Genomic DNA, 68,034 nt, shown 5'->3' with positions numbered 1-68,034 from the left:
AACCGAAAACTCACATCTTTTTTGGCACATGGTTATCTGTCCACATTGCTGACCCTTTGTAGATTATCCACATTGTGGGAACGTAATATATGCTAAAACAGTTTAAATGGCATCAGAGAAGCGTTAATTAAATGTCAGTGATTTCAGTCAATGATTTTGGCCCTCCAAAACTATTTCATCCGAATATGTTCTGTTGCCAAAATGCCTGTGTATCACTTTTTATAACATTTACTGCTCATTTAAAACCAAATGCAGATCAAATAGTTTTAATAAAAAATCCAATTAATATATCACCTATTTTAACATTTCGGATAAAATTGTATTTGTTAGCCCATTGTTAAGTTTGTAACATGCTAATGCAAACTCTTCTGAAATCACATTTGAATGAGTTGAAATTTGTTGCCTGTGAATTGCCTTAAAAATGGTCAATTTGGAGGTTTATTTTCACCAAGAATACTGTCTTTAAAGACAGCTATGTATGCAGCAGACAGAAAGAAAATGTAGTTTTAGAAACAGAGCCTATTTGACTGGTAGTTGGAGGAAAGGGGTTGATGACGTCAGTGGAAAACTCAGAGGAGAAGCAAGTTTTAAGTTCATGAAGACAAACATTGTTCTTATACAGAATAGCAAGCACCAACGAATCATTCACAATGAGAGCAGGAATTTGAGTTAGGAATATCAATTTTGATTTAATTTAGTCTTTAACCCAACCCTGTCCTTAAACACACCCCTTCATACACAACCACCATTCATACTCCGTCTGTTACCAACACACAACAAATCACTTTAAAAACACACCAAGGCCTCTCATTAAGACAACATATCTGCACCTCCTTCAATTTAAGGTTTCCGAGACCCAGCTCCAGCTGCCTCTTAATTCAAGCCGCTTCATATTTACTGTGTCAAAAAATCTGAACAATACGCCCTCTAAACACTTTACAGACGAGGAAATTTCGAGGACACTTGTCTTCATTGCATGCAGTCTTTGAAGGACAAACTTAAGGATCTGAACAAACTACAAGTGTTTAATACAGCATATAGCACATTGCTGTATACATGTGTGGAAGAATGCATTATAAAAATACGTATTTAAGTGTCTAGAATGATTGCTGACAGACTTTGGTTTAGCCAGTAGCCACACACACTATGTTTCCCACATCTGAGCCACAACTGGAGGGCACTTGTTCATAAAAAAATTTCTCAACCCTGAAGTCTTTATAAAACAAAAAACAAATATGCCCTTGAACAAGAGCTGTGGGAACAGCAAATCCTGCTCATTTGTCTAACAAGTGGTTCTTGATTCAGAGGACTTGAGTCTAGAACTAACAATAAACAATGGCTGTGTTCATAATTGCATACTGTCTTTCAATTTCTGCTGAATGGAGTATGTATTGTGCACCATATGCATTGATGTACTGAATGCTTGAATGGCCAAAATGTGCAGTATACAACATAGAACACGGAGGAATACTGTATCCCATAATGCATTGCTCTTGACATGATCCTCCATTTCCAACATAATGAAGAAACATAATATAATTTGCATTTACTATCTTTCACTATTTGATAAGACTAATTTGGATTTGCATGCCAATTAACAAAATTGATCTCCAAGATCACTCATTATGCCATGTGATGACAAAAAATAAATAGGTAATTTCGAACTTCTATGAATGTCTTTCTTCTGTGGAAAATAAGTTTATGTTCTGAGAAATGTGTATTTGTTACTATATTGATCTTTTTTTTTCATATTGTGGAAGGTTTCAGAGTTGTTTGGCTTCCAATGTCCTAGTCATAATGACAGAGTTTACATTTTTTGGGGAAACAGTCCTTTTAAATGTATCAAACTACCATCTGAACTGTTTATTGTCGAATATTGCTAAATCAAAAATTGCCACAAAGGATTACATTAATAGACTATGAATCCAAGCTAAATATAATATTTACGAGTAATGCAGTGTAACTCGTCAGGCTGATTTTTAATTTTCTCCTCTTTATAAAAGCTTTGTGGCAAGCCTCAATAGACCAAATGCTTCTTTCAGCCCAAAACAGCAGGACAGCTCATTCCCATAGAAAACACATAGTTGAGGACACCTAGTCACCATAGCAATCTCCTCAACAGGATGGGAGGGCTGTATTGACAGATCTTTAACATGAGATGGACACCAGATCCAACAAAGCAAGAGCAAGCAAGAGAGGAACCTACAACATATTCAACATGAAGAGCAAAGAGAATTGATAGAAGCAGTGATGATATAAGAGTGCAGGAACTGCAGATACATATAATTATACTGTTTGGTACTTGGTATTGTAAATATGGTACTTTTTGAATATTTGAAAGCATGTTGCATAAAATAACTTAAAGGGATAGTTCACCATAAAAATATTTTTTTTATAATTTCTTCACCAAAATTGACCCTTTTTTTGTGGAACATAACAGAAGATATTTTGAAGAATGTTTTTGTCCATGCTAGGTCTGCACAATACTGCAATATGGCAGTGTCAAAATAAAGCTTAATGGTTTTTCCATTTGAAAATGTAAAGAAATTTTCCAGTATTGTACAGTATTTTTATTTTACAGTATCATTACTATATATATATATATATATATATATATATATATATATATAAATGCATTTTCAAGTTTTTTCCTAAATCTTGCCATTGTAAAAAATTAATTCACAATTTTAAAAAATATATTTAAATTAAATAATATCTTTGTAGCATTATTATATATATATATATATATATATATATATATATATATATATATAATACATTAATTTACTTAATTTACTTTTTTTTTGCAGATACACTCTCCAAAATCACCTAACTAATTCTAGAATAATTTAATTTAACTTTTTCTTTTTTTAATAATGATTAAAGTAATCTGATAAAAATTCTGATATTACCTCATATCCCAATATATATAGACAAATATATATATATATATATATAGACGAAACAGTGATGATGTTTTTGTGGGTGGGGCCTACCTGGTGGCAGACTTCTCACAATTCCAAGATTATATCTCACAATCCTGATAAGGAAAAACAACTCGTCATTCTCTCTTTGATGTCAGTATTCTATAAAAATTATTTGCATTCCGATTCTGACATCAAAAGGCACAACAATAAATTTTCTCTCTTATTCCATGTATTTCTCCCATTTCCCTGCACTTGTTTTTCTGCCACCACCATGAGCCCGCAGCTGCAAGCGTCAAAACTGTGACGTCTACTCTAAATTGGTCGACTGCAGAAAAGCAAAAAATCATTGGTTCCCACTGACGTTCATTGTATAGATTAAAAAAATAAATAAGTTGGGTGAACTACTTCTCAAAAATTAATCTGCATAATTTCTGTGCCACTACCACTCCAAATCCAAAAATTAATGCAAAAATAATGTCTGTCTGAATAAGATAAATACTCTGCCTCTCTTCCATTATTTGGACAAAAAGCCTTTTCTTCCCCAAACTCACACTACTGGCTGAGCCAGCCTTATTATGTATGATTTCTTGGTGCTATTGTGCAAAAATCACACTATTTCACCTTCAGCCTCCATTTAGATTAGAAGATTTAGATAAGCCTTTGAATTTGCATGCCAGTAATGTCAGGGAATTAGCACTGGTTTGTTTTACTGCTGCATACTGTATAATAAACACATACAGACTACTGCAAACATTACAGATATTCCAAACCCAGAATAGACAAGGAAACAGTAGATCATATTAATAAGCTTGAATGAATACATGAGAGAAAGTGGGCATTAGTACATGGAAAAAAAATAAATAATCAGAGAGCAGAGCAGGCATTACTATTACAAACTCATCATCAGTATGGCAAAATAAGCAGAGACTGGGATTAAAATTGAGTTTTGATTTAAAGCTGCCATTGTCCAAGGAGTTTGAGGTCTAGACATGAAACAGCTGAATTCCCCCAGTATCTATTATGAATAAAATCACTATTTAACTAATGTCCCATACCATGCTTTGAGCAATACCCATCATTCTGTTGATGTAGGGGAAGCAGATTCAGTTTGGCAGACAGCCCAACTGTTAAAAAGCAAAACGGTGTTTATCCAAAAGAATTCTTGAGAACTTCTGGAGGATGTTTTAAGTTGCATTTCCTTTTCAGAGCAAATTATCACATCAAACCTGATTTAACAATCTACTTGTAAAGCCTGTGTACTTTCAAGTGTGCGAAAAGCATGTTTGGCAAAAAAGGCACTCAGTTACATTACTCTGCACACACACTACAGTTTAAAAGGGCTGTAAGATTATTATTTTTTTTTAGGAAACTATGAATTTTATTCAGCATGTCTTTAAAGACATTAATAATGAAATTAAGATAGCGAAAAAATTCAGTTAGAACTTTCTATCCTTCAAAGAATCCCAAAACAGTTAAATGTGTTTTTCAGCATTCTTTATATAAGAAATGTTTCTTTAGTGGCAATCTTTGCATATCAGAATGATTTCTGAAGGATCATGTGACACTGAAGACTGCAGGGACTAAAATAAATTAACATTGAAAACAGTTATTTTAAATTGTAATACTATTTGCTATATATGCTGATGAGCATACAAGACTACAAAAACATTCACAAAAATCTTACAGAGCCCAAACCTTTGAAGAGTACACTGAATGCACTTAAGTTCCTGAGATGTCTGAATGATCTGCCAAGACTGTTTAAATCTTGCTCCTTACAGCGCTCAGATAACTCCTCTATACAAGTGCACATTCAATATCTGAAAGTCAGTTTCTGTTTAGTCACATACACTTGGCTACAAAAAGCAACTGCACATTACCACATTTATTGCCCCAGATGAAAGATTCAGTTCATTTACCACATTATTGATCCTATAGTTGAACATTGTCTCACTATATGGGGTAAGTGGTCATAATGGAACATCCGCCATTAAACATCCTTCAGATGCTTTACAGCTAAATTAAAGCAGTTATGAAACACAAAACATGAAACAGCAAAAAAAGTTTTACATGTTACACATGTATGTGACACTGTTCAACTTTTCTTCATTGCATAGCTGACTTGTCTGAATGTTTGTTTGAATGAATTTAATTGTTGATTTGTTTACAATTTTATATATATATATGTGTGTGTGTGTGTGTGTGTGTGTGTGTGTGTGTGTGTGTGTGTGTGTGTGTGTGTGTGTGTGTGTGTGTGTGTGTGTGTGTGTGTGTGTGTGTGTGAATATTATGTCTTTTGAGTAAGGAGGACTAAGATGGTTTAAAACCTACAGCAAGGCAAGCCTTTATTTAACTTGGGACTCAAATGTCTTAAGATGCAATCCTTGTAACAACTTCCTCAAGTGACAACAGCCCTAGTGTTCTCTCATATATATTACCATTCAATAACTACTCAGAATGGAAGACTGACTGACAGGATCAATATATGACACGCCAATGCTTCTCTGATGTCATGAGTGTGAGGAATATGGCTTACCAACATCACAGAGAAGAAGAGATGTGACAGCGTGAGACTCCTCCAGAACAGCGCGCTCTGTGCTGCAGCAGCATGCGGTGGAGAGTGAGTGGAGAAGCGGCGAGTGTTTCTCTCCCGGCGAAACCGGATCCTCCGGTCCACCCCGCCCCGCCCCGAGCTGCCCCCGCCTCCAGCGCGCGCATAAAGACTGCGTTGTTACCTGCAGCCGAGTCCGACACGCTCCTGACGCCCCACGCGCGTCTCTGGCAGCAGAAACCTGTTTATCTGCAGGATTCGTTCCGTCGAGCGACGGTTTCTTCTGTTTATTAATTCTGCCTTGCACTCTTTTTATGCCTCTGTTTATAAAGTAAGCCCAAATAGCCCACAAATATATGCAGCCTTGCCCAGCCGGCACATGACCGACCTTCAACGATGAAATATGGTTGAAATAAGTTGTGTTAAGCCTGTTGTGAAAAGTGATGGTTCTCTGAGCTTCCACATCATTTCTTCTGTAAGTTTCTGTTGTGTAAATGTGCTGATATTCACAGCGTGCTTATAGCTGGCCAGAAGCGATAATATAGTTTAAAATATAGGCCTAAGTGTTTTTTTCTCATACACACCTATGATTTCACTTCAGAAGACACTGATCCATCAGCTGGAGTTGTGTTGGTTACCCTCATGTTTGTTTTGCATGTTTTTGAAGCATCAATTTTGACAGACCCATCCACTTGCAACGTGGCTCATATTTTTCGAAAAATTGCCATTTGTGTTTCACAGGAGAGAGAAAATCATATACCTTTTGGGAGGACATGAGTGAGTAAATGATGAGAGAAATTTCATTTTTGGGTGGAGTATCCCTTTAAAAAAGTTCTGTTATCACTCCATTCCTGGTTTTACATTAAATGAATCCACGATTTATTAAATTATTCAAGCATACTTATTCTATCAAGTAACCTACTAAGTAACAGATTTTTCACAGTAACATATTCACCGAGTTTGGGTGTCTGGACTGATCTGTATGCGCCCTATTCATACCAGTAAAGGAACACTTGAGGCTATTCATGCCATTCTGTTGAGGTCTATTTTGAGTTTTACCCATTTTGGATAAAGATGGTTGTGCTTTCTTGAACTTATCTGTAGATAGACATATATTTATAAAGCTAGTAGTTGGCAGCAACATTTGTTTGACCTTTGGTTTTGAAATGCTAGTCTGATTAAACTGGAAACAATGCGTAGAACAGGAATGAAAAGTCCTTTCATTCCCCTTTTTTTTAATCCAGTAGCTAAACAGTGCCCTCTACTGGCACGCAACAGTGACACATCCTCAAATATTTTCACCCATAAACTTTTACATGGCATTAATAAACTTTTAAGGTGTTGAGTAACATTAAGCATGCAAAATAACCACTTTTTTATTTCAAATAACTTATGATGTAAAATAAAATAGAAATAAGTGAGTATTAGGATATATATTTGACTTAAAAACCAGCAAAAATAAACTGTACACATTTATGTGGTCCACTTATTTGGGAGAGCTGGTTGCTGCAATGGGAGTTTCTACCCTTTCAGATCGAGTATTACTTGATTTACATTTTTGTCAGGCACCCAGTTATATACCACCAACAAACAACAAACGAATAAATGCTCATTATGGTGTACAAATCAGCTGCACAAAGCTTTTCCCATCCTTGAGATACAGAGGGGACTCACACCGAGCTGAAAACAATGTTGACAGGCTGTAAAGGGTTTCAAAGGTCAACCACAGAATTGGCTAATTTATGTTACTTGATCTCCGGCCAGTGTGTCTGTAACAAAATGTGAGCTATGGGAGCCGTGGCATTCAGAGAGGGGAACATTGGTTAGTTAGTGTTGTAACTTGGTAACAAGCATGCTTAAACAGGGAACACGGGCCACTTTAGCCTGTATGAGAAATGTACAATATTGGACCCCATGGACCTTGTACAGATGTATGGACAAAAACAGACATTTTTCAAATAATTTTCTTTGTGTTCTGTGGAATAAAAATGCATACACGGTCAGAACAAAAACAGATGTGCTCTAAATTAAATGATGAATGTCTGTGGACTATTTTTACATCATACCACAAATGTTACTTTGGATTTAAGCCATATTCTCTCTATATTTGCTGCTTTGGGTCATCGTCCTGCAGACCTCTACGTCATTTCTCCTAAAATTACACATTTTTGGTTGCCCAATGTTTTAGGACAGCCTGATCTCAGGAGTGTCTGTTCTGTATTTGCAAATCCCAATCTATCTATCTATCTGTCTGTCTATCTATCTATCTATCTATCTATCTATCTATCTATCTATCTATCTATCTATCTATCTATCTATCTATCTGTCTGTCTGTCTGTCTGTCTGTCTGTCTGTCTGTCTGTCTGTCTGTCTGTCTGTCTGTCTGTCTGTCTGTCTGTCTGTCTGTCTGTCTGTCTGTCTATCTATCTATCTATCTATCTATCTATCTATCTATCAATTTCAGCTTTGAAACTACCTTTCCATTTGGTTATTCAGTTCTCAATTAAAACCTACCAATGCATGTTAAAATAATACATAGTTTGATTAGCCTACTTCTTCAGATCACTATTATCTGGTCCCATTTGGGAAAGCTCTTCCATGTCACTTCCTTCAGGCTGCATCCTGTGCAGAGGATCACGTTCATGACTGAAGCAGCGGCGGTGTTTAGGGTCAAAGTTTGTTTACCCTAAAGTGTTGCTCCCAAAAACTGCGTCAGCCGTTAGCAACAGTTTCAGCAACCGAACAGGTAAAAGTCTACTCATTTTGAACAATTATAACTTGTCGTTCCTTTTAGACTGAGTGTGCATTAAGACCTAACCTGAAAAAAGTAAATTTTACGGTCGTATTCATGTGAAATTAGAATTAAAGTGTTCAGATTACAGCGGTTGCATAAAAGGTAATACATTTTCTTACGTTTAGGCTTCTCGTTCTATATTCGTAAAAGTGTGCGTAAATTCGCTGACTTAAATGTTCAAATGTTGCAGGAAATCACGAGTTAAGAAGAGTCAGTGTTGTATGATGCATGTGTAACAATAGACAGAAAAAATACCTGCCACATATTTTTATGAGATCTGCTTCACTGTTGTATAAATTGTTTGGCATTATTTCTTAGCTTAAGATCTCCGTCGATGATATTTATTTTAAAGACAGTGGCATGCAAGACTTTTTATAGAATGTAAAAAGTGGGAAATCACGTCGTTTAAAGTGTGACTGTTTTAACAGATTTTATTACCTACATGTGTTTTCCTCTTCATTTGTGTGAATTCGCTATTTGCTGTTGAGTAGCTAACAAACACGATAAAACAAGAGCCAGACAAGAATCATCAAATATAGCCTACAAACTAAAGATTTTAACCAATGCGTTGTTCTCAGGATTTTTTTTATTTATCAGGTTGTGACAAGTTAACTCTTATGTTTTAATGTTATTTATTTAGAATATATTTAGAATACGTTTCGTTCACTGTTTTGTTTAATACTGTTCAACTGTTAATGTTTAGATCTTGAAAATGAAGCCTGTAATTGGATCTTTAATTGCTGGTTCCATAAGACAACAATAGCCTATGCCTGCTATTGGCTTACTATTTCTTGTTATAGTGTTATCGTTGAATGATGTATATTTCTGTAACAAGATTGTAGGGTATGTGTCTATACATAAATTTAAATGCCCTGAGAAATATTCACTTGCACTAGCCCCTGTCTCACCTACATTTGCTTCTTGCTGTCTCGAATATTGAATGTATGATTCAAATACTAATTACAAAGTATTAATTTTCTGTTAGTGTTCAACTCATGTGACCCCCGAGAAAAATGTCCCGTTTTCTGAGGCATTTCACAGTGGTGGGTGATGAGCAAAACCCCGACACACAGAGGCACAACGAGGAGCCCGAGGATCCCATTGAAGACCTAGAGCTGGCCACAGGACAGCAGTTGGGACAGGTCAGCTTCAGGGACTCCCTACGCCGCCTCTACAGTACAGAGAGGTTCCAGGTAAATGTTTAATCTCTTTATTTGTATATGTATGTAGATATAGAATGCTATTTACATGATTGAAAATAACCATGAACTGTTATTTTGTCGATTAGATTGTTGTTGTTTGCTTGGTCGTCTTGGATGCCATTTTTGTTCTGTGCGAGTTGCTTATTGACTTGTCTATCATTCAAGCAGATCATCACAGAATTGCTCCGCATGTGAGTCCGATTCAGATACCTAGTCAGCAAAAAAACATGTCATATTTCTGTTGAAACATTATATGTCAGCGATTATTCTGTGGTTATCCTCTATCTGAATCTTCCTGCCTTTATTCCAGGTATTCCACTATCTCAGCCTCGCCCTTCTCACATTCTTCATGGTGGAATTGTCTGGAAAAATCTATGCCTATCGTTTAGAATTCCTCCACCATAAGTTTGAGGTGTTTGATGGGATTGTGGTGGTGGTATCCTTCATCCTGGATATTGTATATATCTCAAAGGAAGATGCATTTGATGCCATGGGGCTTCTGATCTTGCTCAGGTTATGGAGAGTGGCCAGGATCATAAATGGTACAGAATTATTTTGTCCCAGCAACTAAGTATTAGAACTTCAGTTTGGATCAGAAAAAAAATATGAAAGCACGGTGTCATAAATTCTTTCATGAGAGAATTAATTTTTTTTTACTAAGAAACATTGCAAATGTAAAATCAAGTCAAAAACTAAAAAAAAAACTGTAAAATATAAAACTATTTATTGATGATATTTATTAAGTTAAACTTTTTAACAATTGAAAATCATGAAAAATGTTCTGGTATGTTTAACCTACCAAACTGCTGGTGTTAGTAATGATTGTTTCACGATGCTCATAGTCTAAACCTGGGGGTTCAGCAAGGTTCAGTACTTGGTCCATTTTACTTAAATAATTAAGATAATTAAATTATATGTTTGTATATTATCACTAAATATCTGTATCTCTGTGGATAAAATTTATGTAAGTTTTACTTCTGGAACCCAGTTGTTGCATTATCCTCTAATATCCACTTATACTTTTATTTACCTTTCTTTCTTGTTTGCACTCTTATAGGTATCATTTTGTCTGTGAAAAATCGTGCCCATCACAAAGTTCAGAAAATAAAGGAGATCAATGAAAACCTTGTTCATCAAGTCAATGAACTTCAAGAGCGGAACACAAAAATGGTGAGTAGCTCTTGTTAAACAGGAGTAATGATTCCTTTTATTAAATTGATAGTGGTTTTAATTTAATCTTTCAACAGGATCAAGAAAATACAAGGTTTCGTGCGATTTTAAAACAGCACTGCATTGAATTTTGATGCTCCAAGGCATAAAAAGGGAAATCTATAAACTACACAAGTTATATATACTGGAATATTAAACTTGCCTCAATATATTGTAAAATGACTGATTTTTATTTTCAATCTCTTTTTTCCAAATTCGTTATCAGTATTGTCTTTTTATCTATGAAGTGTACATTTAATGTTTTCTCATTATAAATGTGAATGTGTTTGAGCAACTGAAAGCCAAGAAATAAATATTATTTTGTAAATGAGATATGAAATATTAATCGACCAACATATCTGCCTGACTGATGAATTGGCTTATTAAGAGTAGTGGCATTTCGTTCATGTAACAGTTACAAAACGAACAACAGATTTTACAATGGATTGCACACATTTTCTGTTCTTTAATGTTTTATTGAGTTATGAGTAAATATTATAAAAAATGATTGTTCATTCCTCATTTTGTGCATGTCTTTGCACTGAAATTGAATTACACTGACTGTATACACACACATACATATATTTTGTTCCACCATCAGTCCAAATATTTATTTTAAAAAATGTTAATCAGTGCATTATATACAAATGACTATACAATAAATACTGTATACACTATAACTTCAAGTAAAACAATTGTTTCAAAGAAACATGGTTATAGAAACTGGTCCTCCTTTCATGTTGTTGCCAAAAGAGATAAAAACTTAAATATTCCATTATACAAATGGAAAGAAAAAGTCAAAGGGTAGTTTAGCATCAATTGTAGGAGGAACTTTGAATCCTGGACTGGCAGATGCAGACACATCAACAAAACTCACTGAGCTTCTGACAGACAGAAGACCATTGGCACTGGTAAGGAGGGCCTAAAACAAAAAAAGGTTTTAGTGTTAACTTTATATCTAATTTCACATGAAATCTGCAATGACTTTATGAAAGACCTAAAATTCAGGTTAATATTGAGCCATGCTCAATGTGATAAACTCCCATTAAGTTGAATGTGTTAAAAACACTTTATGGGCATCCACTGTATGTTGACCTTCAAAACAATATTAACTGTTATAAGAGAAACGAGTTTGTGTTTACTTAATACAACTATTACATAATTGCTGAAAGTCATGATGAACCATGTTCTGCAATGTTTAATTTACCAAACTGCTGGTGTTAGTAATGATTGTCTCCATGACGCTCACAATCTGAGCCTGGGGGTTCACCAAGGTTCCGTACTTGGTCCATTTTACTTCAAGATGGTAAGACAGTGGTATGCTGCAAGCCTGTGTACCCTTGGTAAACCATAAAAAGAGTGAAGCAAGACATTCATTAGAAGAAAAAAACAGTGGTTTACAAATCAGCTTTGCATCATCATGGTGACCACCAGCCAAGTTTACATGTCAACATATCCTCTAACTTAAAAACTTCTCTTTCACTTCAGCAGCAGTTATCCATGCCACACAAAGAGGAAAATAATAAGTAGGCTGTTTACCAATGCTATGGTTTGGTTTTGTATTTGAACCCAGTCCAGAAGGTTTTGAGGCAAGGAATTCCCAAATGAGGCTACATGGTCCGGAAAGCTCTGGCCTTTTAGCGTCCACAAAATTACTTCAGATACCAGAGAACAATTAACTCCATCGGACAACCTACAGGAAGGGAGGACATTAATGCACATAAAATAGCAATGGTGATGAATATTACATACTTGATTGTTGTTGGACAACACTTGTCTAATTCATGAAAACAAATCATTATAATAGCCTCTTACTTCAGAGTGCAGCCTGATACCATGTCAATCCCAAATAGGACAGGGGTGCGCTCAGATGACCCAGACAAGCAATCCTGATCTCCAGAGTTTTGGAGGATAGTGAGTGATCCTTTTGGGTTAGCGGACTGGACTATCCCAGTAAAACAGGGGTCAAGGACTGTTCCACAAACATGGATGCTTTGATAGACAACAGGCTTTGCATTTATTATTAAAATCTATAATGGAAATGAAAAAGTAGCACACTTGTGAAATAATTGCAAAACCTTTATAGGGGATCAAAATGAATAATGCTAAGAGTTATCTTTATCAACACATCTATCTTAGGTGCAGAATTTTGTAATTTGTATTAATATTTTTCATGACTACATTGATTACTGACATTAATTATTAACACGTTGCCATACACACAACATATGTTTTTTTTTTAGAAACCACAGACAATATTAATAACTAAAGTTTGAAATTCCACCAATACACATTGTTATTATTATTATTAATAACCTGGACATATTTACTGAATACAATTAATCGATTCAAATTTTGATTACTTTAAAAAAATATCCAAAACACTGTGGTGGACATTTTTGTAGATGTATGGCAAAAAATTAGCTTTGATGTTTTTGTTAATTGTTTTAGTTGCCCTGAACTTAGTTAAGGAAAATATGTCTTGTACTTATCAGGGAATAAATTGTTGATGTTCCTTGCTAATGAAAATGTAATGTAATGATGTAATTGTTTATGTTTCATCACAAAGGAGACATCTATCCGAAGAGTTTATGATAAAGGATATTCTGCTGTTCTTGTCCCAGCCACTAGGGGCCGTCCCACCACATAGCCAGGATTGCCACTAAATTGCAACCCTGGGGTGCTCGAGATGTCCTGATAACAGATGGACACAAAACCATTACTTAATATTTGTAAAATAAAAGTAAAATATTTTACAATATTTAAATAAAATAATACATTTGAAATAAATACAATTCTTTAAAGAAAATATGAAGAGTGTAGAAATAAATACCTGCAAGAATGTAATCTGAAACTCTTGCTGAATGGGCACCATAACGCTTTTAATGGCTCCCAGCACAATTGATGCTATTGCATTCAGGATTTCCCCAGCTTCACTGTATCTGAAAGTGTACTTCACCTGACGTAAAAGTTATGATTTTGTTATCAGTTTATGATTACCGGCACTTTTCATATTTGTGAGAGACTAGTAACATATTCATTATGTGCACACCTGCAGTACAACGTTGTTGCAGATGTCACCAGACTCCAGAAGCACAGGAATATAGGACGCAAGGTCAGCTGGGTCCACCGGTGTCTGTGTGCCATCTAAAGACTGCAGAGTAATGGCTGCCACCGCCACACCAATGACCTCCGGTAACAAACAGAAAGCATGTCAAATTAATAAGAGGATTCAATGTTTTTAATGCAAACAGTATATAACAGAAACTTACTTTAGCTTCCTGGATCTTCCCCTAGAAGAAAAAAAACAAGAGTTGTTAAATAGCATAGTAACAATAAAACTCTTTACAAAATGAGAAGTGGTGAAGAACTCACAGAACGGATGTTGAAATTAATGTAAGTTTCCAAGCGCAGAGCTTCTAGTGTTTCACAATCTTGCACTAAATCAAAGCTCCTCATACATCTGCTCGTCTGGTCCTTCAGAAAACCTGTAAAACATCAGGGTAATCTATGTTTAGCAACAGTCTAGAACATCTAACAGGAAAGCATCACTAAAACTCTAACCCTACACAACACACTGCTGCAGATAGAAATGTAAACCTCTAACCATGAAGCTTGTTGTTGCTATTAAAATGGCTCAACAATTCAACTAGCATTGTAGCCGCAAATGTTTGGACATGCAGAACGAACATTTTCTTCAGAATAAGTTCTGTCTTACCAGCAGGGTTTGCGTCTAAGCAGTGAGCTGTTCCTGCTGAGGCAGGAAAGGTGAAGAATTCCTGCTCTTCAGTCTTATTCACAGTTTGAATGACTTCTCCATACTGAGACAGAACAGAGACACAAACATTGCTTAACCCCATCAAACCTACTGTATCATATTTTGACCTCTACATTATCAACTTGATCAAAGGTTTCCCTGATTATCCATACATCATTTTTTAGAAAAATCATGCTGAAATGTGAGTATCAATTGTGATCCATTAGGAAATCTGAGAAACGTGTTTTTTTTGTTCGTCTCTCAATCTTCATTATATTGCATTTTATGTTTTGCCCGACGATAAAACATACAGAGTTTTGATAATAAAACAGATCATTCAAATAGCATATTACTAAGGCATATTATTGGTGTATATATATATATCCAGCTGGCATTTTGTTATAAAAATCTGACTAATTTGCATGCTATTATAACATATCACATTTTTTCGACCATATAAACATCAGCAACTGTATGAGATTGCTAATTTTTTTTTTTACACATTTTTAGGCCTCTGAATAAAACTGGGATGTTTTTTCACCTCAAGTTTGAGCTCAATATTCTCATTAGAAGCCATAAAAGCCTTAAAATATATTTTAAGATTATGTCTTCAATAAACCGTTCCATTAAAAAAAACCTACTGATTCATATGCTTTCAAGGGATAAACAGTGGTGTAACAAAGGTGATTCAAAAGGTGATTATATGGAAAATGGATGAACAGTAATCCGATTCTTCTAAATTAATACTATGCTGTCCTCTTCTGCAGAAAAACATCCATCCTGACATCTTAGAAATCAATATGTTCTCTGATAAAAGGAAAACATTGACAGCGAGAGCAAAATATTAAATCAGTACAAGCACTGAGGGGTTACAATCATATTAAATCCAACTCGGCGCTGTTTTCTATGAAACCTGATGCTAACATAAGTGTCAGAACAAACTCATCCAGATTATAATTGGACATGGTACGCTATGCCCCAGAAGACTATCAAATGTTCAAAAACTTTACCTGGTATCCTGATGAATTTCCCACATCAGGGCTTTGAAGTGCATTGGTCACACTCGAGCGGCCAAAGAATCCCCAAAATCGACCAAAAACTGAGTCAAAATTCTCATCAGTGGGAACTTCTGGTGTAGGTAATGACAAATCTTGTTCAGCTAAAAAGGAACCAAGGATGAATTTTGAACTGATTGAAAACATTTGCTTGTAAATACAGCCTGTCTGAATAAGGGTTCACAGCTTGATCATGAATTAATATATATCATAAATGCATTTTAAAAGGTGGTGTAAAGAATAAAGGGTGTATAAGAGCTTAATAATGACATTCAAAACTCTGAAGTATTTTTTACTCTTAAGTCTAAAGACTTCAAAATGGCATAAAAGGATTCCCATACAGTTAGTAGACTGAATACAGGAGACATCCGGGTCGACGTCTCGCTGGACAGTGGACGGGACGCTAGATAAACCCTCTTGTGTAGAGCTCAGGGTATACACAGATGAATCCTGGAGGCACAGTCTGGGCTCATTACTGAATAAACAATAGATCACAGGAACACATCAGGATTTCATGTTAATCACTGTCAGTAGTAGCAGTATATTCTTATTTAATGCCATGTCAGCATCTAAAGCTATCACTGTCAGTTACCAAATACAAAATCAAACCAGAGAATGTCCCATCATAAATATTTTCTCCCAACTGAACCTCAAATTATCAGATAATGCAACACTTGAACACTGAACTCAACGTGTGAGACTCAAACTATGTTTTCAATTCATATTTAAATAACAGGGAAAAAAAAGGATATTTGTCAACTTATAATTATAGATATGCTACTTGGTATATATGAGAGTAAATATCAGGTAAATACTTAAATTATTTTATTTTTTATAATAAATACTTTATATAAGAAAATATATTAGATAAAGTTAAAAAAATGAGTATAAAGAAAGTACTAAACGTAAACTAACAAATGAAGAGCATAATGTTAATATTATTTTTATGTTTTAACAGAACGTATCAGGAATAAATTCCATGCGGATCACATTAAATAAATAGTTCATCCAAAATTAAAATCACCTTTTGTTTTTCACTGATGAAAGAAAATAATATAATTATGGAAAGAAAATAGATGACAGAATTTTCAATTTTGAGTGAAATATTCAATTGAATGTTACTTATTTTTTTTATTTTATCTTATATATGTACATGGTATGGGTTAACCCTTCCTCCAGAGGATTTCATCTACTATCGCAGTTTCTTCTGGACACATACTGACCTGACTGTCTCTGCTGTGCAGTCCGTGATCAGGGCCAGCTCAGAGCAGTCCGGGTCACAGCAGCACTCTCTGTCGCACTGACCCTTCTGAAGATCGCACAGACACGGCTGAGAGGCTGAGGAGAAACAGACACGGGTAAACAAGCACACTTTATAAAGCATCACATACAGATGACTGTGTGCATCTCACCGTAGGTAACCGGAGGCTGCTCGGCTGTAGCGGCTCGCGGGGACTCGGGGCTCGTGTCGGGGACGGAGCTCTCCGAGGACTCGCTCTGATCCGGGAACTCCGTCACGGATTCGGGAGTCCAGGCTGCTGGAGCTGGGAAGATCTCCGGTGTTTCACTGACTCCCAGATCCCTGAAATCAAGCGATTCGTTTCGATCAGCAGACGTGTCGTCCGTGTTTCCGAGTGTGATATTAACGTTTCCCGTAGTGTTCGTGTCTTCAATGCAAAGCGCCGTATCTAAATATATCAAAATAATAAGACAACACAACACCGCCATGCTTGGATACAGCGCGTTGTCATTGGTATCCAGGAAGTGAGATGCATTGTGGGATTGTGAGTGAAGGCTGCAGATCTGTGGAGAAGCCCATTTCCACCTCCATTGCGCTGGAGAACCAATCCCGCGTAAAATGCAGTTTGCACACTCACTTCAGCTCTAGGCGGGAACTCGCGGTCTTTCAGGCCAAGCGTATGCAACCACTGGCGCCTAATTTTAAAGTCTGCTGGAAAACTATACAGTCTAGCAGTGCTGTCGCAACCAGCAACACTACACCTACGTACCATCCTGACCACTGTATCAAAAACAGATAAATCTACGGCAACTTGAAGCTATCCTAACTGATTCAATACTATGCTACTAACTAACTATGCTTCTAACAATACTAATATGGGATTTAAATCTTGCCATGATTCAAAACTGAAAATAAAGTTCTGAAAGGTTGAAACTAAGTGTTCGAAAACTCAAAATCTTACAAAAAAAGTTTAGCAAGATCGAAAAATAAGATTTGCAAGCTTGCAAAATGTAAAAAATTAAAAATATCTCTGCAAACATTAAGTTGTTTTTGAGATTTCCTTCTTCAGAACTGCAACATTTTTTTTACGATGTTGCGCACAGAATTTTTCAGAGTTTCAAATTTGTCAGTTTTCTCACACTGTATTAGATTGTTTTCCAGGTTTGAAACCTTGTAAATGGTGATTTGAAAACTGGTGTGCGAATGTGTGAAAAAAAGTTTTGAAACTCTGAAAACAGAGCTTTGCAGGCTTGCAAAGTGGTAAAAAAAAATCTCTGCAAACGTAATTTTGTTTTTGAGTTTTCCTTCTTCAGAAGTGCAACACTCGCAAGAGTCGCAAGCTCGCAACTGTGTGGGTGTATCTCCGCAAAGTGGGTTTTGTAAACTCGGCTCTGAAAAAATTGTCTGCAATAGGAGTGCAAATGTAATGTAATAAGTTTCGCCCTTTCGAACCCCAGTTTTCAGATCACTATTTACAAGGTTTCAAATCTTGAAAACAAACTGGAGAACAGTGACAAATTCGAAACTCTGAAAAAAAATGATTGCACAACACCATTAAAAAGAGTGTTGCACTTTTGAAGGAAACTCAAAAACAAAATTATGTTTGAAGAGATTTAATTTTTTTACCACTTTGCAAGCCTGCAAAGCTCTGTTTTCAGAGTTTCAAAACTTTTTTTAACACATTCGAACACCAGTTTTCAGATCACCATTTACAAGGTTTCAAACCTGGAAAACAATCTAATACAGTGTGAGAAAACGGACAAATTTGAAACTATGAAAAATTCTTTGCGCAACATTGTAAAAAAAATGTTGCAGTTCTGAAGAAGGAAATCTCAAAATCAAGATAATGTTTGGAGAGTTTTATTTTTTTACATTTTGCAAGCTTGCAAATCTTATTTTTCGATCTTGCAAAACTTTTTTTTGTAAGATTTTGAGTTTTCGAACACTTAGTTTCAACCTTTCAGAACTTTATTTTCAGTTTTGAATCATGGCAGGATTTAAATCCCATATACTAACGTTACACTAACAACTATGCTAATTAACTACATAGGCTACACGAAATAATCTAAATAACTATATAAATGCTATGCTATAATAGTCTATCCTGGTCGTTTTCAACACTCGCAATTCCAACTCCTGACTCACTACTACAGTGATCTTGACGGAACAAGATGGTTTTATACTGCCAAGGGCGTGGTAGCTCGTACCAAGGGGCGTGGTGAGCTGGAAACTGCTTACGTCACCTGCCACCGCTTACATCACTTGCCACCACAACATCCAATAGGAAAAATCAACTGCAGTAGCCACCGTTCAACCTGAAGAGGGCAGCACTCAGACGTTTTTACACCATATATTGTAGAATTAAAACACTTTATACTCAAATGTCAAAAATGTTACTCGAATCAATGAACAGCACTAATAAAGCCCCATTCTTATAGATCATTAACTTAAAAAAGTTGGTTTAGGGTTTAGTTACTCTTCAAACCCCAAACAACAGATTATTTCTGTCACCTGCAGTAGATAGACGTTTTCAACCATTTTTAGTTTTTAAAATGTATTTTCAAACATTTAAGTCGTTTTTGTGGTAAATTTATAAAATAAAAATATTAATGATTCGCTTGAATAAATTGTACTTGTATAAATAAATTGACATAAATTGACATCTTTGATAAAGTATTAGTATGCAATATAGTAAGAGAAATAATAGATGAATTATTCATTCTGCGGATGCGCTATATATATATATATATATATATATATATATATATATATATATATATATATATATATATATATATATATATATATATATATATATATATATATATATTTTTTTTTAGGAATGTAATATTTTGCTACAAATATTACAACCAAAACAGGTCTTTTAAATGAATTCCATTAGAAGAGATGTATAATCTGAGATATGCTGAAATACCATGAGAGAGAGAGAGAGAGAGAGAGAGAGAGAGAGAGAGAGAGAGAGAGATTAAAAACACAATAACAATAAACTAATTATATAAAATAATTTAACAAATTTATAACTGTCTGGTAAAACACACAAAAGGTAAATTTGCCCACAATTTTCTAAGCAATATTGCCTTTTAGACTTTACATTTGTGTAAAACATTACAATAAAATGGAAAATCATTTAAAAATTTAGGGAAATTTGGTTTGTACCTTGGAATTAGTTTTCAGTGAGAAAACGTCCCATGAAAATGAATTGAAATGCTTCACAGCAACACAGAATAGTTTAGTACTCTATGTAATGGAAAAATACACACAGAATACATCCACAGAAGTCACAAGAGTAGTCGCTATCTCAGTTTAAAGTGTTCCAGCACCTGTTCTTTCACTACGCGCTGACGTCACCGCGGCAGGTCATGTGACCTCGGGGCCCGGATGCGGTCGTTCCCGGAACACTGCGGTGGTGAGAGAGTGCACCTAGACTAGAGGATGTCGGACAGGATGGAGTGCATAGGAGAGACTTCATCCAAGACATAAAATAGCCCTAACTTTATCCAAGACATAAAACAGCCGTATATCTCACACGACCGGCGTTCACTGAAGAAGAAAGGGCGTTTGAGTCACTTTTAAATCGGCGTGCTTCCTCTACAGCGCGTGGAGCCGAATGTCGGTGCTCAGATCCTAGAGACACGGGACACGGGCTACACGCTCACCGCGGGGAATGTTATCGGTACTCTCCTATGGCAGGATCGTGGCCAGGGCTGTCCTGGGCGGACTCTCCCAGACGGACGGCAGAGATTACCGCCTGGTCACGGCCAGCTGCGGCTTCGGGAAGGACTTTCGGAAGGGGATCCTGAAGAAGTGCATGTGTTACGGAGACGACGCCTGCTTCATCGCCCGGCACAAGTCCGCGGATGTTTTGGGTGAGCGCCACCGAAATTCAGTGTGTTATACATTAGTTGTTTTGGCACAAATATGCACGGTGACCAGCTCGTTAGTAGGGACTTTTAACTGTGAAAAGGAGCTTCACGGGTTACCGTCAGCCCTCGGTTCGTGATGGAGGGGTGTGAGACACGATCAGTCCAGCTCTCACCTCAAATAACCTCCCTTTGAGAATCTCTGGGACTTTCCTGATCCCGCATGTAGATTTAACATGCGTTCCTTAAATATGTAGCAGATAGGCAACTGATTAGTACTATAATATATCATATCATGCATATAAAATCTACATTTATTGCAAATTAACAGTTAGCTTGGGTAACACAATTTGACCTTTCACCCAGAAAGAAGCCAGACCGAGCCCCAAAGCGCGACTAGCGGCCGAAACTAGAATTATTTCCCCTATACACATTTCCATCATGGAAACACGGATATAAATGACACATTGTTAAAGTCCGGCGTGCGTAACATTAACAGATATCTCCGATCGCGTGTGCTTTGACTCTATAAATGTAATTTACATTCTGGATATTAATGTTTTAGTAATTCGATCTGTTTAAAGATGTTATGAGCTGTATGCATAAAACATGCATGCATTAACTAAATTATATCCTGTAGGAGTGTCAGGGGCTCGCTTGTAAGGGTTGCAGGAGCTAGTGTAAAGGTCAGAATGGTTGAATATGGAGGCGGCCATGTTTTTAATCACATCCTCGATCCAGCGACACACACACGCGCATCTTTGTCCTTTCGTTGACCCACTGACATGTTCTCTCGCATTTCTACAACCTGATATAACAACCTTAAATAATACTGAATAGTTGTCACTGAGAAAACTGAGAATAATTTTCTCAAGTTAACACGATACAAGAAGGGTCGGAGGGTTCCCGGTTACATTCACGTGCTACAGACAGTGAATGTTCACCGGCTTTTGTTACAGACTCGGCAGCGCGTGAGTAGCAGCCCAGCTGTTACTTACCTCAAAACACCAGTTACTGACTACTATTAAATCTACTAACATAAAGGCTCTATTCTAGTGCATTGCTATTCTGTTGTACTGGATAGTTATTATGTGGATAAAGATCACAACAACAGTCAGTTTCCACAAGTAAAAATACAACTGACATTTTGAACTGTAACGTATAAAGCATTAACAGACATGCCTGCTGTGAGCTATACGATTGTTAAACAATAGTAACTGTTGTTTTTTAAGCTATCTGCCTATTTATTTTTAACACATTTTTAAGTAATCGCGTTTAACAGCAAACCTTCTGGTGAGAAACTCCATTACCCATGATTCTGTAGCAAAATCTCCACCAATCAGGTTATCACAACAAAATGAAGCGCTCAAATTATTTGATTCGGTTTGCCTGCTTGTAATTTTCTTAGATATTTGTGTAGATATACAAATTTCGCAATAAATGTAGCTGCTTCTTTATGTACAATCATCATATTTAAATCAATGGTTCTATATTCTCTATATATCCTGTTGTTGTTGTTGTTTTTTGTCTCATCTCCCATCTTAATTTCTTTTTAAATGTGTTTTTCTCTGTCCACTGAGTCTAGTGAAATTCTCTGTTTACTATCACAAGTCTTTAAAGGTCAGTGGATGATCTTCACTTTCCACTCCAATTAGCCTAATGAGCTGGTCTTAAAAACAGGAAGAGACGGCTCTGGGGTTTATTTGGTGCCCTCTGATTTCTCGTGGTTCATGGTGAAGTTTCAGGAGGGTGTGAACCTTAGTAATCACATTATCAGTTGGATGCGAGGTGTTCAGTGAAACTCTTTTCCAGGAGATCTCAGAGATGTGCTCGGTCACAGACAGACACACTTTAATCCAGCAGCGATTACTGCCAAACATTGACGCCAGTCATGACTAGCTTCTTATCCATTTTTACAGATGTATGATGTTCCATTTATCAGCAATAACAAAAAACAAATCCTATAAGACTAAATAACTGCTTGCTTAGAGGTTTCAGGTTTATTATTTATAGTGGCCTTTGTTGTGCCAACTGGAAATAATGTGTTAATTTCAGTCATGTTCAGATAGGGGTTAATGGTACCTCTGAAGTCTTTATATATGGTAACATGTTATATCTCAAAATATATTTAATGAATTGATAAAGTTATGTCTGCTTATTTAAACAAAATAAACCCATAATCACTATACAACTCATCAGTGCAAATAAACAAAATAAGCTGTAAATATTAGTATTGTGATTGTACAGTTATGTAAAAATCTATAAAATTCTTAAATGCAATAGTTATGATAGTAATATCTCTCTAGTTTTTATTTAGTCATTTTTAACTTTTAGTAATAATTATTATTTTATAGCCATATTGACATAAAATCACAACATTTTGCCCAAATAATACAGCTCTACAAAAAAGCACAGCAAACCTGGATTTTTTTAAATTGCAGTTTAAAATATCAGAAAGTTTTGATCAGAAAAAATCTCACTTTTTTGCCCAAATCGTGCAGTGCAAGGTTATAATATGTTGAGGTATTAAGTATATTAAAAATGGCAATGACACCCATTTTAGTTCAGTTAATTAAATACTATGGGTAAAATAATAAAGAACATGGCAAAAATATTTTAAAAAAGTCTGGGTGACTGTTTGTCACAAGGAAGTTGCACCTCGATACATAAAGTGGACTCATTGTATGGCAGTGCTGGAATCTGCCTTCAAGTTTGTGCTGGTGTAAACACATGGACGTTTCCTCTTTAGTTCTTTTGCTATGGTAAAAATGGTCATCTCAGGTTAATGTTTATGAAACTAAATACAAATGTTATGGACTAAGGATTTGAGTCATGGAATCGCTGATCTGACCTCACGATTTGGCCTGGATGTTGGTTGTGTATGTGGTGTTATAATAAACGTTTCAATACAGTATCCTCCAAGTTATTTTGTCCCATTCTAAAGTATTTTCTCCTACTCTAACACCACTATGTTTGCAGCCTTGGGATTAACAGTTGGTCTTGTTTGCAAAGCTCTATTGAAATGTTAATGGTAGCTTGATTTGTGCTTCTCTAAATCGTGTTTAACTCTGAAAAGTCACCGCTCATTCCTTTTGAGCCTGGATCTCCCTTTGAGCCCATGCAATCGCTTAATTCTTGATTTTAAAATCATGTTTCAACATATAATACATCTAAAATATAAAAATATGAAATCTACAGCAAGTTTGCGCACTTTTAATTATGCGAATCTTTTATTCTTCATATCTCCAATAATAATCAAGAATGTAGTAATATATAAAGCACAGCTCACACAGAGATCACTGAACCGAAATATTTTGAAATAAATATTTTTATTGAAATATTTTATAATATTGCGAAATATTTGTGTGTATTTGAGTTGTGTGAATTCCTTGAAATGACTCAATTTGGCTGTCGAAAATTAGCCAAGAAAGGCGATTCAGTCATTCAAAACAACGGTTTACAGATTTGAGTCCTTGTGGTGTGTTTTAGGTACATTTATTTTATTTATAAAATCATTTAATTTACTCTTCGTTACTTAATTGATCACCATTATAAATATTTTTTCTTGTATTTAGTGCAAAGATACAAAGATAGATAGGGCTGCAACTAACGATTATTTTGATAATCGATTAATCTGTCGATTATTTTTACGATTAATCGGTTTATGTACTTATATTTTAGTTTTTTCCATTTTTTCCCCCAAGTAAATTATTAATAAATGGTCTTTATCCTTCAGCATAGATTTTTAAGAGATTTTAACCATTTTGCACTGTCATATCCTAATCAAAAATATACCTGGAGTTGTTTTATTGTGTTAGTAATCCTTTGTCGAACTCTTCTGCAATCAGAACACTGACCCATACTCTAGCAAATTTCACAAGGAGATTTAAAATGTTTTCACCATGGCAGTCCTTAGAGCTCCTAATGTAGTTTAACATCCCGAACGAAGCTTATTAAGAAATCTTTCAGAACATATTTTCACGAAGAATAAGGATAAAACAGAATAAAATTGCAGTGCATTGTATTTTATTATTTACTGGGAAACAGCTTTATAGCTTTTGCTGTGAAATTGTAAACAATCCTTCGAATAAAGTGCCAGTGGCATGAAACCTGAATGGAACTCACAATTGAAAGTAAAATCCATCAGAAGGTTGTCCAGAAAAAAAAATTGGACAGTCACACACAAAAAACCTGCTGTGTGAAAAAGAGCAGTGAATACTTAGAAAAAAAGTGCATTTCAAATATCTTTAAACATTTACCTCTCTCATTCAGTCATAATTAGGCTGCACGACTGAATTTTGAACTGGTAAACTACAAACTGATCACAGAACATGTTTGTAAAGCTTTAAATGTTAACTGTTAAAAAGCAATGTTATCAGCTTTTACGACTAAACATTTGCAAACAACATTGTACTGGAGAATCTGCACAAATAAAAGTCTTAGGGGCCGTTCACAAATCGCGCCTAAAAACGTGTGGAAAACGCTAGGCGCACCGCTTTCTCCTTCTTTCCCAAGCGCTCGGGCAGAAGCGCCCCTGAGGCGTCTGCCTTTGCTAAGCAACCATGACGTGCTCTCTCCTTGAAGACGCGGAAATTTCAGCAAAGGAGAAATGGATTTGCAGCTCAAAAAATCACTTGCAGTAGCTCTGATACTAAATTTATTTCAAAATGGAAATCCATATACAACTATGATCAGCTGTTCCTTTCATCTTGACTGAGCTTTTAACGTTGTTACGGGAAAGGATGAAGCTGATTGGTTAGTTCTTGTCACATGACCCGCGATGCGCTTGCAGCATTCTGAAAAGTTGAGATGTTTTTAACTCGATGCGGTGCGGTGTTGGAAATAACGAACTTGAGCGCGCAAAAGACGCGATATGTGAACGTCCCCTTAAACAGTTCAGTAGTGCAGAGTTTACAGGTTACTCTTCTTTTTTGAAGGCTCAAAGTAGAGTACTCCCAGTCTCCCACATCCCGCTAAATGCTGCAGAGACGCTGTTCGGGAAGCACGTGACATAAAACGAGGCCAGCTATTGGCTATTCGCTACTTCTCCTGCTGTACTGGCTGAGTAAAACCTCCGGTGGCTCATTACTGCCACACTTTGGTCACCGCAGATTTGAAATATGCACGAAATGAGCCGCTTACGGCAAATAAAAGTTATTTAGCAACGAATCGATGACTAAATTAGTTGACAACTATTTTAATAATCGATTTTTATCGATTAAATCGATTCGTTGTTTCAGCTCTAAAGATAGAGCAGTTTTTCAAAGATACCTTTAATGCTGTCACTTATGTTAAAAAACATTTATAGCAATCTTTTTTTTTTTTTTTTACAATAAAGAACAATGAAAGAATTTTAAAAGCTTTCAAAACAAAAAAAGGGTAAATTTCTTAGAAATAGACACATTCATGTTTGTTTCATATGATTTTGCTAAATGTTTATACTATTTTCTATTGTGTTGCCTTGCCAATAACTAAAATAAAAATGGCAGCAATTTTAAATTCAGCTCCCTTTGTGACAAATTGTCAATCGTTGAATTTAAAGGTAGGGCGTTTTCAAAGATAGGTGATTTCATAGAGACCAGCAACAACAAGCTAGCTTTGAAAGCATAAAGGCCCCAATATACTTCAAATGAAGTTTATTTTCGTTCTTCATTTCGGGGAAAAAGAAGTTTGAAAAGGCTGAGCGACAGTATACTGTTAACAAACTTTCCAACACCCCCACGCTGCTGGAGATTAATGTAAATGTGTCACAACGCCCGCGAGTATCCCCTAAATGTAATTTTATTAATAAGATTCGGGAGGAGCGCGTCAGATACTTAGCCTAACCAACACAGGTGGACCATAATCAAGTAATCAATCCCATAGTATAAATATCGCTGACTTACCTCTATCCACTGACGGTTTATCAGCATCCCTCCTCCACCCCATCTCCTCACTTCAAGTTCACTTTATAAATAGACGGGGAAGGGGGGGTACTCTAGGTTCGGGCCATTCCCGAGCTCGGAGCCCTTCCCCGGACAGCACGCCAAATACGCATTCCATACCTCAGCTAATTATATGTAAGCGTGAACTATTGAAACACAACAACGATGAAATGATGAAGTGTAGGCAGTCTAGGTGTGAGACAGGCACCAATGGTCAGAATATTATAGACATAAGAATAATGATTAGCAGCTGTTCAGAATCAAGCATCATGTTTGCAATACAAAAGAACCATAATCAGTCCATTATGGGAAGTGTGAATGGCTCATAGTCTGAAAACCTTAGCATGATGTGGAAGAAAATATTGGAGTGTGTTTGTAATTTATTTTATTAAACTGGATAAATCGTTACACCTTTTCATATCTTATGTGGTGTTATGATTTACTTTTGATAAAAACAAATGTTTATTATTGTATGTTCCTTTGGCATTTCATTTATTGAATACCATTTAAACTTTCTTAATGAAAGAACAACAGCATCAGTATGGTGTAACATTTATTTGAAACATGTATTTGATATTTCCTTTCATTCTTTTCATGGCTTTGGAAAACTTGTCTCGGATGTTTCTCTTTGTCGCTTTTTGCATAACTCTTTTTTGCATAAATGCTTTCTCTGAATCTTTAAAGTCTCTCTGTGAGCAATAGTATAGGTGTGGATATATTTGTGCACCTCAGCTATTCGACACTCAGTGTATTCAGGAGATGTTGTTCTCCTCTTGAACCGCCGTAGAATGAGAAACAAACCTGGGAGGAAAAAATTGCATGTCAAAAGGAGATGAGAAAACATTACGATACAAAGTGCATAATATTACAATAATTGAACCTTCCACTCTTGCTTGGTCTGTAATGAACTTTCTATTCGTAATGAACGCTTGACTTTCAGACAGCATAACAAAAAATGTTTTTGCACCAAATACCTTTAATTTACAGTGTTATTTGAGGACATAATTAAATGTCTTTTAAAATGGGAAGCTGGGAGTGCTTGGGTTGTCTGGTTAGATTTTGTAAAAAATAATAACCAATAGTAACTAGCTACTTGGAGTTCAAGGGGTTCACAAGATATTCATCTAACATCCTCTTTTTTTGAACGAAGGCGTCAGACGTGCTTTAGCAGACGGCTGTTTTAACTTACCATCACAATGCACAGTCAGTCAGTCAGGAAGGAGGTTTGTGGCAGCTGCCGTCTGTCTCTGCGCCATCTCTTCCTTCATTTTCATTCGATTGTCAGAAGTTAGGTGTTAAAGCTATGAGGGTTGAGGAAGTTAACATGCATCCAACTGGTTTTACTCTCAGTGACCGTATCTGTCTCGTTCTGTTTTCCTCTCAGGTGTTGCGGATGGCGTCGGGGGCTGGAGGGATTACGGTGTGGACCCGTCCCAGTTCTCTGCCACCCTGATGAGGACATGTGAACGGCTCGTGAAGGAGGGCCGCTTCACTCCCAGCAGCCCCGTGGGCATCCTGACCTCCGGCTACTATGAACTCCTGCAGAACAAAGTACCGCTGCTGGGTAAGATCTTATCCACACACACACCGAACCATACAGTGAGTCACACACTCGCTGCTGCTTTTATGCGTCGTGATGTACAATACTGATTCTTGTCCAAGTTTTTTCCAAATGTATTGACAAGAATTCATGCTTGACTATTATGAGCAGCAGAAATTACAGGTTTTGATGTCATGCATCTCATCAGTGTTATTTTAGTATTGTTTCTATTCTGTTTTAGAAATCTTTTTTTTTTACATTTTTGAGTAACTTTTTGTGTTTTTTTTTGTAATTTTCTTTAGCTTGTTTTATTGCAGTAATTGTACTTCATTTTATTTTAGTTAGTGTCTTATGTGTTTGTTTACATTTTTCCTCTATTTATTTTTTTTATTTTAGGTTTATTTCAATTAACTAAATTTTTAATTTCAGTTAAAGATAACACATCAGTGCCCAGTTATGAATGCTCTACATAGGCAGCAATTAAACTCAAAATTAGCATGTTGCTAAAGTAAATAATAAATTAATAGGTAACACTTAAGAAGGATTTCATTTGTTCACATTTTTGCATTAACTAATAAACCAGTGAGGAATGTTTTTTTTACAGCATTTATTAACCTTTGTTAATGTTAATTAAAATTGTCATGTTCACACTGCATTAACAAATTTTAACACGTAACTTGTATTAGCAAAAAATGTTTTAGCAAATGTAACATTAGTAAAGATTTATAAATGCTGTGTTGTTGGTTCATGTTAACTATTGTAGTTAACTAATGTTGACAAATGAAATGTTATTGTAAGATGTTAAAAATATTTATATAGTTTTATAAATGCAATTTCTGTTGTTTTGTCTTCCTGCTAGGGAGTTTTTGCAAGACATCATTGTCTATTATTAAGTTTACTTAGTAGGATTTTTTACTTGTGTTTTTCACATTTTTGAACAATTGAAATATCTTGAAGTATTATGGCAGCTTGTCCACTGATTATCATTTGAATCTATGCTAAATAGAGTTTGGTCTAACGAAATGAAACCATTTTTACTGAGCATGTCTTTATAAACCGCAGAAAGGTTATTGTTTACTAAGGTAACTTCTAATTACCAGATGGTCCATGTGCCTTTTTTACCTTGCAGAGACTGAGAGTAAAGTTAGATTCTCAAACAAGGCATTGGATTACCAAGCATGCGACCGGTCGTCTTTTTGCTGAAACCTGACATCACGGGCTGTCAGAAATGTCACTCTGTGTTCTTCGTCTTGCTGAGTTGTCTGCCTCTTTAAAAAGTGACCTGCTTTTATTTTGGGAAGGCATGTGGAGTGATAAAGGTCTGTGGGTGATCGGTCTTAGACAAGGTCGCTTCAACATAAACCCTGATCGGTGGGAAACATTACTCTTAAATATAGGTTTAATAGATTGATTAAAATGTTAGGTGTAATAAACTAACAATGAACAATACTTTTACAGCATTTATATTAGCCTACATACTATTTTCTACTGTTTTCTATTGTAATATATTCTAAAGTTTAATTTATTCCTGTGAATTATTCTAGTCTTCAAAAATCATTCTAATATGATAATTTGGTATTTTCGTAATTGATAAATGTTGAAAACCGGTGTACTGCTTAATGTTTTTGCAGTAATTGTGATGTTTTTTAGTTCAAAAGAGTGGCATTTTTTTTTAATATAAATATTTTTAAATATTATTAATGTCTTTACTCTCACTTTTGATCTATTTAATGCACCTTGAAAGATAATTATTAATTTACTAAATAAAAAATATCTTGCTGACCCTAAACATTTGAACGATAGTATATAGTAATAGTAATATATTTTTTTACATTTCAAACTGATTATTTGATATATTTGAACAAAATTTATAAACAATGGTATGTTTATATCAACATAAACCTAGATTGACAAAATCGCTGTAAAATTTTGTTTGCATTAATGTTAGCAAACTGAAACCGCTTGAAACGTTCTACGAAAACGTATGTTACTTTTACATGACTTTTTGTCAGTAGCTATGTTTCCATCAGCCTGTTTTTATACATATTGTGAAATATCTCTTCAGAAATTAGTGATGGAAATGGCAAATTTCAAATAAAAATTCCTTAATTCGCAAAAACTTTATTTCATTTTTTACAATGGACATGTGATTGTCCCACTGACATACTTTACATGCAACAATTTCTCCCTGCATACACGTCATACTGCTTTCTGTGTAGACAGCTTCTTATATAATAGGAGCCACAATGCATCACGGTTAGCTTTCATGTACAGTATGTAGCAGGGAACTACACTAACTTTTTCCACTGGTGGCACTTGCGCTACTAACCTTTTCAGTTACTGGCGCAAAACATGATTTGGTCGCACAAATTATTTTTAGTAATTACTGGATAATAATGAACATTGCTCCGTCTTGTAGCTGGGGTTAGAGGGGCCCTGGTGCAGTGGGCCCTGTTTAAAATTGTTTAATTTGTACTGTATGTTCATTCTATTTATTTATTTGTGCTATTTACACAATGTTTACATTTTTTTTAAGTTTGTTTTTGTTAATTTAAAATAGCACTGCATAGTCTTCACTGTAAAATAAAATACTCAATCAAACCAAAATTTATTTAAACACCTTCAACATTTCTCACATTATCAGTTTATTTGCTGTAGTTTAGAAATTGGTAATAAAATATGACAATAACTCAGGGTTAAACTGTGTCAGAACAAATTCATCTTGATAATGTCAGATAACTTTGATAGAAAGATATCTAATGGAATCAACCAAAACTTCAGACGTCTGTCAGTATGACAATATTTACACAACTATCCATACTTTGTTGAACAGTTACCAAGCAAGCAATGCTTAATTTGGTTCAGTCTGTGGTGTGAAAAGGTTGCATTAGCAATTAAAGAAATAAACACTTAAGCAAAACTGTAGTCTACAGTATGAAGAATTTTTGGGTATAATATTTCACAGATCACTGTATTTTGCTATACTCACTTACATAAATGAACTAGTGTCCTGCACCCACCAGTAAAACAATTCTATCTTATTTTTGGACTGACTTTGGATAAATGATTGTTAAAACTACAAAGTAATTCAGTCAAGAGCAGTGAGTGATTTACTTTCATTTTCATTCATTAAAGACACTGACAGCAGAGCTAGTAAATTAGGCGCGGTCACTTTAAGAGACAGTGCATCAATTATAATGATACACATCCGATTTCTTTCTCAACTCTTTACTTTCACTTAAGACATAAGAAAAAGACATTACTTCAACTTTTTCGAACACACTTTCCAAGACGGGTATTTTGACATATTTTGTATGTATTTGTTGTCGGTACAAAAGCAAGAAGACTTTGAGACGCGTCTCTGCTTGCTCCCTGAACACCAGAACACCGCGGTGCTGAATTGAGCTCTTCCGCTTTTCGCTCTTTTTTTCTGTTTGTTTAAACTGCGATTTGTATTTGTTCGTTCAGGCGCAGGAGGACGCGGACGTCCTGAAGGAGAGCTCGGTTCAGTGTTGCTGTCTGTGAGACGCGGTTCTCTCGTGCGCACCGATCACAGCGTGCGAGTAACCACATGCTCAGTTCAGCTTTCCCGCATCGTGGGGCTGAAGCCAACTTGATGTGTTGAATGCTCGGAGCACGTTATAAAACGTATTCTTAAAAAACACATTTCTGTTTTAATAAATGCTCATATTAAATCATAGCATAACAAATAAGTAGGTACAAAAATAATCAGTTGATACATTTGCGACCCCATAAAAATTTGGGTCGCAATGGCATTTCAAAAAGTTGCATATGCGCATATGCAGTGTAGTTCCCTGTGTAGGTTACATGACTATGTTATGGGGACAAAGGTTTAACATTAAACCTTTGTTGGTTAATAAAAAGTAAAGTGTAAATTGTTTTAAGTGCATAAAAAAAAAATGTATTTCTTTAATTTATTTCTTTTTGTCTCTCTCTTTTCTAGGGAGTAGCACAGCTTGCATAGTCGTTCTGGATCGTCGGAGTCACAGGATACACACCTGTAATCTGGGAGACTCTGGCTTCTTGGTGGTTCGGGGTGGAGAGGTGGTCCATCGGTCAGATGAGCAGCAACACTACTTCAACACACCCTTCCAGTTGTCCATAGCCCCGCCGGGGGTCGAGGGCGTGGTGTTGAGTGACAGGTGGGTCAGTGACACTCACTCACTGCAGTATCACAGATGGTTGTGTGTCACAGATCAGTGTCACAGATGTCTGCGCACGGGGTCATGTGGCTTTTACTTCAATTAATAGTGTAAGATGCACCTACTACTGTAGACACCGACACGTTGATCTGGTGCTTATGCAGGCTATGTGAGTTTGATTTATTACGTTCCCGTCTTGCCTCCATCATTCTGCTTTCTATTAATTTATTTAAAAAAAATTATATGCAATTAGTACATATAATGACTTGAATACTCCTCTGCTGTAGCAAGTATTTTAATAAAAAAAAAGGTTTTGTAGTAAGTTTTTATTTTATAAAAAAAAAAAAAAATGAATATAGCTAATATAAAAAACATTTCATATTTTTTGGGGGGGTTATCGAACTGATATTATTGTAAGATTATATCTTTATTTGGTCGTTTGGCATAATCTACTATTACTGTGTAAGCAATAAAGAAGTTTAGGTAAATATTAAACAAATGTAAAACATTTGATAAGTCATGTGATGCAACCAATGTGCAGAAACCTGCTGAAAGGAAGAAAAAATAAACAGAAAATATATGCAGACCCCCCTTTACTGTGTCAAGATTACATAAACGTATATTTAAGGTTAATGTTAATACTTAATCATGGTTACAACATTTTTTAGAGTCTTAAATATTAACTTTTCATAAATTGCATAATAAAAAAAAAACTGAATTTCTAAGAACATTAAACTAGCATTATTTGTTCTTTTTTCTTTATGGTGGACACTTATTAGATTGAGCAGTGTTAGCAGGCAGATTCTCCTGAACCCTGTAGAAGTGAGAACAGCCAAAGAGTTCTGCCTAAAGCACTGTGAGGAAGTGTTGGTCCAATTCTTTAATGTCAAGGCCATGTGATTCTAGTTCCTCACTGCCACGGTCTTGCCAGGGGCACACATCCAAACACGCACACACAAATACCAAAAACCTCCAATCAAAGAGAGAGGGTGGCGAAGCAAACCCATTCGCCTCAGCCAATGAGCATTGTGCTGAACACTTGTTGACATTTTTTTTCTGAGTCCCAGCAGAGGGCATGATTATTTTAAGCTCCACATGTCCTGCTAAATTCATGTGGGACCTTTAGTTTATGTCGTCCAGAGTCGGTTATGGCAACTTTCTCATGTGCAGCAGTGTGCCTCAGTGGTACTAAAATATCCATTTACAAGGAGAATTACATGCATTTGGTTATTTAGTTTGGAGGGTCTCAGGTGCTTTGAGGTCTGTGGCAGTGTTTTAGTAAAAAACAAAAAAAACAAAAAAAAAACCATTTAGCTTTGGAATCAAAACCAAGTTTGTGTGTTGCAGGTCTTCTGAGATCGTAATGATTATTTGTCCAGTAATTTAGCAGATGTTTTAATCCAAAGAAAATTTTTAGATTGTTAATTGTTTGCCCTTGTACTGGTCTCCCTCAAAAAACTTTTTTCCGATACATTAAGTTATTACTTTTGCGGCTAGTTTTATGTGCGTGCTTGAACGCAAAATAGGCTATATCTTAAAAAAGGCCCACCATGTATACATTTAAGTAATTAGATTAGTACAAGCATGATTTATTTGACTAACGGCTTAAATAAATGACTATTACTCCACTAGAAAAATCTTTTTATTCGGAGGCAGCCCTACAATCAAATATGAGTGACTGCCATAGAGCTCTGGAAAACACCCAAATCTAATTTAATAGAAGCAAGTATTAAACGCATAAGCATATGTCCTCTTTTATTTTTTTTTTATTTTTTTTTTTTTTTAATGTGACCCATAATCAGAGCACCAATACTTACCCAGGACACTAAAACAGATTAAACTAAAACTCAAGGGATTTGGAGCTTGAAGAGGCCTGTCTGGTTTCCAAGAAAACAACCTGACTGATTGGATTTGGTCCAGAGGTCATGTTGGGTCTGGACAAGTTCTCTTAAACCCAAGTGTCCATTACCCTCCGTTTAGGTGAGGCTGATCTCTGCCCTGTTACCCTTTTGCGCTACTGCTTGAGTTTCAGCCCAGATCAAGTATCTTAGTCTAATTTATTGGATTAGATCATTGTTGTCCCATTAGCATTTCTACAAAATGACTGGATTTCTGTCTATAGACATTAATCTGAGAACTGCAGGTCCTTTTACTTAAATAAAAAAAAAAATGTTATCTGTGTAGTTCCGAAGGATAAATGTATTTTTCATGACAGGGTTCATTACCTGGCATCAATTATGGGTATGTGGGTGGCATAGTAATTAAAATATGCTGGTATTGTAGAGCGTTGGCATATGCTCTACAACAAGTGTAATTCTAAATGTTTTTGTCGATCTCTTTCAGTCCTGAGGCGGCAGATAGCTCTACCTTTGATGTCCAATTAGGGGACATTATTTTGACCGCTACTGACGGCCTCTTTGACAACATGCCTGACTACATGATCCTGCAAGAACTCAAAAAACTCAAGGTACAGACCGTACTTGCGTTAAGTGTGAGGGTGCAGTCAACTGATTTGGTTTTTGGCTTATACAAATATTAATTTAATTAGTGTGGCTGATATATCACATGTGTGGTTATTTACATTTATTCATTTAGCAGACACTTTTATCCAAAGTGACTTACAAATGAGGACAGGGGAAGCAATCAAAAAAAACAAAAAGAGCAATGATATATAAGTGCTATAACAAGTCTGAATTAGGTTAACACAGTACACATAGCAAGGGCTTTTAAACAATGTTATGATCGCAAATAAGATGCAACTGGACCTGAGGAGACCAGTGTCCAGAATTACAGCATCCAGCATCAAATTTGCAGAATGAAACCAAATTTTTCAGTCAATTCAACAATCGTTTTTTAGTTTCACTATAACTTTCGAGATTCGCGATCGCACATACTCTGTTTATACTATGGAGCAGCAGTACTTACCACACATTTTACAAGATTAGATGTTTGTCAGTGGTACTGAGGATCTGCAAATCATTCTCCATCGTTTTCAGTCATCTCTCATTAAGGGTGTCGCACACACTGATCTATAATAAAGAACTAGATTGCTCATGAAGTCATGAAAGTGAAGCCACCGCGCCGCCATATTGGGAATCCAATAAATGTTAACGTTCTATTGAATTAATATATAGATCAGTGGTAGCACACCGGACAAGAAGCGTAGCGCCACGTCCTTAAAATTCAAACACATTGTTTTCTAGTTTTATATTAAATAAGCTGGAAATTGAGCTCGTGCGTATAGAATGTGTGCGTCTGGTGTGCGATACCTCGAGATGTCCTATAGACGGTTTCAACGGCAACAACATAAACAAACGTTACTGCGCATGCACGCTTTTGTGGCCCTAACTTAACTTCCGGTAGACTTCCAAATAGAAATCAATAACAACAGCCAAGTCCCTCTAGAGTAGATATTTTTTGATAACAAACAAAATATGTTTGCTGCGTAAATCAGGTGGACTTAATGAAAATGCTAATTAATTCTTTGCCAGCAGGAGATGCTTTTAAGCGCAAGAAATAGAGGTTTCCCCAGTAACCGCTGTAAACAACCTGGAAGGTCATGTTCGAGCCTAGCAAATGCAAGGCTACGGTTCTGTCGAGAAAGAGGCTTCCATCCTGCCCAGACCTTTTTTGGGGGGCAACCAGAAATGACCTTTGTGAGCAGTTGAATATTCTGGGACTATGTATTGATAAGAAGTTGCTATGGACTAATCACCTGTCAAACATCTGCAAGCATGCTGGACAGCGTCTTGGAGCTCTGCGTAGGTTGGCCAACAAGCTTGATGTTAAAGGTAGGGCCAATGTCTACAAGGCTCAAGTCAGGAGTACCATGGAGTACTCATGCCTTGCCTGGATGAACGTATCACAGACCACCCTTGAGCAGCTTGACAACATCCAGAAAAAAGCACTGAAAATCATTGGGGTGGATGAGGACACTGCCCTAAGGAAACATGCAATCAGCCAAATCAGCCAACGTAGAACTGTTGCAGCAACAACTGTGCTTTTTAAAATGCACACTGAAAACTGTCCAGAGGATCTCAAAGCTCTGCTACCCCCACCTGATCTCCTTTGCCAAACCACTCGGAGAGCACGACCAAGTCACGCCCTAAAACTCCCCAAGTCCAACACCAAATGCTTGGGGAGGAGTTTTCTTCATTCGGCTGTAACAACTTTTAACTGCCTCCCCTGTACTGTAGTAGGTGAAATCACCTCAAAGAATGTTCAGGCCTTCAAGAAGAGACTAAACAAACACCTACTTAGCTAAAAAAGCACCGCTTGCATCCAGTGTAGACACGGTGTTAGGAATTGTTTTTGTTGTTGAAGTTGTTCTCCCTTATAAGGATTCACGCTTCGTGCACACATCGTCCGATGTCAAATTTGAAGACATCGCCCAACCCTAACAACAATAACAACAATCAACAATACTTGTTTCTTGCTAATTTAGGGATGCTGATTGCAAAAATAATGCCCGTTTTTTCCTCAAACACGTCTCTCAATGATTTTTGACAACCATTTGTATGGTGAAGAAATATTGTATTAGCCGTTAAATCACCAAAAAACTGCCATGAAAACTTGATTATCTGTCTCCCTCTTGGCTAGGTTACATCTCTGTTCAATTCTCAGCCAATTTTCACATATATAAATGACTGTGAAGACTTTATTTTATGCCTTCTACTTCATTTTTTTCCACTTCTTTGCAGATTCTAATTAAGCATTTAGAGTATTTAGAGATGCAGGGCTGTATTATTGGTTGATACCGATAAACTTCGAATCAAAATGTCTGATATATCAGTCTAACACTATACTTGGTTTTTGTTCAGCTTATTGTAAGGTCATCTTCCTATACCAATAATATCAAAATATCCATATAATGGCCGATATGTCGGTATAACATAGATATAACATAGGTATTTTCCACATTTTTAGTTTTATCTCTAATCTTTTTTTTATCTATTTATTTTACCTTAGAATACCAACTATGATAGTATCCAGCAGACTGCCCGCAGCATTGCTGAACAGGCCCATGAGTTGGCCTACGACCCCAACTACATGTCCCCTTTCGCCCAGTTTGCCTGTGACAACGGGTTGAATGTAAGAGGTGAGTCTTCAAAAAGAGGTTCTTGACTTCCATTATCTTTCTCATCCCAAAACCTCTTTGAATATCCATAATCAGCTCTACTGACCTTGTAATTGGTCTGTTTGCATTTCAGGGGGGAAGCCTGATGACATCACAGTACTTCTGTCCATCGTGGCAGAATACACAGACTGAGCATGCTCAGTGGAGCTTGCTCTTCTCTTAAACCTGTGTCTTCCACCCCACTTGTATTGCACTGCACCCCATCTCACTTCTCCTTGCACCCTTTCCATTCTTCCATTTCTCGAGTAAATCAAGTCAACGCAGAGAGGAGGATAATATGAACTCGCTGGTGTGGGTGCTGATGCAAGCAGTGCAAACAGTTCACTAATGATGACCTCATTTGTGTCCAAAAGGATTTTGGGAATCTACAACTCGCATTGTGAATTTGAGTCATTGCTATTGCTATTTTTCCAAGGGGCAAGGAGAGCCATGCATTACCCACAAAAAGTGGGTTCTAATGGGAAAAGCGGTCATATTCACTCGTGTGGCTAGTGCAAATTAAAAGCTGTTGTTAAATGGTTGGTTGTCTATGTCTCGAGAGAGAAGTTAAGCATCTCTATAGCCTCTATGTGCTGGAGTGCATCTGTGTTTTTGTGTGTACGTGTATAATGTGCCCTGTTTGGTTAAGCTGTAATGGAAAGGTAGGTAAAAGTTTGGAATGAGGCTTGGCTAGATTTGAACCTTTTTAAAAAATAAAAAAAAAACTGATTCGGTAAACATTACATGATCCTAGGACTTTTATACAGTTCGTAAAGACTAAGTATATCCCTGGTATCCTTATTTTCAATATGGCATCAAACCTGACTAAGGTCTGTACCAGAGAATGTCACAATCTGCTGATAGACAGCTACACTTGCTCACGGGGATGGTGGATATTGACTGTGAATGCGTGTTGGATGTATATTTACATGATGTCACCTCTCGACCCTTGAGTTTGAAAGTCTACACGCACAAATGGCTAGCATCTGGCAATGCTTTTCATGAATCGAAAGGTCAGGTATATGAATAAATGTTTTATTTTTATAAATATTTAGCTTTTAGCGGACAAGATTCAACAGAATGCAGAAGTCAGGGAACGCTGGTCTTTACAGATCGACGGTAAGGCCTTTTGGCATTTTCTGTGCTCCCTAGCGAGGCTTGGGTAATTTTTTTTATTGATTGAAGGGTATCAGTTTTTTTGTGTGTGTCACCTTAGATTGGTTCTAGAGAACTTTCACATTCATGTGCTGCTTTAATTTTGTAAATTATAAATGTGTGAGTGACTACATTGTTTATATGAATGTTTTTTACCTGTACAATAAAAAATGGGTGAGCTGATGGCGATTTTATTTTACTAAAGCTGAGTGTTGGGTGTGATTGGCTTGCAGTCTTTGGATAAAATAGAACACTGATTCTATGAGAAGCATTTACTACACATAATTGTTATATTTTTGTCCAGTTTATCAAGATTGCAAAACCATAAAGCAATACATATTTTTTTAAATGACTTTTTAGTTTTGTTTCTCCAATATCTTTGAAATATTGTGCATGTCCAGGATGGCGAACCTCAGTAAATTGTCAAAAAAAAAAAAAAAATGATATATATATATATATATAGCCCCTGAGTATTCTTTTAAGATTTCATATTTGAAATCCTATATAACTAAACATGGAACTCAATGTTTTGTGAGCTTTGCCATCCTGATATGTACCTACAGACAGAGAGGACTATAATCAAGTCCTCAGTTGTGCTTGCAACACAGTTCGTCTTGTGGGTTGTGGTCATGTTGAAATGAACATCTCGATATACATTGTTTAATTGCTAAAGAAAACCAAAGCAGGAAAGTGGTGAATCGTTAAATGTTGAGAGTATCTGCCAGAATTAACGGTGTCCCAAATCTGCTTTTCTTTCTAGATAAATGAAATGGAAATCAATTAACAGCCAGTCAAATGTAATGGTCACTCATTTGTGTACTTATCAATTACAAAATGTGGTATCTAGGTCAAATGTTATAGCCATCTTTTTATTTTCGTCGGTGGTGATGTGTGTGATATCAGCACCTCTAGAGGCAGCAAACAGAAATGCAAATGTTTTTTTTTTAAATATATTACTAAACCAATGGCTTTTTTTTAGGCAGAGCTAACAGTTTGCTGGAGTAATGACAGTTTTTGGTTTGGTCAGATGATAAGAATTGGGATAATTTATTTTTGATCAGAAATGCTATAAAATAATGAAGTATTAAGGATCACCCAAAAAAATTACATCAAGTATAAAAAAAAAACTGATTTAAACAACATTTTGTAGTTTGAAATCCAATGTAACAGAAAACAAGTGTAACGTCATACATTGCATATTGGTCAGTCTGTGTCCGAATATAGCCTACTAACTTTTGATCAATTCTTCCCCCAAAAGGCAAATGTTCAAGTTGGTCTTCTCTTAATAGACAGCTCTTTAATTACTCTTAAAGAAGGTATTTTGCTATTGCAACCCATGTACTGCAACACTGGATATTGACTGTTTGAACAAACTGATCAGATTTTTTTACTTGTTAATGAAAGAAATCAGTCTCAGAGAAACCAATTAGTGACTGAAGAAAACATTATTTTTGCTGTTCTGTTTTGGGTCTCTGGTGGTGCTTAAATGTCACATTTCGCCATAAGTGAGTGTCATTGCATGAGATAATGTTGTTACTGGACCTTTTTGTGTCTGTATTTTTGCCACTTTGTTTGCCACACACCACACACATTTTTCAGAATTCTCTTGTTATGGCTTGTCCAAAATCGTCAGATGTGCTTCTATCAATTCTAGTACAATTTTCCTACATTTCAAAACAGTTAGGTTGCCTCCCTGAGTTGGGCTGATAGTGAGTGAGAGGCAGGAGTGGCTCCATCATAAAAATCAACATGTCATTTCAGCCTTAAAATCTCATACTGTCCCATCCAGAGGCCTTTGTGTGGCAAAGCTTGTGTGTCTCGTCTGAGTGTCGCTTACAGTAGTGTTCTCAATTCTGGTTGTATCATCTGTCCTTCTCTCATTTGATGGTTTCTATGGTCCTTCTGCAGTCCAGATGAGTCTGTCAGTCTCTGAAGCAATGTGTGAATGACAACTACACTTTCTGTGTGTACAATTTAACAATGCAAGAAAAAAATATTCCTGTAAATGTTTTCCAAGTTGTAAAATATTTAAATAAAAATATAGTATTTATACTAAAATATGACTCTTGAGTTACTGTCACTTCGTTTTAAAGGGATACTACACCCCAAAGTGAAAACTGTCATTGATCACCCCCATGTCAATACAAACCCTTAAAAGCTTTGTTCATCTTCAGAACACAATTTAAATTTTTTTTTTGATGAACACCGGGAGGCTTGTGACTGTCCCATAGACTGCCAAGTAAATTACACTGTCAAGGTCCAGAAAAGCATCATCAGAATAGTCCATCTGCCATCATTGGTTCAACCGTAATGTTTCGACGAGAATACGTTTCGTACACAAAGAAAAAAAAATACATTAATCAACAATTAGTTTCCTCTGGGTCTCTACTCTCTAAGCATCACCGTAATGCCATTTTGGAGAATATCTGCTGGACACAAGCAGCAAACTCTCTTCTGTGTCAGCTGCGCCACAAGGATACGGTTTTTGTTCAAATTAAAGTGTAAATACACCTAGAAAACTTATCCTTGTGTCGCGGCTGACACAGAAGAGCATACACAGTTTGCGTTCAGCGATTATTCTCCATCGCACATACATATGCACTTTGTTGAATATGATGAAAGAATTCACGAGAGAGCAGAAGCAGTCAGTGATTGCATATACAATGAACAAACCTCATTTCAGTGAATCTCCTAACTGGCCTGTTTTACACTATCGTATTATTGTGTTGTATAAAGCACTGTATAATTAAAGTTAACTTGACATAATCGTATAGTAGGAAAATTGGTTTGGCAATCAGAAATGAAAGGTTTAAGATTTTTATTAGGTTTCCTAGACCTGGCCCAGAATTTGTTAGTGCCCCCAAACATCAAACCACTGAAGCGCTGGCAACATTTGGACAAAGCTCTTTATTCAATATTATAAAACAACTTTATATGAAAAAAAAACTCAGACGAGTGTTGCAATTTACCAGTTAACAAATAAAAGGAACCAGAAAAGTGTTCTAACCTCAAAAAAAAAAAAAAAAAAAAAAAAAAGGATCACAAAAGCCACACACATAACAAGATCATATGCCTCACATCTTATACCCTTAAAAGTGTATAGTGCTATATGATCTCAACTTATCCATAAAAAGCAGAACTGAAGAGCAGTGCAGTCTAAACAAACTACTACATTAATACAGGGTTATAATGTTTGAAAGTGAGAGATCAGATTCACCTGACGCTATTTATATCAATGTGGATTCTGCAAGACGTCTTGATCTGAGAATCACAGAGAAACAGCAGCCACTTCAACACACAGGTACTAACATCATTTATCTGATACATTATAACAGTCAGACAAAACTATTTCAGTATCTTTTAAGAATAAAACTAAGTTGTTGACAGTGTTGGGGGCAAAGCATTACAAGTAACACAAGTTATGTAATCATATGACTATTTAACTTGTAAAGTTAATGCATTACTTTTTAATTTACAATTCATATTGGAGTTAACTTTTTCAAATAATGCCGGTTACTTTAATGTCCCGTTTACTGACTGCCAGCTGTCCTGTCTGTACTAAGAGAAATCGGGAGTAAGTTTAGAGGCGTTGTGTGCGCTGTGTAAACATGATGTTAGCCTAATGTAGTTCTAGACCAAATGTGAACATCCATTTACTCAACTACAACAATTTACTGCTTCTCAAAATAAATAAAAAATCAGTAAAATGCAAACTCCTGCATAGGGTTGGGTACCAAAACAGTCCCCAACTCCTGGAATTCATGATTTATTTGTTTGTGATTTTTGTGATCAAAATTACTACTTGCTGCGGCTTTATTACATCTGATAAAAGGAACAGGGTAATTATTCTAGAAATATGCTAACCACATGCTAGTCATTGGTTTGTTTTAATTCAGAGGGAGTGTCAGCCACATTAAAAAAGTTAACAGCTTAAGTCATTTTAGGATTAATGCGTATTGGAGACATAAAACGTTTAAAACGATTCAGTTCGATTTGGTAAACTGGTTCAAAAAGATCTGGTTACATCGTTCGCAAAAATCATGAAGAAAAATAATTTCAAAAATAAAACAAGCAATTTAAAAACTTTGAAAATGAAAAAAAAAATACTTATTTAAAATGAATTTAAAACATTTAAATATAAAATGATTTGATAAAATACAGTGAATATGTAAAATACAGTGCAATCAGTTCGGATATCGCACAGTGTTCATTCAATAAAGGCACATCTAAACAGATGAGTTTTGAGTCTAGATTTAAACGTGACTAATGTTTTAGCACATCTGATCTCTTCTGGAAGCTGATTCCAACTGTGGGCGGCAAAATAACTAAAGGCGGACTCCCCTTGTTTTGTGTGAACCCTTTGAATTTCTAACTGACTCGATCCTAATGATCTGAGGTGTCTGTTAGGTTTATATTCAGTCAACATATCTGCCATATATTTCGGTCCTAGGTCATTGAGTGATTTATAAACAAGTAAAAGTACTTTAAAATCAATCCTAAATGTAAATGGAAGCCAGTGTAAGGACCTGAGGACTGGTGTGATATGCTCAGATTTTCTGGTTCTAGTCAGAATCCTGGCAGAAGCGTTCTGGATGAGCTGCATCTGTCTGTCTGCATCTTGTGAGGAGACCATAACAATAGTCCACCCTGCTGGCGATAAAGGCATGAACAAGTTTCTCCAAGTCTTGGCTGGAAACAAAACATCTAATTCTTGCAATGTTTTTTAAATGATAGTATGGTGATTTAGTTACTGCTTTGACATTTCTACTGAAACTAAGGTCTGTCTTCAGAAACACACCAAGATTCCTGACTTGAGTTTTAGTTGTTAGACCCCTAGAGACAAGGTATGCATTCACCTTGAAAACTTCATCTTTGTTTCCAAATGCAATGACTTCGGTTTTTTCCTCGTTAAACTGAAGAAAGTTATGGCACATCCAACTATTAATTTCATCAATACATTGGCAGAGGGAGTCAATGGGGCTGTAATCATTTGGAGATAAGGCTAGGTAAATCTGGGTATCATCAGCATAGCTGTGATAGGCAATTTGCTCATTATTTGACTTAGTGGGAGCATATACAGGCTAAACAAAAGCGGTGCAAGAATTGAGCCTTGTGGGACTCCACATATCATGGACGTCCATGGACTTATACTCTCCTATGCTCACATAATAACCTCTCCCTTCTAAGTATGACCTGAACCATTTGAGTACCATCCCAGAAAGCCAGACCCAGTTTTCCAGTCTATCTAGTAGTATGTTATGATCGACAGTGTCAAACACTAATGGAAAGAATCCCTACAGAGCCATATTATGTGATCCTACCAGACTCCATTAGCAAATGCAGTAATTTTACCTCACAGGACATCATAAAACACATTAATGATACATTCAAATTCGACAGAAACAAAATAAAACTCACATTAACCATCGGTCACGTAAAAAAACATGAAATCCAATTGCAAGTAGAACAGTTTATTTGCCACAACGCAAAACAGCAGGGTACAAGAAAATAGAGCAGGTGAGCTAGTGAACAGGTGAGCTGGTGAATAGGTGACCTGGGGAGCTGTCTCTGTAACACGGAGACTATGAGGCACTGACCCGAACCAACCCAGAGAATATTCCTGGGAACAGGCGTGGAAGCACACTGGGCGATCTCCTCGGCTGAGATCAAGAAGAGAGATCTGAGGACTGAGAGCAAAACCAGCATCGACAACTACGAACAACAATCTAACAACATGCAGTAACAACCACAAGACAGATAAAGACAGGACAGAACCAGCATCAGGTGCAGCCATGCTGATTAGCTCATCAGCCCAATGATTGCCGGAGCAATGCTGAATGAGTAATCAGACAGATAACGAGAAAACAGACATGCAGAATGAAAACACAGATCTATGAACCGTGACACCATCTTGATTTGTCTTTTCATCATTTCAACAATCACCGAGAAGAGATATCCGTGAGTGAGCTGCTGCAGTTGTGTTCTGACGTCGTCTGTCAGGTGACTCACTGTTAACAGCAATTCTGTATTATTGCCTGGCATATTACAGCCAAGTTACAGCTAGGTTACAGCAACAATAAAATATTCTGTAAAAGTTACCGCTCCAACCATATTACCCAAAATGTAATGCAAATTCCAGTATTGTACAGCACTCATTTGAACTAAATATCAGAGTGATTGACAGAGATACAGTAGAAACATTATGTGTGGTTTTCTATTAAACAATGACCCAGATCATGAAATACATTTATTAGGCTTAGAGTAAGGGAAGCTTGGGAAATGAGAGCATGAGGAGTGTGTGAAAACTATGGATTTATTTTAAATATTTTGTAATGTTCTTTAATGTTATCCATAGTTTTTTGTGGCTCTTTTTATTTGTTAAATATTTTGTAAGTATCGGTTCCGGCACTGTTTAGTGACCGGTACCGTTTTAAAAGTATCGAAATGGCACCGGTATCGTAAAAAAACCCAATCAATACTCAACCCTACTCCTGCAGTAATTAAATTAGGGCTGGACGATATGGCCAAAATTTATATCACAATATATTTCTTAATTTCAGCTGATACGATGACCAAAAAACAGCACACAGAATCTTGTAGATTACAATTTGCAACTAGACGGGTCTAGTCTTTTGTCTTTTGAAAACCACATTTTCCCATGTTACAAAAACTGCATTCTTCCATTTTAGAAACATTGCCAAGCTACGAAACACGTAATCTGTTTCTGATGCAGAAAAGCTAGTTCATGCATTCATGACCTCTAGACTAGACTATTTTAATGCACTTCTAGGTGGTTGTCCTGCTTCTTCAATAAACAAGCTACAGGTAGTCCAAAATGCAGTGGCTAGAGTCCTTACCAGGTCAAGGAAATGTGATCATATTACCCCAATTTTACAGTCTCTGCACTGGCTATCTATTAAGTTCCGTATCTGTTTCAAATTATAACTACTTACCCATAAGGCCCTAAATGGTTTAGCTCCTGCATACCTTACTAGTCTTCTACCAGGCTACAATCCTTCATGCTCCCTAAGGTCCCAAAACGCTGGACTTTTGGTAGTTCCTAGGATAGCAAAGTCCACTAAAGGAGGTAGAGCTTTTTTGCATTTGGCTCCCAAATCTTGGAATAGCCTTTCTGATAATTTTCGGGTTTCAGACACACTCTCTCTCTTTAAATCTAGATTAAAAACACATCACTTTGCCGAGCATTCGAATAATGCATCTCATAATTTGTGACTGCAGTTGTATCTGATCAAATGCACATTATTATTGTTTAGCTTGTGACTGCATCATATAATACTCGCTGTTAATCATGTTCATCGTCTGGTTGACTACGTCTTGTATAAATTTTTAAAAAAATTTCATTTCATATGCACATAAACTGACAGTCACTACTGATAAGCTACTAGGCTACGAAATATTGTAGAAACTTAATTTTCTGTTAAGTTGCTATGCAATGATTTGTATCGTAAAAAGCGCTATACAAAAAAGACGTCTTGGTTACGTATGTAACCCTCGTTCCCTAAAGGAGGGAACGGAGACGTTACAAATTGTATCTCGCCCGAGAGCCCAATCACCTTCGAGTGGTACAAAATGAGCCAATGGTACACAAAGTACCGTGGTCCATGGGATTTGCATCGCGAGCTCCGCCCCACAGAGTGGGTATATAAGGAGCAACGCGAGCAACTCATATTCAAGTCTTCGCTGAGGAGCCGAGCCAGTGACCCGGCCGTTCAGCGGAACAGCAATATGGCAAGGGGACATAACGTCTCCGTTCCCTCCTTCAGGGAACGAGGGTTATATACGTAACCAAGACGTTCCCTTTCAGTCGGTCACGTTCAACGTTACGAATGGGGTCCCTTACAAAACGCCACATGGCTGTCTTCCAGCGACCCGTGTGAGTGATAGCACCCTGTCGCGAGGCCAGCACGAGTGAGGGCTCATAACTTACACAGAATACACTGGGTAGCATATTCCAGCTGGACGTATGCTAGCAGGCTGCCTGCCCGGGGGAGGACTTACAGAAGGCAGGTATCCACCCAGGTGGTGATACATAAGAACTCTGAGGTACCCAGCCCGCAGGGTGGAAGTTTCAATGACAGAGCTGGGAAGGGGCTTGCCAAGGGAAAGACACATGCTGCGGAGGGCTTACTGTGGACATACACATGTGGGATTGCCCAGAAAGGGGAATCACACCACATGGAGGCACCTAGTCCCACACAGGGCTAACCAAGGGGCATGTACACAAGTGTCGGACATTAACAGTGCTGGAGGAACCCAGGGTTCAGACTGAGGAATTCACCTGAGGGGAATAGCGCACGCATCCAGTCCACGGAGTGAAATGGCGCAGCAAGCGGATTGACACCGAGCAGGTCCTTACTGGCCCGAAGGGGCGAGTACCCGGGAGGACACGGGGTCTACACGGAGATTATAAAATCTCACGAATGTGTTAGGTGTCGCCCAGCCCGCAGCTCTACAGATGTCTGTTAGAGAGGCGCCATGCGCCAGCGCCCAGGAGGAAGCTACACTCCTAGTTGAGTGAGCTCTCACCCCTAGGGGGCATGGCAGGTCTTGAGCCTGATAAGCCAGGACAATAGCATCCACTATCCAGTGGGATAACCTCTGCTTGGAGACAGCCTTTCCCTTCTGCTGGCCTCCGTAACAGACAAAGAGCTGGTCTGAGGTCCTAAGGCACTGAGTTCTGTCCACGAAGGTGCGGAGCGCCTTCTGCCTCCTCCAGGGACAACGCTTGCAAGTTCACCACCTGATCCCTAAAAGGAGTGGTGGGAACTTTGGGCACGTACCCACGCCGGGGTCTCAAGATAACATGAGAGTTAGCTGGCCCGAATTCCAGGCACGCTTCGTCAACTGAAAATGCCTGCAGGTCCCCGACCCTCTTCACCAAAGCCAAAGCCGTCAGGAGCACAATTTTCAAAGATAAAAACTTTAGCTCAACTGAGAGCAAGGGTTCGACGGGAGCCCTCTGCAGTGCCGATAGAACCACTGCGAGGTCCCAAGAGTGGACTTGCTGAGGGCGAGGCGGATTGAGCCTTCTTGCTCCTCTCAGGAAACTGATGATCAGATCGTGCCTCCCCAGAGACGTACCTTCAACAGGGTCATGGTGATCCGAAATGGCGGCCACATAGACCTTGAGGGTGGAAGGAGACAGCCTTCGTTCCAACCCCTCCTGAAGAAAGGAAAGCACTGACCCAATCGGACATTTCCAGGGGTCCTCACGCCACAAGGTTCCACTTCAAAGCATAGGCGTGTCTGGAGGACATGGCTCTAGCTGAAGTGATGGTAGCTACCACCTGTCGTGGCAAGGTACCTAAACCTTCCGTGACCCATCCAGGACCCACACATGTAGGTTCCACAGATCGGGACGTGGGTGCCAGAGGGGGCCCCGTCTCTGAGAAAGAAGGTCGTTCCTCAGAGGAATTCGCCAGGGAGGGGCTGTCGCAAGTACAAGTTCGGGGAACCAGGTCCGGCTGGGCCAAAAAGGTGCAACCATGAGGACCTGCTCCTCGTCCTCCCTGATCTTGCACAACGTTTGTGCAAGACGGCTCACTGGGGGAAATGCATACTTGTGCAGGCCCAGCGGCCTGCTGTGTGCCAGGGCATCCGTGCCGAGAGTGCCCTCGGTCAGGGAGAAAAACAACTGGAAGTGGGAATTTTCTGGAGAGGCAAACAGGTCTACCTGAGCGTCTCCGAATTGTTCCCAAATCAGCTGAACCGACTGGGGGTGGAGTCTCCATTTCCCGGGGCGAGACTGCTGCTGTGAGAGCTCGTCGGCTGCACGATTGAGCCTGCCCAGAATGTGAATGGCACGAAGCGACCTCAGATGCTTGTGACTCCACAAGAGATGGCGAGCGAGTTGCGACATGCGGCGGGAGCGTAGACCACCCTGACGGTTGATGTACGCTTCCGTCGCAGTGTTGTCCGTACGGACCAGAACGTGTTTGTCCTTCACCAGGGTGCTGAAGTGGTGCAGAGCAAGCCGTACTGCTAGCAACTCAAGGCAATTGACATGCCACTGAAGTCGGGGTCCTGTCCAAGAGCCCGACGCAGCATGCCCATTGCACATGGCACCCCAGCCCGTGGCAGAGGCATTTGTTGACACAACAACATGTCTGGACACCAGTTCTAGGGGCACGCTGGCCCGTGGAAATGAGGGGTCCAACCACTGGGTGAAGTATCGGCGGCATGCCGGAGTGATGGTCACTCGGAGCATGCCCTGTTGACATGCCCATCTCGGGACTCGGTCGTGAAGCCAGTGCTGAAGCGGTCTCATATGGAGTAGCCCGAGCGGTATGACCGCCGCCGCGGATGCCATATGCCCCAGGAGCCTCTGAAACAGTTTCAGTGGAACCGCTCGCTTGCCCTCGAATTGTCTCAGGCAATTCAGCAGTGACTGCGCACGCTCGTTCGTAAGCCACGCAAACATGGCGACCGAGTCTATTTCCATACTGAGAAAAGAGATCCTCTGCACAGGGGAGAGCTTGCTCTTTTCCCAGTTGACCTGAAGACCCAGTCGGGCAAGGTGTCTGAGCACCAGATCCCTGTGCTCGCTCAACCGCTCTCAAAAGATTGAGCTAGGGTCAGCCAGTCGTCGAGGTAGTTGAGGATACGGACACCTTGTTCCCTGAGAGTAGCCAGGGCTCCCTCCGCGACCTTCGTAAAGACGCGGGGAGACAGGGCCAACCCGAATGGGAGAACCTTGTTCTTATATGCCTGCCCCTCAAAAGCAAACGGAAGAAACGGTCTGTGTCGAGAAAGAATGGAGACATGAAAGTACGTGTCCTTCAGGTCGATCGCTGCAAACCAATCCATTGGACTAATGCATTCGAAAATGCGCTTGGGCGTTAGCATCTTGAACGGGAGTCTGTGCAGAGCTCGGTTCAAGGCACGCAAGTCCAGGATTGGCCGTAACCCACCTGTCTTCTTGGGTACTATGAAGTAAGGGCTGTAAAAGCCGGACTTCATGTCGGCTGGAGGGACCAGCTCTATCGCGCCCTTTGCCAGCAGGGTCCCTGGGGGGACGCCGGGTGAACTGAATCCCGTAGCCGAGCCTGAGCATCCGGATGAGCCAGCGGGAAGGCCTGGGGAGCTCTAGCCAGGCTCCCAGGAACTGAACCAGCGGGGTCAAGGGGACTACAGGCGTACCCACAGTGGGGCAGCGTGGTGAAGCAGACAGCCCCGGAAACTGTAACTCCTTCCCATGGAAACTGGCAAGGGGAGAGGAGAACGAGAGCGGTGAGGAAGCACGTTGCCAACTGTCGTTCGTGGCCTATTGGGACTTGGAGGTAGAGGAAAAAGCTCTTTTAGTGAAGGTTTGGGTACCACCGGCCACAGGGCCAGTGGCGGAACAAAAAGAAAATGAGAATAAAAGATTCTCCCCCGGCTCTCCTCCTGGGGAAGGAGTGGTCCTGCTACCACCTCCTGACGAGCTGACGTCTCCAACTCCGGGTCGCCCATCTCAGGAATGCCGCTTGGCCTGGCGTTTGGCAGGCTTAGGGGCAGAGACGGGTTGCACTGCCCTTCTGTGGCCATCTCCTCGCTGCGGCTGGGGTGAAGGCTGCTGCTGGGGTGAAGGCTGCTGCTGTGGCCGAGCGGGAGTGGAGGAGGCCGCAGGGGGGCACCCTCGGCAACTAGCAGGCTGAGGCGGCTGCGCCGGCAGTGGGGTGGAGGCAGCAGTGGGCCGCCGGGGCAGGATGTGTCTGATGGCCTCAGACTGCTTCTGGGTGGCAGAGAACTGCTGGGCAAAGCTCTCTACCGCGTCGCCGAAGAGGCCATCATAGGAGACCGGGGAGTTGAGGAGCTGAGCCCGATCAGACCCCCCCATGTCTGGCAGGTTCAGCCATAGGTGGCACTCCTGGACCACCAAAGTGGACATCACCTGACCCAAGGAGCACGCAGTGACCTTCGTCGCCCGGAGAGCGAGGTCGGTAGTAGTGCGCGCCTCTTGCAAAACCCCTGGGTCAGCACTGCCCTCGTGCAGCTGCCGGAGCAGCTTGGCCTGATAGGCCTGAAGTGAGGCCATGGCATGCAGTGCAGAAGCGGCCTGGCCCGCAGCTCTGTAAGCCTTGGCCACAAGCATGGATGAGAGCTTACAGGCCTTAGAGGGCAGCTTGGGACCGCCACGCCAAGCGGAAGTGCTCTGTGGACACAGTTCCATCACAACAGAACGCTCCACCAGGGGAATCCCAGCATACCCCTTGGCCGCCCAGCCATCGAGGGCAGTGAAGGCGGAGGAAGTACCAAAACGGTTTCGGGCAGTTAAAGGTGCCTTCCATGAACTGGTTACTTCCTGGTGCACTTCCGGGAAGAAAGGAACCAGAGGGGGGTGCTGGCGATCCGCATGAGCAGCCCCCAGGAACCAATCATCCAGCCTCTAGCACTCGAGACAGGGCGGAGAATTCCACTCAAGCCCGATGCTCTCCGCTGCCGGGGAAAGCATGGCCGTCAGCTCGGGATCAGACTCGGACAACGCTGGCACTCCCGAGGGAGGCAATGCAGCCGAATCCTCATCTCCAGAGGACTCAAGCCCACCTTGTGATGCGGCGATCGACATACGGCCCTCTTCGCGAGCCCCGAATGAGATGTCAGGAGCCTGAGAGGGTCCAGCAAACTCATCCGGAAACTCGACCGGCTGCGACGTATGTGAGGGGGGTGTGGCCCGAGGAGGTTGGCTCGTCGGGGAAGCCCACACAGTAACCCTCAGATCACCCTGGCCACCAGCCGAAGTAACCCTCTTACGAGAAGAAGAGCTAGAACGGGGTGTGGCAGAGGGGACTCTATACCTTTTAGGGTAATCGAGTCTCGATCTCAACGCCGAGATGGTCATGTCCCCGCAATGAGAACATGAGCCATCCACGAACGCAGTCTCAGCGTGCTGGAAGCCCAGACACGTGACACAACGATCGTGGCCGTCACGAGGAGCGATGTATCGACCGCACCCAGAAACACACGGGCAAAATGACATCTTTAAAAAGACGCAAATCGGCCCATATCTCTTTTGTGAAAGAAATTTGCTCTTTCAGAGGTGTTGAAGCGCTCAGGGGAACACGGGAGCTGTCGCAGGAAACCCAAACGAACCGCTAAATCACGACGTCACACCAACACCAGTGACTCTTGCTTGTAGCACTCTGGTGAAAGCAGCACACGATGTGCTTGGCTCCGAAGCGAAAGCTTGAATGCGAGCTGCTCGCGTTGCTCCTTATATACCCGCTCTGCGGGGCGGAGCTCGCAATGCAAATCCCGCAGATCATTGGCTCGTATTGTAGCATTCGAAGTTGATTGGGCTCTCGGGCGATCCCATTCGTAACGTGGAACGTGACCGACTGAAAGGGAACTTGAATTCAATTAAACATGCATATTTAACTATTGGTTGTAAAATACCTTTTTTTTGTTAAGCTTTGCAAGGGTTTTATATACATTTTCCACTCACACAATAATGCTGAGGTGGGTGTTACTAGAAGCATTTACTGCATGAATCACTTCTCACTTTTTTTTTTTTTCTATGATGAAGCCTGTTATAACGCCACTATAATTAAAGTTATGAGGGCAAACATATCCCTTTGAGTATTTGATCTTTATATTTATAACATCTGATATAGTTAAGTAATGTCACAAGTGCAGTTTTCTGAATATCAGTGCACGAGGATGATAGTGAATGTGATATTGATTTAACGGTTCAACAACAAGAAATTAATATAAGTGAGTTACATTTTGGACACAATATTGTCAGGTCTGTTTTTGTTTCACCGACACAAATAGTTCCAAGCAAAGCCAGAAGGTAACAGAAGGTAAAGAAGGTAAAACGTGTGTCATACATATTTTGATGTGATCGACCAGGTTTTTTGGCGAACTTTTTTCTCCCTGTTCAAATTTCATATCACACCAGAAAATCATTTATTTTCAATGAAAATTAAGTAAATAATATGGTGGCCGAGAGAGCTCAACACGCTGCAACTTAAGAAAACACATGCAAACTGAAAAAACACCAGCAAATGAAGAAAACATCTTCATTAGTTTGACAACACAAGTGTTGCAAATCATCACAACACATGCATATAACGAAACGCGCTGCAAATCCTCACAACACATGCATATAACGAAATGCGCTGCAAATCATCACAACACATGCATATAACGAAACACGCTGCAAATCCTCACAGCACATGCACATTAAGAAACAATTAATGAAGCATTGCAAATTTATTTCCATTAACCTTGAAATTATATTAAGCTGAGGATATTAAAGTTATGCATCTTAAGTAACGTTTTACATTTAATCATGTAATTATTCAGCTTATTTAGGATAATAATATCCAAAAGATAAAGTAATCATGCAACATTTACATTTACATTTAATCATTTAGCAGACGCTTTTATCCAAAGCGACTTAAAAATGAGAACAATAGAAGCAGTCAGGTCAACAAGAGAACAACAAAAGTATACAAGTGCCATGACAAGTCTCAGTTAGTCTAGTATAGAACACATAGCCAGGTTTTTTTTTATTTTTAATTTTTTTTATGAAAAGACAAGAATTCTTTGGGATGGCATTACAAGGCGTCGTTCACTTGCAGAGCGCAAACTTCTGGAGGGCACATAAGATTTAACCAGTGAGTTTAGGTATGTTGGTAAGTGTCTAACAGGAAGTGTCTAATCTTCCTAATGTTGTATAAGGCAAACCTGCAGGACCGGGTCGTTGTAGCAATGTAGTCTGTGAAGCTAACTGATGATCCATCACAACTCCTAGGTTTCTGGCTGTCCTCGAAGGAGCAATGGTTGACGAACCCAGCTGTATAGAGAAGTTGTGATGAAGCAATGGGTTAGCTGGAATCACCAGGAGTTCTGTCTTCGTAAGGTTAAGCTGAAGGTGATGGTCATTCATCCAGCTAGAAATGTCACTCAGATAGGCTGAAATGCGAGCAGCTACCGTCGGGTCATCTGGTTGGAATGAGAAGTAGAGTTGGGTGTCATCAGCGTAGCATTGATAAGAAAAGCCATGCTTCTGAATGACAGATCCTAATGACGTCATGTAGATGGAGAAGAGAAGTGGTCCAAGTACTGAGCCTTGAGGAACCCCAGTAGCAAGTTGTTGTGACTTAGAAACATCACCCCTCCAAGACACACTGAAGGATCTGTCAGAGAGGTAGGACTTAACCCACAGGAGTGCGGTTCCAGAGATGCCCATCTTTCTGACGGTGGACAGGAGAATCTGGTGATTAACGGTGTCAAAAGCAGCAGATAGGTCCATTAAGATGAGTACTGAGGATTTTGAAGCTGCTCTTGCTAGTCGCAGGGCTTCAGTAACCGAGAGCAGAGCAGTCTCAGTTGAGTGGCCACTTTTGAAGCCAGATTGGTTGCTGTCCAGGAGGTTGTTCTGTACAAGGAACGTAGAAAGCTGGTTGAACACAGCTCGCTCAAGTGTCTTTGCAATGAATGGAAGAAGGCATACCGGTCTGTGGTTTTCAAGAAGCGCTGGATTTAGAGATGGTTTCTTGAGCAGTGGGCTTACCCGAGCCTGCTTGAATGCTGAGGGAAATGTTCCAGAGTGAAGAGAGGAGTTGATAACGTGAGTAAGCGAAGGTATGACTGAAGAAGAGATCCCTTGAAGGAGGTGAGTGGGGATCGAATCAAGTGGACAAGTAGTAGGATGATTGGACAGAAGTTTGGAAACGTCCATCTCTGAGAGGGAGGAGAAGGAGGAGAAAGAGTGTGCGTCGGTCATTGTGAAGTTGTCCTCAGTCTGCGGTGTGGAGAATTGGTCACTGATGGTTCTTGTCTTATTTGTGAAGAAAACTTCAAAGTCGTCCGCTGTAAGAGTTGATGGAGGAGGTGGTGGTGGCAGATTAAGAAGAGAAGAGAAAGTCTTGAAGAGTGTCCGAGTGTCACAACAGCTTTTAATTGTGTTGTGGTAGTAGGATGTTTTAGCCGTGAAGACATTTGCAGAGAAGGAAGAGAGGAGAGACTGATACACACTGAGGTCGGTAGAGTTTCCTGATTTCTGCCATTTCCTCTTTGCTGCCCTGAGTTTAGAGCGATGTTCACAGAGAACTTCGGACAGCCAGGGGGCAGATGGGGCGGTGCGTGCTGGTCAAGACAACAGTGGGCAAAAGTTGTCCAAGCAAGATGTTAAAGTGGAGCAAAGAGTGTCCGTAGCACTGTTCGTGTCCAGAGCTGATAACTGAGAGAGTGCAGGAAGTGAGGATGAAACCACAGAAGATAGGCGAGATGGAGAGAGTGAGCGTAGGTTCCGTCGAAAGGTGACCTGCGTTGGAGTGTGAGCCGCTTCAGGAGTAAGTGCTAAGTTAGCAGTAATGAGGAAGTGGTCTGAGGTGTGCAGTGGAACAACTGAAGAGTTATCCACAGGCAACAGCGCGTGTAGATGAGGTCCAGTTGGTTGCCTGATTTGTGAGTCACTGTAGTAGACACTTGCTTGAGATTGTGACGAGTGGGGCGGGGCCGAGGGATATGGGAACACGAGTGAGGCCGGTGGAGTGATTGGGAAATCAACGACACCTGCGACCCACCACCGGTCTCGAGTCCCACATAGGAGATGGAAGGATATAAAACTGGAGCGACGACAGTGAAGGACGAGAGAGGACCAGGCCTGGGCTTTATTTTAGGTTTTGGTTTTATTTTGTGCGCATCAGTCGTCCGTGAGGGGCTGATGCGCTGTTTTGTGTTTATTTTGAATTATTAAAGTTTCAATGGTTTGTCCGCCGGTTCCCGCCTCCTTCTTCCCGATGATTACGAAGGTTTTATCATTACAGTGGTGCCGAAACCCGGGAGAAGGAGGGACGCGCTGCTGAAGATCCCTCGCCGCTGTGGTGAATCCGCGGTGCCATCGAGCAGGCGAGGAGTGTGCCGGCATGGACGCTCGAGGCGGTGGACTGAAGTGAGTTGCCGGGGACGGGCGAGCTCGCTGCCGGCCGCCCACGATATGGAGGGGCGGCTGCAGTCCGTGAGGGAGCGGAGGAGTCGGCGCCGTTCGCCAGGTGGCTGGAGCCTGCTGCCATCCGCCGGAACGGGGAGGAGCAGGGAACGGGGGACTCCTGCCGGCTGCCCAAAACCGGAGGAGCCGTCGCCGTCCACCGGGCGGCGGAGGAGTGTCGTGCCGTCCGCCGAGGGCCGTCCAGTGCCACCGCCAGGCACCGCGGAGGAGATCACCCAGCTGGTGGAGGGCCGAGCAGCAGTGCATCTGGGAACCGGATTTTTTATTTATTTATTTTTTTCTCTCCCCTCTCTCGTCTCTGTCGCTCCTCCTTACATCTCCTTTTCTCTCGCCTCGTCTGTCCTACCCCCAGGTTCCCGCAGGTCCCCGTGAGCGGTCCCCCCGGAGGGAGGGGGGGGGAGTAGAGCGCAGTCTCGAGGGTACCCCCCGGCCTGCGAGGGACGATGGGGGTATGTGACGAGTGGGGCGGGGCCGAGGGATGTGGGAACACGAGTGAGGCCAGTGGAGTGATTGGGAAATCAGCGACACCTGCGACCCACCACAGGTCTCGAGTCCCACATAGGAGATGGAAGGATATAAAACTGGAGCGACGACAGTGAAGGACGAGAGAGGACCAGGCCTGGGCTTTATTTTAGGTTTTGGTTTTATTTTGTGCGCATCAGTCGTCCGTGAGCTGTTTTGTGTTTATTTTGAATTATTAAAGTTTCAATGGATTGTCCGCCGGTTCCCGCCTCCTTCTTCCCGATGATTACGAAGGTTTTATCATTACAGAGATCAAATGAGGTGCGTAGAGTTTTGAAGTCAGCAGCCTGGGTTTTATCTAGGTGGATGTTGAAGTCACCAAGAGGTACCAGAGGAGTACCATCTTCAGGAAATTTTGATAGCAGCACATCCAACTCCTCCAAGAAGTTTCCCAATTGACCTGGGGGACGATAAATGACCACAAAGTGGATTTTAACAGGGTGGTTACAGTAATGGCAAGTGATTCAATTGAACCGTTACCTGTAGGTGATGGCTGAAGATCAAATTTCCATTCTTTTGATATAAGGAGACCAGTACCTCCACCCCTCCCAGTGGTACGAGGAGTGTGGGAACAAGTGAAATTAGTGGAGAGGGCTGCAGGGGTGGCAGTGTCTTCAGGTGCAATCAGGGTGTTTAAAAAAAACTCACCTTTCAGTTCACCAACAACTCCACTGACCAGTAGCCACTGCACGATAAGCAAATCCAAGCCGGGTCTGACACTTTTTGGGGTCTCCTTGAAACATTTCCATTTGTGGTCAGTGCTATTTGCAGTAGGATTTGCAGCGTTTCTTAATTTGCATGTGTTGTGAAGGATTTGCAGCGCGCATGTGTTGTGATGATATACAGCGCGATTCGTTATATGCATGTGTTGTGAGATTTTGCAGCTCGTTCCGTTATATGCATGTGTTGTGATGGATTTGCAGCGGTTTTCGTTATATGCATGTGTTGTGATGATTTGCAACACTTGTGTTGTCAAATTGATGAAGATGTTTTTTTTATTTGCAGGTGTTTTTTCAATTTGCATGTGTTTTCTTAAATTGCAGCGGGTTGAGGTCTCTCGGCCACCGTAACATAATCATAAAAGTTGAAAATAAAGTATTGGGTAGGGTAATGGTAGTTTTAGGGAGAGCTTTATTGTCCCAATAATGTGGCATCCATTTAATTATTTGAATTTCAATTCAAATTTACACTCATTAAGTTATTATTGCATACTGTTTTATATAATGTACTACAATACTGAGGTCCAGATAATTGTCACTATTTATTAAGTAGTATAAATAGCAGTTTTCTGTGACATAAATAATAGTAATAATAATAATAATAATAATAGTATAAATAGCAGAAAATCCTATTTTAACATAGTATAAATAGAATCTATGGCTATTTACATTTACATTTATTTTATTTATTTATATATACATATACATTTATTTATGTTTGTAGTACCTACTACAATTATTTTTGTACCTACCTTATGTTTGGTATGGCAAGCCTAAAGGGACAGAATTACGCTATAGATTAATCGCGTTTACATATAAAACGCTGTTTTTTACGGCGTTTAAAACTGTATTAGCGCTGTAAAACATAAGGTAGGTACAAAAATAATCAGTGATACATTTGCGACCCCATAAAAATTATGGTCGCAATGGCATTTCAAAAGGTCGCATATGCGACCATTTTGGTCACAGTGTAGTTCCCTGCAAAAGATATTTTATTTCATTTTTTTCTAACCTATGGTTCTCTAACCATAAAGACTGGTGTAATTTGCCCTGACTAAGCATTTAAAGAATTTAGGGGAATCATTTGAATAATACTGTGAAAGCACTTTAAGGTCCCATGACATAAAATTTTCACTTTCTGAGGTTTTTTAACATTAATATGAGTTCCCCTAGCCTGTATATGGTCCCCTAGTTTCTAGAAATTCTAATCGGTGTAAATCGAGATTTTGCTATCTTTCTCTGCCTTTGAGAAAATGGAAGCTCAAACGGGCTGATCTGGAATCTCCTCCTTGTGACGTTGTTAGGAGAAATGTTACCTCCCCTTTCTCTGCTTTGCCCGCCCAAATATATACATATAATTCAGTCGCAATGTCAGCACAGGCGTTACAAACAGACTTTTATGATATGGATTCGACAGCACCGCCACAAACAGTGAGTAACTGTTCATTAATACCTGATCTGTGATCAGTGATTTCTGATGTGTAGCTAATTATTCAAGTTCACACAGACTTTCTTTCTAAATCGTTTAATACTGTTTATGCATCAGTGAATCAAGCTAGTGACTAAACGATCAAGTTCACGTTGTTTCTCTTGTAGCATGAAACAAATCTGTTATTTAAATTGTGATTTAACTACAGAGAGCGATCAAAGAACGCTCCCTTTATTTTTTTCGGAGCTGTCTATCACACATCGCGAGTATATCTGCACTCTTACCTAAACTGCCGTTACAATGAATGACGCTGACACATCAGTTGTCGTTTACTCGGAGTCTCAAAGCAGACACACCCCTTCAAACAGAGCATTCAAGCCAGAGGGCTAATATCAGGATATAAAAATGCTTTTTATTTCTAAATTTTAAATGTAAAATCATACTAACAATATAAGTACACCAAAGGAAACATTAAAAAAGCATTTAAAAAAAAGGAAATAATCCATGTCATGGGACCTTTAAAGAGTTTAGAATTGAATCAGATTTAATTGTGAATCGAATTGAATTGAATCGTTCTAAATTAGAAAAATCGTTCTTGAATCGAATTGAAAACCTACGAATCATGAATCGAAATCTACCCAAAGATTCACAGCCCTATTGAAGAGTGTTCATGCAATCCAGAATGGCCACACAGCTAAAAGGTTTGTTTCAGATGTGCCCTCTACTGTACAGGTGTGAATTTTTATTTTAAAGACGATTAAAAGAAGCCCAGCTAAGATGATAAAAAGTAACATACCACATCAATAAGAAATGCAATTAGTTACTTTTTCAGGGAGTAACGCAATATTGTAATGCATTACTTTTAAAAGTAACTTTCCCCAAGACTGGTTCTTCGTAGAATGTCATAATAGTGACGTAGAAGTTCAATTTTGAGAAGTCACATTTTATAAATTTGTGTCTGTCATCTACAGAAAATGTCTCAGTGAAGAACAGAAAGCACAGAGCAGCCGGAGTGTGTTTGTGTCTGGTGTGTTTTCTTCTGCTGACTGCTGTAATAGTGCTGTGTGTGTGTTACACCTCTGAGAGAAAGCAGTTGCTAACTCAGATCAGTAACCTGACTGAAGAAAGAGTGCAGATAATGGAACGCAACAAAAACCTGACTGAAGAAAGAGTGCAGATAATGGAATGCAACAATAACCTGACTGAAGAAAGCAAGCAGTTAATGAATGACAAGAACCGACTGGATAGTTGGCTTTATAAACAAGGTAATTTTCTTTTTAATTAACCTCAAGTATTAAATAATAATTTACTAAACAGTTGTATTAACAGATCAGCAAGGGGAACCCTTGAAATGGATTTACTACAACTTCAGTTTTTATTATATTTCATCTGAGAAGAAAAGCTGGAGTGACAGCAGGAGAGACTGTCAACAGAGAGGAGCAGATCTGGTGATCATAAAAGAAGCCAGTGAAAAAGTGAGCAACAATTACATTTTGGACGTTTGTTCATATAATATACAGTGCTGCATGAAAGTTTGTGAACCCTTTAGAATTTTCTATTTTTCTGCATAAATTTGACCCAAAACACGGGTCCTGAAAGTAGACAAAGAGAATCCATTCAAACAAAGGATACAAAAATATATACTATGTCATTTATGTATTAAGAAAAATTATCAGGTGTTAAATAATTGTGAGTGTGACCCCCTTTGCAGCAATGGCTGCAAGTAACGTTTCTTGTAACTGCTGATTAGTCCTGCTTAACATCTTGTAGGCATTTTAGCCCCTTTCTCATTACAGAACTGCTTCAGCTCTGTGATGTAGGTGGATTTCCTTCTATGAAATGCTTGCTTTAGGTCCTTCCACAAAATTTCAATTAGATTAAGGTCCAGAATTTGACTTGGTCATTCCAAAACATTAGTTTTGTCCTCCTTTAACAACTCCTTGGTAGAACGACTTGTGTGCTTGGGGTCATTGTCTTTCTGCATGACCCACTTTCTCTTGAGATTCAGTTCCCGGACAGATGTCCTGACATTTTCCTTCATAATTTGCTGGTATAATTCATAATTCATTGTTCCACCAATGATGGCAAGCCATCCTGGACAAGATGCAGCAAAACAGGCCCAAAACATGATACCACCACTACCATGTTTCACAGATGGGATAAGATTCTTATGCTGGAATGCAGTGTTTTCTTTCTCCAAATGTAACGCAAATCATTTAAACCAAAATGTTCTCTTTTGGTCTCATCCATGCTCTTTTAGGAGAGCAGTGGCTTTCTTCTTACGACTCTCCCATGCACACCATGGTTGTTCAGTGTTCTCCTGATGATGGACTCATGAACATTAGCCAATGTGAGAAAGACCTTTAGTTGCCTAGAAGTTAGCCTGCAGTCCTTTGAAACCTAATGGACTTTTACACGTCTTGCTTTTAGAGAGATCTTTGTTGGTGGATCACTCCTGGCGAGAGTAACAGTGGTCTTGAATTTCCTCCATTTGTACACAATCTGTCTGACCATGGATTGGTGGAGTCCAAACTCTTTAAAGATGGCCTCGAAAACCTTTTAGCTTAATGAACTCTTTTTCTGAGGTCCTCAGAGATCTCTTTTGTTCATTCCTTGAAACTAGGGGTGTCACGATTCACTCGTTTTCTCGATGCATCAAGATGATGTAAATGCACTGATCTTGAAACATGACTTTTGAATTGTGAATCACCGATCTCGGACAGTAATCGATTTAAGAATCGAACGAATTGTGATTTCTATAGCGATTCAATGCTTTCAAAATATATACACATTTAATTACTACTGGCACAAATTAATGGAGACCTTGAACAGTGTTCGTGCCTCGCTTCTATCCTTCACATTCTCCACTATTACTGCCCGAGACTGTCACAGGATTGCGCTCGCGCTCCGTTCGTCTCTGACGCAGCTGACATGTGATTTCTTTCCAGTAAAACTAAAGTGAAGTTCAAATAACCACAGCATTAACAACGACCTTGAAATAGTGCGAGGTTTATCTGATCTTATGCATGAAAGTAGCATTCGTTGCTTTAGCAAACAGACATCTGGTGCATTGAAAATGAGATAAAGAAGTTTTCACACTGAAAGAGAAATGATCTCGCTCTCCTAGACGTGCCAGACTTTATCTGCAGCTAAACTGAATAAAAGCAGAATGAACTGATGAAGCGTTAAAAAAACACAATAAATAAATAATTTATGAATGATGCAGTGCTTATTGACATATCATTTATGACAGCACAGAAACTATAAAGTATAATTTCTACCTTATTCTGTGCAGAAAATTGAAATAATAGCTAATTAAATGTAGTAGCCTATATAAAACAATCATAAAATTGCCATTAGGAAAATATAATTGATTACAAATGATTAACTATGACCAACAGTGTATTTGATTTCTTAAAGCAAAAGTAAAAAAAAGAAGAGAATTCTTAAAAAAAAAAAAAAAAAAAAAAAAAAAATATATATATATATAGTTATGATAATACATAGGCTACATACATAAAATGATTTTTTTCACTTCTGAAATGATGGCTACGTCCCTGGTGTGACAAAATGTTAGCTTATACATAATACATTGAAGGCTCTTTTTTTAAATCTTGGGTTACATAAATTTTTACGTAAGCCATGTCATGCCATAGCACTATTAAGCTGGCATCTAACAATGGACAAAAGGTATTTTATTTCAGTTTATTTTTCTAACATGTGGTTCTCTAACCATATAGACTAGTGTAATTTTCCCTGACGAAGCATTTAAATAATTTAGGAGAAGCATTTATATAATCCTGTGAATGCACTTAAAGAGTTTTGAATCAAATCGTTATAATCTAATCGAATCAGATTTAATTGCGAATCGAATCATTCTAAATTTGCAAAAATCGTTCTTGAATCGAATCGGAAACCTATGAATCATGAATAGAATTGAAGTCTACCCAAAGATTCACAGCCCTACATGAAACACTTCCCCAAACATGACCAAACTTTGATAGATTCCTGTTCTTTAAATAAAACAGAAACACAGTCACCTGATAGTCATCTCACTGATTAAAAACAGCTCTGAAAACTGTTAGTATATTTTCAATAACAATCCATTTAAGATAGATTGTACCCATCTATTATTAGTAAAACTTATAACGAAAAATCAGAATCAGAATCAGAATGAGCTTTTATTGCCAGGTATGTTTACACATACGAGGAATTTGTTTTCGTGACAGAAGCTCCGCAGTACAACAGAATGACAGCGACAGAACATAAAACACATAATAAAAGAATATAAAAATACAAAAAATACAAATAAGTAGATAAGAAATGACAATATACAAATTGACAATTGTAGGCAGGTATATTACAAAAATGCAGTTATGTATGTACATGTATATTATGTGCAAAATTTAAGTGTATACTAAGTATGTGTGTTAGATAAATTAAGTGTATGTGTATATAAATATAAAGTGTAGTGTGTTCAGTGTGTTCAGTGTGTATCAGCTGTTCATAAGATGGATTGCCTGAGGGAAGAAACTGTTCCTGTGTCTGGTCGTTCTGGTGCTCAGTGCTCTGTAGCGTCGACCAGATGGCAACAGTTCAAAGAGGGAGTGTGCTGGATGTGAGGGGTCCAGAGTGATTTTAACAGCCCTTTTGCTCACTCTGGATAAGTACAGTTCTTGAATAGATGGGAGAGTTGAACTGATGATCCGCTCAGCAGTCAGGACTACCCTCTGTAGTCTTCTGAGGTCAGATTTAGAAGCTGAGCTGAACCAGACAGTTACTGAAGTGCAGAGGATGGATTCGATGATGGTGGAGTAGAACTGTCTCAGCAGCTCCTGTGGCAGGTTAAACTTCCTCAGCTGGCGAAGGAAATACAACATCTGCTGGGCCTTTTTCAGAATGGAGTCAATGTGAATGTCCCACTTCAGGTCCTGAGAGGTAGTGGTGCCCAGGAACCTGAATGACTCCACTGCAGTCACAGTGCTGTTCATGATGGTGAGTGGGGGGAGTGCAGGGGGGTTTCTCCTGAAGTCCACAGTCATCTCCACTGTTTTGAGCGTGTTAAGCTCCAGGTTGTTGAGACTGCACCAGACAGCCAGCTCTTTAACCTGAATGAGGCCGATGAGTGTGGTGTCGTCTGCAAACTTCAGGAGCTTGACAGAGGGGTCCTTAGATGTGCAGTCATTAGTGTACAGGGAGAAGAGCAGTGGGGAGAGAACACAGCCCTGGGGAGCTCCGGTGCTGATTGTACGGGTGCTGGATGTGTATGTTCCCAGCCTCACTAGCTGCTGCCTGTCTGTCAGGAAGCTGTTGATCCACTGACAGACGGAGGTGGGCACGGAGAGCTGAGTTAGTTTGGGCAGGAGGAGGTTTGGGATGATCGTGTTAATGGCCGAGCTGAAGTCCACAAACAGGATCCTCACATAAGTCCCCGGTCTGTCTAGGTGTTGCAGAACATAATGCAGTCCAATGTTTACTGCATCGTCCACAGACCTGTTTGCTCTGTAGGCAAACTGAAGAGGATCCAGCAAGGGTCCAGTGATGTCCTTCAGGTGAGCCAGCACCAGTTTTTCAAATGACTTCATGACTACGGATGTTAAAGCCACAGGCCTGTAGTCATTTAGTCCTGTAATTTTGGGTTTCTTTGGGATGGGGATGATGGTGGAGCGTTTGAAGCATGAAGGGACTTCGCACAGCTCCAGCGATCTGTTGAAGATCTTTGTGAAGATGGGGGCCAGCTGGTCAGCACAGGATTTCAGACAGGCTGGTGTAACACAATCTGGGCCTGGTGCTTTTTTCCTTTTCTGCTTCCGGAAGACCTGGCGCACCGCATCCTCGCTGATCTGTATTGCAGGTGTGGGGGAGAGGGGGGATGCAGGAGGTGTGAATGGTGAGAGCGCTTGATTGGAGAGGTGTTCAGGATGGGTTGCAGGAGCTGTTAATGGTGTGAACGGTTGTTTGGAGAGGCATTCAGGGTTGGTTGCAGGAGTTGTTAATGGTGTGAACGGTTGTGTGGAGAGGTGTTCAGGGCAGGTGATGGGTGTTCTTTCAAACCTGCAGTAAAACTCGTTCAGATCGTCTGCCAGTCGTTGATTCTCCACAGTGCTGGGGGGTGGTGTCTTGTAATTGGTGATCTTCTTTAGGCTTTTCCACACTGATGCGGAGTCGTTCAAAGTGAACTGAGTCCTTATTTTTTCAGAATAATTCATCTTTGCCACTCTGATCTCCTTTTCCAGTGTGTATTTAGCCTGTTTATACAAGACATTGTCCCCCTTCCTGTAAGCATCTTCTTTGGCCTGACGGAGCTGTCTGAGTTTTGCAGTGAACCACGGTTTGTCATTGTTGTAATTTAGTTGAGTCTTGCTAGGAATACACATATCCTCACAGAAACTGATATATGATGTAACAGTCTCTGTGAGTTCATCCAGATCGGTGGAAGCAGCTTCAAAAACACTCCAATCAGTGAGGTCAAAACATGAACAATTATTCTGTCTGAATCAAAAGTATCTTAATTGAATAAAAACCTGTAGAAAGTTTAAGTCTGAGTCTCAGAATTTTCAAGTGAAGCTAAAGAAAAAGGAAGTGAAAGCTTGAAGTATAGAGAAAGAAAGAGCCAGAGCGAGAGCGACAGAGAGGGTGCAGAACACTCCTTTTATACCCTGTAGAATTAAATGTTCAGAAGTCGCATTCCCGGTTTCGTACCTTTTCCTCTGTCTGAGGTCTAGAACATTCTTACTGATAGTTTGTGGAAATAATAACACAAAAAGAGCAAATAATTATATTTTAATTTCCCCATATGAAGCAGACTCAGCTGACTACGCAGTTAGAAATACTTATTAAATTGTAGTTAGTACAATTTTATGAGACATTTTAGAATATATATATATAAGTGAAAATTATTGTTATAGTTAAGGGTAAATAAATTAAACCTATTATTATGGGTAAAATATTTGAATACGTGGATTCTCAGAACTCGATTCTCCAGACTCCAATTTCACTTTGAAATGAACAGCTAAACTTCAAGATTCACATACTTTTGCCGCTCACAGATATGTAATATTGGAAAATTTTTCTGAATAAATAAATGACAAAGTATATATATTCATCTCATTTGTTTGATTGGGTTCTCTGTCAGGTTTCAGAACTTGTGTGAAATTTTTATTATTTTTTGTGTTATGTTTATGCAGAATTATAGAAAATACCAATGGGTTCACAAACTTTCAAGCGGCACTCATATATATATATATATATATATATACATATACTGTTTAATATGTAAGCATGTTTCCACCACTGAATAACACTTTTTAAAAAGGTAAATGTGACTTTATCTAACAATGACTTTTTTCGCGTGATTTTGAGTTTTCATCTCAATTCTGACTTGTGGGATATTGTGAGATATAAACCTGCAATTGTGAGAAAAAGTCATAACTGCTAGATGCAAACAACAAATTCTGACTTTATAACTCACAACTGTGAGTTTATATCTTACAATTCTTAGAAAAAAATGTCAGAATTGTACATTTGCAACTGCAAGAATTTTTTTTTTCAGAATTGTTAGATAAAAAGTTGCAATTACCTTTTATATTACTTTTTATTCAGTGGTGGAAACGGGCCTACATAGTATAGACATGAAGCATCATATGCTTTTATTTTGTTATTTCAGAAGTTTTTGCTGAAAGTTGTTGAGAAAAATTATTTTTGGATTGGTCTGATAAACACAGAGAGTGGGTGGATTTGGATTGATGACACCAAAACGCCAACTGGGTAAGAGATCACTGAAATTAAAGAAATAGCTTTCAAAAATAAAAATGTAATCAACCTCAGGCCATCCGAGATGTAGCAGAGTTTATTTCTCCATCTCTACATACTGAGAAATTTAGAATTACATCACTTGTTTCTCCAATGGATCCTCTGCAGTGAATGGGTGCCGTCAGAATGAGAGTCTAAACAGCTGATAAAAACAAATAATCCATAAGTAATGAACATCACTCCAGTCCATCAATTTACATTATTAATGTTATTTACAGCTAACATAACAAGTGGATAGCTACATGTTTGTAAGAAACAACTTCATCAAGGCTTGAAATGTACTGTGATCACGCAGCTTTCCTGAAATTACAAGTGATGTAATGCTACATTTCTCCAAATCAGTTCAGATGAAGAGACAAACTCATCTCGGAGGACCAGAGGAAGAGTACATTTTCAGCAATTTTTTTTTTCAGTGAAATATTCTTTAACTAATCATTAGCCTGAAATCATACATATCATGTATGTGTATCATGTATCATACATATCATAAACGGAGTCTAAATTATTAGTGTAAAAATCTTTGTTTAAGGTCTGGGACCGCCAACTGTGCTGCATTTAGAGTATCAGATAATTATAGATTTCATTGTGATACTACACACCGATGGATCTGTGAGAGACCTTTGAAGAATTAATAAATTACTCATTGTGAAACAAATGTGTAAATATTGTAAACTAAATGCATAAAGGATTTTAAACAGCTGCACTTATGCTTAGTATTTGTTAGTCATGAAAATTGTGCTTAAGTAACTTCTCTTTTCACGTTTTACCATCAATTTCAACTTAGCAATTTGGTGTCCTTACCAACATTGTTACTATTTAAAAATGTAAAATAGTTCATTTATTTTGATCTTATAAATTGTAAATAAATTTACTGTGAGTTTCTTGTGCCAAGTTTCTAAGGCTTCTATGTTTTTTTTTAACCAATCACACACACACAGAGTCATGCCCATTCAAAGTGAGGGGCACGTGTCCCCTAAGATTTTTGAGCCACTGGGATTTTAAATGCAGTTTCCAAAAGACAAAAAAATAAAATAAAAAATATGCTGAAAATACAAATACAAAAAACGGTGTGGAAAAATGTATTTAACCACAAATACAAAATACTGTGTGGGAAAATGTATTTAAATCCAAATAAGGTATTTTGTATTTTGAAAATACACAAAACACATGTGAAATTGGCCATCCAGTGAAGTACCACTATTAAAATTAGATGTTTATCTGCTTACCTCCAGGACATTCAAGATGTAGGTGACTATATTTCTTCAGTAGAACTATGGTGATCAACGTTCCATTTTCCCAGGACACATCCTGGCCAGGATTTCTATGTTGCCTAAAATATTGGCTTTGTTTGCACTGCGCAGACCAATTGTTGTATGCCAAAGTACCGTGAGAGCTCTAGAGAGCACATGGCTTCTTTTGCTTTTGAATCACTCTCACTGTACTTTAATGTCATACACCGATCAGTATGTTCAGTGCTGCTTCAAGTCAAATACTAATATGTTCACGTATTTGCATTGCTTTGAACGTTCTCTGATCCCACCTTCTCACGCAACACGATCGGTCAATTATATACAAAGTCTGCATGTTATTGGTCAAACGATCATTACCTTCATTAAGTATGAAAACAGGAAGCCAAAGCTAAAACCTGGATATTTTAGGCAATATAGAAATCCTGGCCAGGACGTGTCCTGGAAAAAATGGCACATTTGGTCACCCTAGTAGAACACAAATTAGGACTTTTAGCTTCAGTCATTGTAGTCTCTCAGTCGTACAATGCATGGCAAATGGTAACAGAATCTATGAGAGTAAAAAAAACATGCACAGACAAATCCATATTAAACCCTGCAGCTCGTGACAATACATTGATGTGTAAAGACACTAAACGATCGGTCTGTGCAAGTAACTGGACAGTATTTACATCGTGTTTATGTTATAACTCTTATAAACGCGCTTCACAGCGGCAATCGGTGAGGTATTCTTCTTCCGCATTATGGCGGCTTGCAGACTTATAAGTGCATTACTGCCACCTATCTCTCAAATGGGCCATTAACACTCTACATACAATCTCTATGAGGAGTGTC

At 38.9% G+C, this 68,034-nt stretch overlaps 4 protein-coding genes across 4 annotated transcripts; 3 read left to right on the top strand and 1 right to left on the bottom strand.

Moving 5' to 3' along the window:
• Positions 1-8,015: 8,015 nt before the first annotated feature.
• hvcn1 (hydrogen voltage-gated channel 1) lies at positions 8,016-10,939 on the top strand. Its single transcript, XM_059539574.1, has 6 exons — positions 8,016-8,221; positions 9,255-9,462; positions 9,558-9,662; positions 9,782-10,013; positions 10,529-10,641; positions 10,719-10,939. Exons 2-6 carry the CDS (start codon positions 9,283-9,285, stop codon positions 10,773-10,775), a joined length of 687 nt encoding a protein of 228 aa, XP_059395557.1. The 5' UTR covers positions 8,016-8,221; positions 9,255-9,282; the 3' UTR covers positions 10,776-10,939.
• A 351-nt stretch (positions 10,940-11,290) lies between these two features.
• Positions 11,291-17,279, bottom strand: tctn1 (tectonic family member 1). The gene is made up of 14 exons (XM_059539817.1): positions 16,905-17,279; positions 16,716-16,830; positions 15,834-15,967; positions 15,448-15,596; positions 14,399-14,501; positions 14,056-14,168; positions 13,953-13,973; positions 13,733-13,870; positions 13,514-13,639; positions 13,286-13,374; positions 12,496-12,633; positions 12,220-12,373; positions 11,888-12,019; positions 11,291-11,602 (listed from the first exon to the last, which is right to left on the bottom strand). The coding sequence occupies exons 1-14, from the start codon at positions 17,218-17,220 to the stop codon at positions 11,456-11,458; spliced, it is 1,875 nt and encodes a 624-aa protein (XP_059395800.1). The 5' UTR covers positions 17,221-17,279; the 3' UTR covers positions 11,291-11,455.
• A 2,873-nt stretch (positions 17,280-20,152) lies between these two features.
• Positions 20,153-38,715, top strand: pptc7b (protein phosphatase targeting COQ7 b). Its single transcript, XM_059539819.1, has 6 exons — positions 20,153-20,619; positions 27,922-28,101; positions 32,042-32,240; positions 34,584-34,707; positions 37,209-37,338; positions 37,451-38,715. The coding sequence occupies exons 1-6, from the start codon at positions 20,418-20,420 to the stop codon at positions 37,507-37,509; spliced, it is 894 nt and encodes a 297-aa protein (XP_059395802.1). The 5' UTR covers positions 20,153-20,417; the 3' UTR covers positions 37,510-38,715.
• A 2,823-nt stretch (positions 38,716-41,538) lies between these two features.
• LOC132127803 (C-type lectin domain family 12 member B-like) lies at positions 41,539-66,745 on the top strand. The gene is made up of 5 exons (XM_059539932.1): positions 41,539-41,812; positions 59,113-59,406; positions 59,471-59,616; positions 65,808-65,908; positions 66,483-66,745. Exons 1-5 carry the CDS (start codon positions 41,701-41,703, stop codon positions 66,583-66,585), a joined length of 756 nt encoding a protein of 251 aa, XP_059395915.1. The 5' UTR covers positions 41,539-41,700; the 3' UTR covers positions 66,586-66,745.
• Positions 66,746-68,034: the final 1,289 nt, after the last annotated feature.

The sequence above is a fragment of the Carassius carassius genome, chromosome 45 (assembly GCF_963082965.1).
Source record: "Carassius carassius chromosome 45, fCarCar2.1, whole genome shotgun sequence".
NCBI classification, from domain to species: Eukaryota; Metazoa; Chordata; class Actinopteri; order Cypriniformes; family Cyprinidae; genus Carassius; species Carassius carassius.
Note: the sequence above shows the minus strand (reverse complement) of the source record. Positions and strands in the feature narration are given on the sequence as shown.

Excerpts from the sequence above, each read along its gene's own strand:
- tctn1 (XM_059539817.1), bottom strand. The coding sequence starts at position 17,220 with ATGGCGGTGTTGTGTTGTCTTATTATTTTGATATATTTAGATACGGCG. Across the intron at positions 13,640-13,732 it reads GCAACAACGTTGTACTGCAG|GTGAAGTACACTTTCAGATA; the intron begins GTGTGCACATAA and ends CTTTTACGTCAG. Across the intron at positions 12,020-12,219 it reads AAAACCAAACCATAGCATTG|GGTACACAGGCTTGCAGCAT; the intron begins GTAAACAGCCTA and ends TGGTTTACCAAG.
- LOC132127803 (XM_059539932.1), top strand. The coding sequence starts at position 41,701 with ATGTTTGAAAGTGAGAGATCAGATTCACCTGACGCTATTTATATCAAT. Across the intron at positions 59,407-59,470 it reads TAGTTGGCTTTATAAACAAG|ATCAGCAAGGGGAACCCTTG; the intron begins GTAATTTTCTTT and ends TTGTATTAACAG. Across the intron at positions 65,909-66,482 it reads GACACCAAAACGCCAACTGG|GTCTGGGACCGCCAACTGTG; the intron begins GTAAGAGATCAC and ends TCTTTGTTTAAG.
- hvcn1 (XM_059539574.1), top strand. The coding sequence starts at position 9,283 with ATGTCCCGTTTTCTGAGGCATTTCACAGTGGTGGGTGATGAGCAAAAC. Across the intron at positions 9,663-9,781 it reads ATCACAGAATTGCTCCGCAT|GTATTCCACTATCTCAGCCT; the intron begins GTGAGTCCGATT and ends CCTTTATTCCAG. Across the intron at positions 10,642-10,718 it reads AAGAGCGGAACACAAAAATG|GATCAAGAAAATACAAGGTT; the intron begins GTGAGTAGCTCT and ends ATCTTTCAACAG.
- pptc7b (XM_059539819.1), top strand. The coding sequence starts at position 20,418 with ATGTTATCGGTACTCTCCTATGGCAGGATCGTGGCCAGGGCTGTCCTG. Across the intron at positions 32,241-34,583 it reads GGCGTGGTGTTGAGTGACAG|TCCTGAGGCGGCAGATAGCT; the intron begins GTGGGTCAGTGA and ends GATCTCTTTCAG. Across the intron at positions 37,339-37,450 it reads CAACGGGTTGAATGTAAGAG|GGGGGAAGCCTGATGACATC; the intron begins GTGAGTCTTCAA and ends TTTGCATTTCAG.